Source organism: Schistocerca cancellata, chromosome 3 (assembly GCF_023864275.1).
Source record: "Schistocerca cancellata isolate TAMUIC-IGC-003103 chromosome 3, iqSchCanc2.1, whole genome shotgun sequence".
NCBI lineage: Eukaryota > Metazoa > Arthropoda > Insecta > Orthoptera > Acrididae > Schistocerca > Schistocerca cancellata.
In genome coordinates this window covers 482,858,413-482,930,501 of record NC_064628.1, presented here as the reverse complement: position 1 = coordinate 482,930,501, position 72,089 = coordinate 482,858,413, and positions in this window count along the sequence as shown.

Genomic DNA, 72,089 nt, shown 5'->3' with positions numbered 1-72,089 from the left:
AGATAGGAACAATTAAAACGGAGATGGAAACAATGGAAACTCGGTTAGACTCACGAATAGGGACATGTTTTAAAAACATGAAAGATGAATTAAAGAAAGAAATTAGAGAAGAAGTACAACCGATTTTGAACGCTCACAATAATAGATTAATTTCAATAGAAATCAGACAAAAGGAACAGGATACAGAACAGGAAGAAAGAGATCGCGTGACAGTACAAAAATTTTCAGAGTTAAATTTACAACGTGCACATGATAAGGAAGAAATATTTGAAAGAATCGAGGAATCCGTACCAAATGACAGAATAAATAACCTCACACAACAGAAATGAACAGTTAACTACTAAATGTGTCAATACTGAATCCCGAGTCGCGACACTTACGGAAGACGTAAATAAACAGAAAGAAAAAATAGGTGACTTATCGGAAAGAGTTGAGGAGACTTCAGATAAATTGACAAGTCTTAGTTTAAATGGGGACAGAGATTCAGATGATACAGCTCCATTGGCATTTGCAGAAACCGAAGAGTACCAGAACATAAATAAGCATGTTGAAAATCAGGGAAAATTTAATGAACGCGTTAAAAGGGAATTTGAGGCATTACGAAAGCAAGTCAAACAAATTGAAAGCGAAATCGTAGGAAAAGACAGCAGAAGAAATTTAGAATCACAGATAGCAGAGGGGTTTGAAGAAAATAATTTATTTTATTTACGAGATACAACAAGAGAGCGCCAGGCGCGCGAACTTGACAATAATCGACATTCGGACTGGGACAGACGCGGTAGGTCTTTGTCGCCATGAGGCGAAAACTTTGACTATAAACACTTCTTAACTGTTGGGAAATTTAATATCTTTCGCAATTCAAGGAACGACATACATCCATGTTCATGGTTAGACCAATTTATGTACGCACTTCCATCAAATTGGCCACTAAGTCACAAACTGGAATTTATGTGTGGATATTTAGAAAACGAACCGGCGACGCGCATGCGCGCACTTATTAGAGATTGTAATAATTTAAATGATTTTTATCGTGCATTTCTATCGGCATATTGGTCCGAAAACACGCAAGACAGAGTCAAACATAGTCTTATTATGCAGCGTAATTTTAAACAGTCTGAGTTCCGCACGCGAGCAGAATACTTTGAAGACATGATTCGAAAGAATCGGTTCCTTTCCAACCCTTATAGCCCGAATGAATTAATTCGCATTTGTTTAACTAAGCTGCCACAATCGATAAGACAAATTGCTTTAGCCGGAAGATGTAAAGACGACATTCAGACTATTAAGACGTTGCTACAAGAACTTGAGTATGACAATGACGACGGGACTTCTTGTAATTTTTTCAGTAGCAGTAATTACTATAGTTTTTCAGAGAAAAGGGATAGTGATCGGAACGGACGTTATAGCGGTAATTTTGAAAATGACAGACGTAACAGACAGGACAATAGATACCAGCCTTATGACAATAACAGACGTTCTAACAGAAATTACACAGACAATTATAATAACGGAAATTCCTACACAAGAAGTAGTCATGCAGATAGCCAGGAAAACAGAAATTTTAATAACAAACGCAACCAAGAATTTACATGTAACAGACAGGAGGGACCTAATTGGCATCCTCCACGTGACAGAAATTCAGAGAGACAAGTGCAAATAGTAGAAATTGATCCGCGAAATGACGCGAATAATCAAAGACGTGACGCAAACAATCGACAATGACTTGTAGCTTCGGCTTCTGGCAGCAATATAGACGGTTCAGAAAGTAATGACACTACGACTTTACACTACGTACGCCTGGAAGACATGAGAGACATTTTGCTAGACGAAAAGGAAAATAATGTAGACGCATTTTTACATCCTGTTATTGAAGTATGTGTGGGTAAGAATAAGTTCACTGCAGTTTTAGATTCTGGGAGCCCACTGAATGTCAATAGTGAATCAGTTTTTCGTATATGTGTAAGAACTATTACTTGTCCTGTGTTACCTGTTTCTAAAACTACAATTCGAGGCGCTGTTTCTGGAAAAAGTGTGGAAGTCAAACAACAGACCAACCTAAATTTCATTTGTCAAGGATACGAAATTTCTGCTAATTTTATTATTGTTCCATTACTCAGCACACAAATTATATTAGGTATGGAGTTTCTTAACGCACATAAGGCAATTTTAAACTTTAAAGAAGGAAGTGTGAATCTGACTGTTGCCGGAATGCCGAAATGTTTGAAATTTTTCGAGTGTTTAACAAAATCTGAATCAGACACAAAATGTTTAATGTTTCTTACTTCTGATGTTTTCGCTGAGTATTATGATGACAATGTGTTCATTCATGACAATGATAACAGATACAGAGACGGGATGGATGATATACTTAATAGCGAAGAATTAATTAATGAAAAGGTTAATAAAGCTGAAGTTCCAGATGACGTTGCAAGAGAAGAACTGCACCAAATTTTGACTTCACATGCTACAGTATTTAGTCATCACACAGGAACTATACAAGGCTTACAATATTTATTTAAAGTAAAAGAACACACACCATTTCGGGGGAAAACGTACGCTATTCCTTTGGCATACTGGCTCATACATGTTAGATCAAGGCATTATTGAGCCAGCAGTCAGTCCTTATGCCAACCCATTACACGTCGTTCTTAAAAAGGATGGGTCAATTCGTTTGGTTCTGGATTCCAGACAGAGAAATAATATCATCATTCCTGAAACTGACTGTCCACAAAATTTAGATGAACTTCTTCAACATTTCCATGGAATTAAAGTTTTATCCACGATTGATATGCGCGCAAGTTTGTGGCAAATAGAACTCCACCCTGATTGTAGAAAATACACTGCCTTTTTAGCCTTTGGTAACTGTTATCAATTTCGGAAATTACCGTTTGGGCTTACTATATCTTCTGCAGCATTCATTCGTAGTTTAAACGAAATTTTACCTGGTTATCTTCGTGACAATATTACTTAATATGTTGACGATATTCTTATTGCTAAACGTTCTTGGAGTGAGCATAACAAAATTTTGGATTCATTATTACGTATTTTTGCAAGAGTTGGCATTACAGTGAACTTGAAAAAATCTGAATTTGGTCGTTCTCAGGTGAAATTTCTTGGTCATATTATTTCTACAGAAGGTATTCTTCCTGATCCAGAGAAACTAGACACTATTCGTAATTATGCTGTCCCTACTACAAAACGTGATGTTCGTAGTTTCCTTGGTGTCTGTAATTTTCTTAGACGCTTTGTTAAATTGGACGATTTGACCACACCTCGTTTATGTGAACTATCTGGAAAGAAATCTAATTGGTGTTGGGATGAGGAAGCTCAATCAGAATTTGAACAACTTCGTGATGCTTTAGTTGCTGCTCCACTTCTTTCACATCCGGATTTATCTAAAGATTTTTGTTTGGCGACGGACTCATCATACAAAGGCCTAGGTGCACATTTATTTCAAGAGACAGAAGAAAACGGCGTTGTAGAACAGAAAACTATTGCATTTGGAAGTCGTGTTCTCTCTAAATCAGAAAAGAATTATTCGATTACGGAACTTGAAGCCTTGGCTGTTGTATGGGCTTTCACAAAATTTTGCATATTTTTGTATGGCAGACATACTAAGGTTTACACCGATCATCGAGCTCTGGAATTTCTTATGTCAACAAAATTAACTCATGGAAGATTGTCACGATGGGCGCTGTATCTACAGGAATTTGATTTTAGTATTGTTTATATACAGGGTTCTTCAAATATTATTGCTGATGCTTTATCACGTGCACCTATGGGTTTGAAACAAAGTGCTGAGGAGGACTGCAAAGAAAACAGTTATTGTTTGATGTATATTCAAAGTGTTGCGTTTGAGAATTTTATTTCGTCTTCGCTCCAGGACATCGCTAAGGAGCAAAATAAGGACCCAGTCTGGAAGGACATTAAGGAGAAGTGGAGGAGAAAGGAAAGCGTAGCCATTAGACAGTATTATTTAGTTCGCAATGATATTCTTTTTAAACGAAAATCGGTCGACAACTCTGTTTGCATTCCTGATGAGTGGGTTAATAAATTGATTTGGTATACACATTTCAGTTATGCACACTTTGGTCCCAGAAAATGCTTTCATAAATTACGAGAAAATTGCTACTTCAGTAATATGGAAAAACGTATTCCATCTGTTCTTGCCAAATGCAAATTATGTCAAAAGGCTAAGGCGCCAACTATTTCTCACAGAGCACCGTTGTTTCCTATCATTACAGCGAAATTAAAGGACATGGGTGCAGTCGATTTGTTCGGTCCAGTGGTTCGTTCTACTAATGGTTTTGCGTACATTTTGGTAGCAGTGGAATTGACATCAAAATATGTGTGTTTTACACCTTTACGCAAAGCAACAGCTCGTTCTTCAGTATCTAATGCTTTCATCAAACATTTTCTTAAAGAAGTGGGTCATGTTGATAAAGTTATATCAGATAATGGATCACAGTTTCGCTCTAAAATTTGGCTTCGTACTCTACGGCGTCGTAAGATTAAACCAATTTTCATTTCACTTTTTCACCCTCAATCTGACGCTTCAGAGAGATGACTGAAGGAAATCAATAAATTGTGTCGACTTTATTGTCATCAGAATCATAGAACGTGGGATCAGTATCTTCATATTTTTCAAAACATTCTGAATGAACTCCCTAATGATTCAACTTCTTTACCGCCTATATTGTTATTAAAAAATAGAGCACCGACAAATCGCATTTCTGAAATAGTTCCTTTTCCGCCTACACGGAAACTGCGGCATTCTGAAGTTGTCAACCTGGCTCTAGAAAATATTGCATCTGTGGCTGCTAGAAGAGAGAAATCAGCTAAACATCCTGGTCGTTTAAAAACCTTGTCAGTTGGTCAAAAGATGTTAATTAAGTCTCATCGTTTGTCTCACAAAGGAAAAGGCTTGTGTCGAAATTTTTTTCTGCTTTATAACGGTCCATATAGAGTTCGCAAAATTATTCATGATAACATTGTCGAAGTAGAAACTCTTAAATCTCGGCGCTCTAAGGGAATACATCATATATCGAACGTTAAAATTTTTGTGGAATGACATACTTTTGAGAAACTAACAGTTACACGTAAACACACAGAGAGTACAAGGATACCACGCCGTGTTCCGGCGGCGGCACATACTCAAAGCAACAGTCCAGTCTGCGCGCCGCACAAGGCAGTCGTTGACCGCGAACAATTACTTCCTACGTCACGTGTACCTACAGCTGATCGAGCGCTCAGTGCGAATGCACTGACAGCCGTAAACAAATACACAGTGTAATTTCTCTGAATAAATTCAGTATAAAGCTATAGTGACTTGATAAATTATGTTATTAACGTTCAGTATTTTTCAGGATACGGTTGTATAAAATATTTAAAACCTTCAGGGAAATTCTGTGTGTGTCCGACGTTAAGAGGACTTGCTATCGAGAAATTTTCAGGAAGAATGTAATTTAGAAGAAGAAACTAATAAAATAAAAAGGTAGCTATTAATTGAGTTTACTTTTCAGGTAACATATTTCCACTAAGGTACGTACTTTAGACGTAATTTGCTGCTCGCGATTACGTGATTTATACTTTGTGTTAACTGATTTTGACAATGATTGATTAATGAACAGGGTTGTTAATTATGTATATTATGCATCGCTTGGCTGCACTGCTTTTTTCACTGATGTCACATTTTTTTTATTATGTGCCTGCTGTGCTTATTTATTTAAATTATAATTGTCACCTGATTAGTTGTGCTGATGTGGTTATGTATGTAAGTCATACTTTGTGATTTATCTGCTTGCGCCTTCATGTTTACTTATTAAGATTACATATGAACATTTATTTGCTTATGCTGATATGATGCTAATGACCTGTTTATTATGTAAGATATATATTTGCTGCTTTGCGTATGGATAGCATATTTACACATTTCTGTTTTGTTGTCATAACTACTCTTTAATTTGGTATATAGAAATGCTGATATACGGTGTACAAACATGGAGTTTAGGTCACACTATGGTATTAATTATGGATTATTTGCTTGGCAGAGCCTCGCCGTAGGGATTGTGCTTGGCATTCTGTTCTCTACTGGTATATTTACTCGCTATTGCATGTTTTGCTTATGCTCAGTGCCTTATATTTTAAGTTAAAAAAATGAACTGCTATAATTCTACGAACGACATTGGTAGAAGAAACTTCATTGAAATCACATGAGCTGGAGGTTTTATGGAAGCTGCTAATAGACAGACAGGAAGCTAACGACATGAAATACCAACACTAGCTTTAGACCATTGGCATTTATTACACTGCATTCTTCGTGAGCCATTGAAATAGCAAGTGACACTTGACACAAAGAAATACTCCACATGTTTGCTTCTGTTTTGCCATGATTCTTGAAGTGGTGTACACACTGTGAAATATTACGATCATTCACACTCCGTACTCGTACTTACTTACTGAAAGTTATTCGAACTAAAGGCTGTTAGAGGTCATGTATGCATTTCTTTTATTTAATGATGGACAAGGTAACCAAAATATATTTTATAATTCATAATGAGTAGAAGGTTTGGGTCAGATGGATTACACAGAGGTTGTGTGTGGACATTGTGTCTTCGGATTGTGTGGGATGATGAATTGAAGTTTGCACTAGGATTTTATCTGTACTTGTTCGAGGAGACTGACTAGAGGAAAGGGTTGTTATGGAAGTGAAATGATATTGGTGATAAGGTTTATATGTATCGACGTATTGAAGAGGTATTATTGAGGTATTGAGATTGTGTGAAGTTGATGATGATTGGAGTTTTGGTGGACAAGAGGTAAGGTAAATGGTATTGATGATAAGGTTTATATGTATCGACGTAAGAGGTATTATTGAGGTATTGAGATTATGTGATGCTGATGATTATTGGAGTTTTGGTGGATAAGAGGTAAAGTAAGTGAGGAGCATATTTTTTTGTTGATTTATATGGAACAAGGAGGATGAAGGTAGCAGACTAGAACACTCAAGTGGAAGGAAGATTGTCTACACACACACACTTTGTTAAATCAATAAGCAGTATATACTTTTTTTTGGAGAGAGGAAGTATTTGCATATATTGGCACACAGACAGTTGTTCAGCAACTGTACATTTTGATCTGGCTTGGCAAACATTGGTTTTGACATGATGACTATGACGTTGACTAACTATTATTGACTGTTATACACTGTTACCACTACTACTTGATACACATGTCGAACATCAAATTTTGACAGAATTGCATTTACACAGTTAACACTATTCAATTACACAGTAGTACTTAATATGTGGATGAAAGATGAGTGAGTGTGTTTTGTGTGTTTCCCCTGCCTAATCCCAAATAATTGGTACCGATCTATCTCCTAAATATTATTTTACTTGTTTGTTGTGGCCTGCACTGACACCCATAAATATTATAGGTTTACTGGCATTTGTGTATTTGTAATAGTTAATATGACAATTACCTGATACCATTTGTGTGTTTATTGTAATTTGTATGTTTAGTGTTAGAGCATTGATAATAATTTTGTAAAAGCAATTGTGTGTGCATTTAAACTGTTGTTCGTGCTTACATGTATTAACATTGGTGGGTGCCACTTGGAAATGTTTAATTACTGCTGATAAACTCTGATGAACTGTTTGATTAGTAATAGTGAATATTATGGACTGTTACCTGCACCTGTTCAACATTACTGGGTGCCACTGATGGACTGCTTCTACTGAAATGATGTTACTTGTTGGTGTCTGCACCTATCAACATTACTGGGTGCCACTGATGGAACTGCTTCTACTGAGATGATGTCACTTGTTGCTGTCTGCACCTATCAACATTACTGGGTGCCACTGATGGAACTGCTTCTACTGAAATGATGTCATTTGTTGGTGTCTGCACCTGTTCAACATTACTGAGTGCCACTGTTGGAACTGCTTCTACTGAAATGATGTCACTTGTTGGTGTCTGCACCTGTTCAACATTGCTGGGTGCCACTGATGGACTGCTTCTACTGAAATGATGTCACTTGTTGGTGTCTGCACCTGTTCAACAATGCTGGGTGCCTCTGATGGACTGCTTCTACTGAAATGATGTTACTTGTTGGTGTCTGCACCTATCAACATTACTGGGTGCCACTGATGGAACTGCTTCTACTGAGATGATGTCACTTGTTGCTGTCTGCACCTATCAACATTACTGGGTGCCACTGATGGAACTGCTTCTACTGAAATGATGTCATTTGTTGGTGTCTGCACCTGTTCAACATTACTGAGTGCCACTGTTGGAACTGCTTCTACTGAAATGATGTCACTTGTTGGTGTCTGCACCTGTTCAACATTGCTGGGTGCCACTGATGGACTGCTTCTACTGAAATGATGTCACTTGTTGGTGTCTGCACCTGTTCAACAATGCTGGGTGCCTCTGATGGACTGCTTCTACTGAAATGATGTTACTTGTTGGTGTCTGCACCTATCAACATTACTGGGTGCCACTGATGGAACTGCTTCTACTGAGATGATGTCACTTGTTGCAGTTTGCACCTATCAACATTACTGGGTGCCACTGATGGAACTGCTTCTACTGAAATGATGTCACTTGTTGGTGTCTGCACCTGTTCAACATTACTGGGTGCCACTGTTGGAACTGCTTCTACTGAAATGATGTCACTTGTTGGTGTCTGCACCTGTTCAACATTGCTGGGTGCCACTGATGGACGGCTTCTACTGAAATGATGTCACTTGTTGCTGTCTGCACCTATCAACATTACTGGGTGCCACTGATGGAACTGCTTCTACTGAAATGATGTCACTTGTTGCTGTCTGCACCTGCTCAACATTGCTGGGTGCCACTTCTACGGAAATGTTGTCATTTGCTGGTGTCTGCACCTGTTCAACATTACTGCCTGCCACTGTTGGAACTCCTTCTACTGAAATGATGTCACTTGTTGGTGTCTGCACCTGCTCAACATTACTGGGTGCCACTGATGGACTGCTTCTATTGAAATAATGTCACTTGTTGGTGTCTGCACCTGTTCAACATTGCTGGGTGTCACTAATGGTACTGCTTCTACTGAGATAATGTCACTTGTTGGTGTCTGCGCCTGCTCGCCATTTTTGGGTGCCACTGTTGAAGCTGTTTAAATACTGCTAATGAAATGTTATGAGACTGCTTTTTGCACCTGTTGATCATTGCTGGCTGCTACTGTTGGAACTGTCAACTACTCTGAGGAGTCCTACTTGTTTATTGAGCTATTGAAAGGATTTTATGTGAATATTTGTATAAACTGATTTTTTTTTTGTGTGTTTACTGTTTATGAGATGTTATGAGACTCTTACCTGCACCCATTCGTCATTGCTGACGCTATTGATTGAATTGTTTGACCACATGATACTTGAGTAAACTGTTATGTAAAATCATATGTATGCAAGCATTTGTATTCCTTACTGTATTTTATATATTAGGTTATTGAAGGGTCAGTGGAAAGCCAAAATTTATTTAGTTATGTGATATTTACTTATTAATATTACTTTTTAATTTTTGTCTGTATTTTTGGGACGAATTTGGTGGTATTTTCACCACCAATGCTGGCAAAAATACCATCAAATTCTAGCCCGTGGAGGAGGGGCATATGAAAGGTGGCTACACTGAATCACAGCGCCAGAGATTGCGCCAAAGAGTATTATTCAGTCGCCTTTACTGGCAGTGCTTGTTGAGAAGTTGCGGTGGGCGGTCGTAGTTCTGAGGTAGCCGTAGTTGCAGTACTAGTTGAGAGCATGGCGTGTGCAGTTGTTCTGATGGGCTAGACAGCCGATGCTGTTCGATTGCAGATGTTGTAATGATCAGAGTGTATTTTTTGTCAATTTATATGAAGGTAAAGAATTTTTTTTTATTTTTTATATCAAATGTCCTAAATAACAATGCCTCTTTGTCACAGGTTCAGTCAACAAAGCATCTGGCTTGTGTTCATGTATTAGAGTGTAATTCTGGTTTCCTTGTGCAATTATAGTATTTCTGTTTTTTTTAATTACTTACACTTGTGCTTTGTTGTTTCGTAGCTTTTATAGTTGCTGGGGACTTAATTAATTAGTTGTGTTAACGGAAGTTTTCTTTCATTCTTTGTTGTTATTCTATGCAGTCAGATTGCGTACTAATACTACTCAGGGCCAACCGGTTACGAGACTGCGCAACCGGACAGACAGCGTCTAAAATTAAAATTATTTGCATTATATTTGATTAAGCCCCCATGCAAGGTCTGTGTGCCATGCGCACAGGGGGGGGGGGGGGGAGGGGCAACATAACGCAGAGATAAAAGCCGCCGCAAATAAAAATCCGACGCTCAGCATGGAGAAAGTAGTGTGGAAACGGGACCAAGTCCCTTTATAAATGGTGACAAAATGACAACTATTCCACGGCGGCCAAAACTAATAACAATGTAAGCTCTCGCGATTGAGTTCCAACTTAGACGAAATATCAACTTCTTTTTTTGTCAACTGAGAAACTGCCACTAGGTGAAAAGAAATCCTTCGCAAAAAGGATTCCGAAATGGAGAGATTGGTTGTTCTAGTTGTACAGAACATCAGACCTCGTGATGTGTGAAAGAGAGTGGTTGTAGTAGAGGTGTGATGTGGCAAAAATAACGAAATCAAATGTATAATTACCTGACACGCTATGAACTATTCAAGCTTCGAGAACCGTAATATAGTCGCTAATGTAGACAACGGCATGAGAAAATGCTAACAAACGTGCTTTTACGAAGAATCACTGTTTATCTTGTCGAACTATGACGGTCGCATACTTATTCAGCTCTTAAGTGCTGAATGAACCGCAGGGAGCTTTCATTAAGGTCAAACTGACATGATGCCAAGTCTCGTGACTCGGGTCCCATTCGTAATTTCTCGTGACACGCACGGATGGATCCCGCTACGCTCAACAATGAACTGTCGGCGTTGTACTGAGAGGTAGCTGTGAATCTGACCTGGCTGGATATTCCAGCAGGATACTAGTCGGCTCCACGTAGCTCTTACAAAATGGGTCAAATGGCTCTGAGCACTATGGGACTTAACATCTATGGTCATCAGTCCCCTAGAACTTAGAACTACTTAAACCTAACTAACCTAATGACATCACACAACACCCAGTCATCACGAGGCAGAGAAAATCCCTGACCCCGCCGGGAATCGAATCCGGGAACTCGGGCGTGGGAAGCGAGAACGCTACCGCACGACCACGAGCTGCGGACGTAGCTCTTACAGTCCAGTGTATCTTCTGTGATGGCATACGTCGATTTTTTTCTTGGCGTTAATGAACATTCGATTTGACTGATGTTAATCAGTCTAATATTAAGAATAAAATAAATTTCCTTCAGTTGGAAATGCCTCTACCCACAAAGCAGCAAAGTTTTTGAAGGCACTGGTCGTGCGAAACTTGCCCTTTTCTCCCATGATACCTGGCGAACGATGATTGCAGGGCAACAGGCAGACTCATTATTCCTAGATTTCCGAAAAGCGTTTGACACGGTGCCCCACTGCAGGTTGTCAACGAATGGACGAGTGTACGGAATAACTTCCCAGATATGTGAGGGGCTTGAAGACTCCTTACGTAATAAGACCATATTCGTCGTCATCGAGTACGAGTGTTCGCCAGAGATAAGGGTACCGTCAGCAGTGCCACAGGAAAGTGTGATAGGAATATATATGCGTATATGCGTAAATCGCAGCACCTGCGATTGTTTGCTGATGAAGCTTTGGTGCACGGGGAGCTGCTGTCGTTCAGTGACTGTACGAGGATACAATTGGATGACCATTGAAATCCTTGATGAATTTAATCGTAAGAATAATTTAAATGTTAAACTATATTTAGATCATTTAGATCTTGCTAGTGTCCCATCAGCCCTACAAACAAATCAAATTTTGAAACTTCCTGGCAGATTAAAACTGTGTGTCCGACCGAGACTCGAACTCGAGACCTTTGCCTTTCGCGGGCAAGTGCTCTACCAACTGAGCTACCGAAGCACGACTCACGGCTGGTACTCACAGCTTTACTTCTGCCAGTACCTCGTCTCCTACCTTCCAAAGTTTGTTAACTTCTGTACTCACTTTCTTAGTATTTCAGGGGCTCGTAATCCATTATGTTCTAATGTAAATGTTCCGTGCTTTTTCTTTGAAATTTGTGACCTCCCCACTATATTTGTTTCTGCATGAAATTTAGTCCAACTTTATCTCCCACTCATTAAAAGTCTACGGATTACCAAAACTATGTCCTCACAGACTGTTATTCAACTTAAACTCGTATACTAACCTTTGGCTAAACGGAATATAATTTGAACTGAAATGTAACTGATCTGTATGCAACTTCTCTTTATATTAAATGCGTGACTGAAGTAAAACAATTATCTGTCCCTAATCAAAATTTCCAGTTACCTCGCATAATGACAACATTTTTGCAGATTTCTCGAAAGCACAACAGCAAACATCTACATCTACATCTGCACACATACTCCGCAGTCCACCATACGGTGCGTGGCAGAGGGTACCTCATACGACAAATAGCATCTTCTCTCCCTGTTCCACTCCCAAACAGAACGAGGGAAAAATGACTGCCTATATGCCTCTGTACGAGCACTGATCTCTCTTATCTTATCTTTCTGGTCTTTCCGCGAAATGTAAGTTGGCAGCAGTAAAATTGTAGTGCAGTCAGCCTCAAATGCTGGTTCTCTAAATTTCCTCAGCAGCGATTGACGAAAAGAACGCCTCCTTTCCTCTAGAGACTCCCACCCGAGTTCCTGAAGCATTTCAGTAACACTTGCGTGATGATGAAACCTACCAGTAACAAATCTATCAGCCCGCCTCTGAATTTCTTCTATGTCCTCCCTCAATCCGACCTGATAGGAATCCCAAACGCTCGAGCAGTACTCAAGAATAGGTCGTATTAGTGTTTTATAAGCGGTCTCCTTTACAGATGAACCACATCTTCCCAAAATTCTACCAATGAACCGAAGACGACTATCCGCCTTCCCCACAACTGCCATTACATGCTTGTCCCACTTCATATCGCTCTGCAATGTTACGCCCAAATATTTAATCGACGTGACTGTGTCAAGTGCTACACTACTAATGGGGTATTCAAACATTACAGGCTTCTTTTTCCTATTCATCTGCATTAATTTACATTTATCTATATTTAGAGTTAGCTGCCATTCTTTACACCAATCACAAATCCTGTCCAAGTCATCTTATACCCTCCTACAGTCACTCAACGACGACACCTTCCCGTACACCACAGCTTCATCAGCAAACAGCCGCACATTGCTATCCACTCTATCCAAAAGATCATTTATGTAGATAGAAAACAACAGTGGACCTGCCACACTTCCCTGGGGCACTCCAGATGATACCCTCACCTCCGATGAACACTCACCATCGAGGACAACCTACTGGGTTCTATTACTTAAGAAGTCAAACAGGCAGAGGCTAAGCTATATTTCTATTTCTAAATACATATTCGAACTGTTGCATGTGTGTGGTAATCCCCTTGTTTGTCATTACACAAAGACAAAGAGGGGGATGGAGAGTGTAGCCATTCCCACTGTTAGAATGAAGTATATATTAAAAAAAAAAAAAACAGAGTAATACTTTGCGTGATCTCCACACATAACATAGGTCTAAACAATACTATGCTTAACAAAATGAACAATGATTTAAAGATCGTACAATGTTAACAGAGAATTTCTATAAAAATTAAACAGTTTAATCAGTTAATATGTTAATGGATGACTCAGGGAAGTGGGGTGGTCTTTTTCTCAGCTCTAAGCAAGTTAACTAGCTGACAGTAATCATTCCTAGCTGTGCAGTACTGCAGTTTTACCTCAGATTTCTTCTCTTAAAAAATAATAACGTCATTCAAAATATGTATTCTCTTCGCTTTCTGATACGTCTATGTCTTATTCGTCCTTGCTCTCTTTTACAATCAATCTTTCTTCATCTAACAGATACCATCACAAGTCAACACAGCACTACTGAATACGTCCCACCTACCACACTTCAACTAACAGGTTGCGCAGAGGCAAAAACTGTGCCACTACAAGACCAAAGCTTGTTTAGCAGTAACGTAAGTTGCTCTCTCTCTCTCTCTCTCTCTCTCTCTCTCTCTCTCTCTCTCTCTGACGTGCACACCAATGAAATACAAAAGCAGGAATGAGATGACCACCTTACAGATCTTGGAATTAATATGTGTTGACTAATTTTAACTGAGTTTCAGCCTGATTTCTAGTAAATTATCCCACATATACCAACCTATGTTTCCTAGAGACTACGCCGTTTTCCTTTGCATAAATGCAAGCCCATTCATTTTTTATTATGTATAAGATTGATTTTTTATGAAGATCTTAGAGGCAGATTGATTATTTGGTTATTAACGTGCTTAAGCTGTTAGTCACATACTTTCAGCCTTCCACACGTCCCATGGAAACAGTTATTTTGAATGTGCGCTGTGTTCTGCTGACAGTCTTTCCTCTGCCCACTGAATTTTTGATCGTTATTTGTTGATCTAAGAGAATCACGTGATTTGTATAGATTTTCAGTTAATCCTTAAAATTTGTTAGGTAATTGTGCTCCTGCCTGAGTTTAATCCATCATGTTTTATTAAATCAAGTGGTAAGTCCGCTTTTATGTAATTTAAATTTCTTCCAAAACCTTTTCGTAGCGACTCGGCTGAGAATAAATACAACGTTAATCGAAGCTATTTATCAGTATCTATCTTTTAACATTGTCTGCATCAACGTCACATACCCAAAGAGAAGTAATGGGTACGTGATCTGGCAACAAATGGTAAGAACAGTATGGAATCTCTGCACGAATTAACGACAGCGTAACAAGTGATGCTGCAGCTTTAGAACACCTCCGCTGCATAAGAGAACGGCTGAGACACCGATTAAGTACTTGGGAGTCACGCGCTAAAAAGACGTCAAGTGGAACGAACACGTAGATTCTGTTGCGGGAAAGACAAAAAGGAAGAGTGCGATGTGTTGTAGGAGTCCTTTCGAACGCGCCTAAAATATTTATTCCTCTTGTTCTTGAATACTGTTCTGCGGAGCAATGTACGATTTAAGTCAGCGAAGTAACATTTGTTAACGTCTTCTTTTAAACATTTCTTTGCTGTTTATCATTCTGAAAACTGATTTGGGTGGCAAGAATTGTAATAATGTGAAGTGACGAAACACGCTACTATTCATTTTATCCGGTAACTTTGGTTACTGAGGGATCTGGAACACAGTGCAGTATTTCAGAAATAGACGTTTGTATGCTGTATCGGATAAGTGATCACTATATGTTTTTAAAGTATGCGTCATTAACTACTACAGTATCAACCTGCGGCATCAATTTTTCATTTTTGTTTTTATCACTAAAATCATGTTTCCGTAGTAAGTTAAGGACGTTCCACGCGGTGAGCTCGTATTCACACTGACAATTTTTCATAGAGACTTGGCGTTCCTCGAGACAACCTATAATCTGAAATTTTCACTATAACTTGGCGTCGTCGTAATTTGCGCGTTAATTTATTACTTTAACCTTGCACACCATCTCCTAAAGTCGCAATATGGTTTGACTCAAGCTTACCGTTCAAATTAAGTGATAAACACGAGAACTGTTTATTCCATTACACTGTTTATCTTTCAACGTTTTATTGACTATTACTGAAAGCTAGGATTGACAAAAACTAATGCACTCTAAGAAAAACATGGGTTTTCTGAAAAATGACTTTACAACGTAAGGATGTTATATCATTCTAACCAAATAACATATACGAATGATTTTGATATATACTATAAATCATCGCAAAAGCAAATTTTGTGTGTATGTACCATTACGCACACGATTTGTTTTTTCGGTGATTTATGGTATAGATAGATTTATAGTACAGATCAAAAATCATTCGTATATTTTACTTAGTTCGAATGATACGACCTCTTAATGTCATTGTGTGTATATGTACCACTTCCCCTCTCCCGCTTACCCCCCCCCCCCCTCCTTTCCATCCATGAACCATGGGCCGTGCCGTTGATAGGAACGCTTGCGTGTCTCAGCGATACAGATAGCCGTACCGTAGGTGCAACCACAATGGAGGGATACATGTTGAGAGGCCAGACGAACGCGTGGTTCTTGAAGAAGGGCAGCAGCCTTTTCAGTAGCTGCAGGGGCAACAATCTGGATGATTGACTTATCTGGACTTGTAACATTAATCAAAACGGCCTTGCTGTGCTGGTACTGCGAATGGCTGAAAGCAATGGGAAACTACAGCTGTAATTTTTCCCGAGGGCTCTACTGTATGGTTAAATGATAATGGTATCCTCTTGGGTGAAATATCCCGGAGGTAAAATAGTCCCCCATTCGGATCACCAGGCGGGGACTACTCAGGTGGACATAGCAGGAGAAACAAAACTGGTGCACTACGGATCGGAGCGTGGAATGTCATACAGCTTAATAGGTTAGAAAATTTAAAAAGAGTAATGGATAGGTTAAATTCAGTTATAGTGTAAATAAGTGAAGTTCGGTGACAGGAGGAAGAGGACTTCTGGTAGGGGATACAAGGTTAGAAATTCAAAATAAAATAGGGGTAATGCGGGAGTAGGTTTAATAATGAGTAAAAAAATGGGAACGCGTATGTGATACTGTGAGTTGCAGCTAGTAGTTCATATCGCATTGTGAAGACCGTAAATGAAGCAGCAGCCTACAATAAAACGATCATTCATGACGGTTATATCATTCCTAAAATCCACCTAGCAGAAACGTGGTTTGTTCGAGTATCCCGTAAATACCTCAGGGTTGTTGTCTTTTGATAAGTGATATCCTCGAACAGAAGCAAAGTTCAGGACCTTAAAAAAGACGTCAATAAGAGATGAACACTAGCTAGGAGCCGGCCGGAGTGGCCGAGCGGTTCTAGGCGCTACAGTCTGGAACCGCGCGACCGCTACGGTCGCAGGTTCGAATCCTGCCTCGGGCATGGATGTGTGTGATGTCCTTAGGTTAGTTAGGTTTAAGTAGTTCTAAGTTCTAGGGGACTGATGACCTCAGAAGTTAAGTCCCATAGTGCTCAGAGCCATTTGAACCATTTTGAAGTAGCTAGGAATGACAACCACGCTGTTCAGCACCGACATCACAAATAGGCATCATGTGTGCTCTCTCGGGCGCTAGTCAAGTGGGGCCCTTAAGATCCTGCAAGACTTTGCGTACGGCCCTAATGAAGCCATTGAATCCATATTCACAGTAGTGGGCTCGCGACCGACGCGACCAGAAATACTGCGGCACAATAAAGAAGAGTCTCGACAGGTCACGATCCTTCAGCTGTCAGATTCCAACAAATGGTGGCAGACGTTTCTCCTTCTCAGATGAGACAAAAACAGATCTTGTCACAAACAACCAACATTCAAAAGTGATATCTGAGTGGGAAACTCGCTGCGTAATCTTTCCTTATATGCGGAGTACAGGGTGACCCGAAAGTCCATTACCATTTGAAAATGCACTAATTCACGGTGTAATGTAGATAGACAGGCAAAAATTAACACAAATGCCTGAAATGACACGGGGTTGTATCGAAACCAAAAACGAGTGCAAAAACTGGCCAACAGATGGTACTAGGCAGCAACATGTCAGTGTTGCCGCACGAAAATCGTGTATAAAATGAGCTGTATTGAAAAGGGAGACAGATCGTCTCTAGCCTGGTTGCTAAGTACCTACTGGAAGGTACGACTTTTATGCAGGATGGAATTTCAACACTTATTACTAAACGTGTGAAACATGGTTTAACGATGGTCGCATTTTGAACCGCCACGTCCATCATACTTCGCCTCCAAAGTCCGTACAACACAATCCGTGTCATATCTATTGTGGAGTTATCTGAAGTCGCAAGTCTACCGCGATCGTCCGTCGTCCAGATCGCCCGACATGAATCCCATCGAACACTTATGGGACATAATCGAGAGGTCGGTTCGTGCGCAAAATCGTGCACCGGCAACTTTTCGCAATTATGGACGGTTATTGAGATAGCACCGCTCAATATTTCTGCAAGGGACTTCTAATGACTTGTGGAGTTCACGCAACGTCGACTTACTGCGCTATAACCGGGCAAAAGAAAGACCACTTTTGTCACCTCAGTGCATATGCTGTACAGAGCTGTCCACAACATTGTCCCTCGACTGCAGATACTGTTGATGAATGATGGACGACATGTTGAGCATTTGTTACAAAGAACATCGTCTTTGCTAAAAATAAACTGTTATGCTAATTATTGCTTTTGTGTCATATGAAGCGCTATCTGTTGTTCGTTTTGTGCGCTTTCTTTTGGTTTAACGTAATTTCAAGCATGTGTGTCAAGTTTTTACCTCTCTAACTCCGTTATTCCGTGAAGTATTGAATTTTCAAGTGTTAACGGACTTTTGAGTCACCCTGTATATATGGCTTCTTTTTTTGTGGAGAAGATCATCAGTCCTCGGCCTGCCACGAACTCCGCTCCGGTGTCAGCCTCATTTCAACGGTAGTACTTGCACTCTACGTCCTCAATTACTTGTTGAGTATATTCCAATCCCGCCTTCCCTTGCATTTTTTCTCTCTGCAGCTCCCTCGAGTACCGTGGAAGTTTTTCCTTGATGTCTTGACATATATCCTGTCATCCTATACCTTCTTCTGGTCAATGTTTAAGACATGGCCCTCTTCTCATATTCGGCCGAGAACTTCCTTGTTTCTCATCTTATCACTCCACCTAATTTTCAACATCCGTCTTTAGCAGCACATCTCCTACACTTAGATTATTTTCTTTTGCGGTTTTCACACAATGGATGATGGACTTACAACTGTGTGCTTAAAACATACAGAACTTCCTTGTTTCTCATCTTATCACTCCACCTAATTTTCAACATCCGTCTTTAGCAGCACATCTCCTACACTTAGATTATTTTCTTTTGCGGTTTTCACACAGTGGATGATGGACTTACAACTGTGTGCTTAAAACATACATAAATTTTCAGTAATTTTTCCCAAAATTAAGGCCAGTGTTTGATACTAGTAGACTTCTTTTGACCAGTAACGGCTTCTTTACCTGCACTAACCTCTTTTTGATGTCCTGATTGCTTCGTCTGATTTGTGTTATGTTGCTTCGAAAGTATCAGAATATCAACAGGTCCTGCAGTTCTTCCTCACTTTCATTCAGGATGGCAGTGCCATCGGCGAATCTTATGGTTGATATCATTTCACCACGAATTTTAATCCCTCTAGTTGATGCTTTCGTTTATTTCCGTCCTTCGATGTATATACTGAACAGTAGGAGTCAAAGACTACATCTCTTTATTATACCCTTTCTACTCCGAGAGCTTCGTTCTTGGTCTTTCATTCTTAATTTTTCCTCTTGGCTCTTATACAATACTACATATGATAACTTAAAATCCCCCTCCACGTTTTCTCTCAGTACGCAAAGAAATTATTGCAGTATTGTGTTACAGTTTTCACTGTGTACGAGAATGGTTTGACAAGCTGGTAAATTTCCACGAAGGGCTGCGATATTTTCGTTGCGTCTAAATGACTGGTAAACTTGACTGTTCTAAGAATGCAGTAAGGAATTTCAACAATGTACAAAGTATAGTCCATTGTTGGCAATAGTCTGAATTTGTCAGGATGCCGACTGCGATTGAAAATGAAGAAAATCGTATTTCCTGTTGTTAGACATTTTCATATGAAGGACTGGACGCCATACAAATGCAAACAGAATAGGAAATGTGTTAGAGTTTTCGAGGAATTACTGTATGCACGAAGAAGGTTTGTGAGTATCATTAATAAATGTTTCGTGCAGATTAGCTGAACTATTGTGATGTTGTCATTTAAGTTCAAATGGTTCAAATGGCTCTGAGCACTATGGGTCTCAACGTCTGAGGTCATCAGTCCCCTAGAACTTAGAACTACTTAAACCTAACAAGCCTAAGGACATCACACACATCCATGCCCGTGGCAGGATTCGAACCTGCGACCGTAGCGGTCGCGCGGTTCCAGACTGAAGCGCCTAGAACCGCTCGGCCACACCGGCTGGCTGTCGATTAAGTTGTGCCTTCTGAGATCTTTCCTGGCATGAACTGCTTCAGTCGTTTAAGTTGTACTAGAATTTGAAGTTAATCTTCAGTTACCTAGAGTTGCCCTCTGAATTTTAATCGTAGCTGTAAGCAGTGGCCTGTAAACAAAATTATCGCTACGCCCGACGAGTCGTGCTGCCGTAGATACTTAGCGTTACCCGAGAGAGGCCGGAGTTGGTCGCTAGTGTTGTACGAGGATGGTTTGACAGAGTGGAAAATTTCCACGAAGGACTGTTACATTTTTGTTGCGCCTAGATGACTGGTAAGCTTGACTGTTCTAAGAATGGAATATGGAATTTCAACAATGTACTGAGTATAGTCCATTGTTGGCAATAGTCTGAACTGGTCAGGATGCCGACTGCGATCGAAAATAAAGAAAATCGTATTTCGTGTTGTTATTAAATATTTTCATGTGAAGGGTTGGACTGCCACACAAATGCAAACAGAACAGGAACTTCACGCGGACTATGAACTATCATTGTAGGCCATTTACGTTTGGATTAATGAATTTAAACGTGGTCGGGCAGGCGCCACGGACAAAATCCATGATATGGAAATGCAAGGTAGCCGAATAAAAATTTTTGAGATTGCCAAGACTGTAGACATCTCTACTGGGCGACTGTATAACATCGTTCACGAGGAAATGGCTATGAAGAAACTGTATCTGAGGTAGGTGCTCACAGTCGACCAGGGGTGAGTATTTCTTTGTATAAACTACTTAAGTATTTTAATTTAAAATATTGTTTTGTGGGTACAACATTTCAACACAATGACCAGAGAAGTTTAATCGCAGTTCGCAACTCTTTTTTGCGCTAATTTGTGGCTGTTGATGTTTATGTATCCATCATTATACGCCATAATCAAACCAGTAATCAAGACTATCGACAAATGATGGTGAAAGTGCATCAAAGAAGGTAGAGACTATTTTCTCAGCTGGTAAGGTGTGGACATTGTTTCTTAGAATCCACGAGGAACAGTCCTCATAGATTACTTGGAAAGAGGCAGAACCATAACTGGAGCTTATTACGCTTAGTTGTTGGATAATATGAAACTTGGCTGCTTGAAAAAAGACAAGGACGGCATTCAAAAAAAGTGATCTTTCAGCAGGATAATGCATGTCCCACACATCAGCGATAACAGTGGTGAAAGGCCATGAATTGGCCTTTGAATTAGTTCCCCATCCACGATGTTCACCAGACCTAGCACCATCTGAATTCTTCGTGTTTCTTAACTTGAAACTTTGGCTTGCTAGAAAAATATTTTCATCAAACGAGGAACTGATAGTTGCAGTGAACGAAGTATTTTGCAGAGTTTGACAGAATATATTTTTGTGATGAGTTGCAAAAGCTAGGGGATCGCTGTACTGGGTGTATGTCCCTCAACGAAAACTATTTAGAGAAATGGGATAAATGTTTACAGAACAAATATTTTTTTCTTCCTTTTTTACCAGATTTATCATATCATCCGCCTCTACATTATATGATTACTCTGCAATTCACAATTAAGTGCCTGACAGACCTTCAAGCCATTTCTCTACTGTTCCACTATCAAACAGCGCGCGGAAAAACGAACACTTAAATCTTTCTATGCGAGCTCTGATTTCTATTTTATCCCTCCATTTGTAGGTGAACGCCAACAAAATATTTTCACGCTTTGGAGGGGAAGTTTGTGCTGAAATTTTATGAGAAGATACTGCCGTAATGAAAAACGCCTTTGTCTTAACGATTGCCACCCCAATTCACGTATCAATTCCTTGGCACGCTCTCCCCTATTTCGCGATAATATAAAACGAACTGCCTTCTTTGAACTTTTTCGGTGTTCTCCGTCAATCGTATCTGATGCGGATCCCACACTGCACAGCAGAAGAGGACGTAACAGCGTGATGTAGACAGTCTCCTTAGTAGACCTGCTGCATTTTCTCAGCGTTCTGCAAATAAATTGTTTTACGCACAACATTATCTATGTAATCGTTTCAACTTAAGTTGTTCGTAATTGTAATACCTAAGTATTAGTTGAATTTACAGCCTTTAGATTTGTGTGATTTATTGGGTAAAATTTAGGGGATTCCTATTGGTACTTATCATTATTTAAAGTCAATTGCCAGTTTTCGCACCATACAGATTTCTTGTCTAAATCGTTTTGTAATTCTCTTTGGTCATCTGATGACTTTACATGATCGTAAATGACAGCAGCATCAGCAAACAATCTAAGAGAGCTGCTCAGATGGTGTCCTACATCGCTTATGTAGATGAGGAACAGCAGAGGGCCTATCACACTTCCTTGGGGAATGCCAGATATTACTTGTGCTTTACACGATGACTTTCCGTCAATTGCTACGAACTGTGACTTTTCTGACAGGAAATCACTTATCCAGTGGCACAACTGAGACAATAGTCCATAGGCATGCAATTTGATCAGAAGTCGCTTATGAGGTACGGTGTGGAAAGCCTTCTAAAAATATAGAATCAATTTGACATCCACCGTCAATAGCACTCATTACTTGGTGAGAATAAAGAGCTAGTTGTGTTTCACTATAACGATATTTTCTGAATCCCTGATAGCTATCTGTCTATAAATCGTTTTCTTCGAGATAACTCATAGTGTTTGAACACTGTACACGTGCTAAAAACCTACTGCAAGACAACGTTAGTGACATGGGTTTGTAATTTAGCGCATTACTCCTACAGTGTACTCTCGATAATCCGAGGTAATTGGGGACTCGAATACTGCGGATAATTGAATTCGGCGGATAACGCCCAATTAAAATACACGGTAATGTATTAGAGTTGTTCAAAAACAAAAATTAATTAAAATGCCATAACTATATGTAAACTGGAGGTGGAGGGGAGGAGAGGAAAAAAAAAGGAAGGGGAAGGGATTACTGATGCCAATTGCATCGGGACATTACGCAGGATCTGCGGTGACGAGTGAAAATATGTTCTTGATCGGGACTGGAACCCGGCAGCTCCTGCATACGAGGCAGATGCGTTAATCAACGCGCCATTAGCGACACAGTGATAGTGCATTTGCACGGACTATCTCGGCACGCCTCACGCGCGAACCACATCCCACCGAGCGCCATCTGTCAGCAGTCCCTGACCATTTCCCCCACGCTCGCTGCTCTGAGATTCCCGCAGAGGGTCGGAGGTGTTTGTGCATTCGCACTGAAGAAGGTGGATCTATTCCCCTTCTAGGCGAATCAGTTATTGAATGCGTGCTGTCTCTTCTTTTGGACATGTCCTAAAGAACAAACACCAAGCATTCAAATAAATGTCGTAATTAAAATCAGTTAACTAATGTTTATAATAAATATGATTTTATCCACCGTTACATGTGTGAGAATACAGTGCTTACAAAGAATAAAGTGCAACCCAGTTTCACAATACAGAACAATACTTTGAAACAAAATAGTCTTGAACTGATTTCTGTCTCAGTGAGGTAGCTTGTCTTTTACGTATCACATTACGAACCAACACCAACTTGTCAGAAAGCCCATTGAAGTGCTGACGCATGACTGATTACTGTTTCTGGAATTAGAGGACTGTTGTCTTCTTCGTCACTGTCGTTCATCTTCTCGAATTTCCCTTGCACTCGCTGAGCAATAGCACTCTCACTCAACATCTCATTTACTTTGTCAACAGTTTCGCACCTTGGAGGAATTTTCAAAAGAGCAACTAACTTTACTGATAAGGAGTCTTCTTCGTCAGCGGACTCGCTGATTTCATCAATTTTAGGACTAACATTTTTCCATGACTTGGCTATGGTTGATTATTTTACCTTCGACACTCCGTAAGTTGTGTCTAGCGCAGTCTGTTTCCAAAATGTTTGAAGATTGCTGCCCTCATCAGGAAATTTTTATAACAGAATTTTTCTATAAATTTTCTTCGTGGCAGCAATGACATCCTGATCCATTGGCTGAATTAAGGTTGTCACATTAGGGCGTGAATATTTCACAAATATCATCTCGTCATCCGATTTCAGAACACATTCATTCGGCTGCGGTGGTGCAGTGGGCAGTAACAATACAGCCGTTGCCGGTAGGCTCTTCAACGTTAAATGTTATCGTACCTGTGGCACAAAGCAATTATGGAACCATGTTTGAAATATTGCGCGGTCCATCCAGGCTCCTTTCTGGTGGAAATTATATACAGGTAAGTTGCGCATTAATTTTCCTTTGTAAAGCACCGTCTCTCAGCGTAACTTTACGTGACCCAATACTATTACCACAACAGAAGACAGTTATTCTTTCCTTACTTGATTTATAATCAGGTGCACAACGCTCTGCCTCGAAAACTAAAGTCTTTGGTGGTAGACAGTTCTATAAGAGCACGGTTTCGTCCGTGTTGTATATTTGCTCCAGCTCTAAATTTTCTCGTGCAATAAACTCCTGAAAATCACTACAAAATTCAGAAGCAGCCTTATTATCTGCACTTAACTTTTCTCTTTGGACGGAAATCTGCCTGATTTCATGACACTGTTCAAATATTGTTGGCCAGCCGGAAGATGCATTTAAATATCCTTCAGTCCCCAAGGCTTTGAAGAAAAACTGGGCCTGTTTGACACATATTGGGCCAGATACTTGAGTGCCGTTTGCTCTTTGCTGCTGAAAGCATTCCAACAGGGCTTTATCCAGTTCCGCATACGTAAACATTTTCATAGCATTACGCTTTGACAAACGTTTAGGTGAGTCAGAACTGCTAGCGAATTGAATTATTTTGTCTCTGTTTTTCAGAATCGTAGTTTCACCAACATTATAAATCAGTGCCAGATTCCGTGAATCAGTACTGCCTTCTTCGACTTTGCGTATTTCAAGTATCTGCTGTATCATCAGCACAAGACGTTTATGCTTTTCATATGTTGTTCGGCACTAACATAAACCAAATGGCTACAGTATCCAAAGCAACAATCCAGTCCAGCGGTTGATGCGTTCGAGCCGCGCTGTTCACTACGCTCGTGTTGTAAGCTAACATTATTACATTATCGTTCACCGGCGACCAGTCCCGGGTAAAAGAAAATTTTTCAGCAGCTAAAAAATAAAATAAAATAAAAAAAATAAAAAATGGAGGAGATAGACCGCGGATAATCGAGAGTTGACTATATTTCTATTTCTACTATAGTACAGGGTGGTCCATTGATCGTGACCGGGCCAAATATCTCACGAAATAAACGTCAAACGAAACAACTACAAAGAAAGAAACTTATATAGTTTGAAGGGGGAAACCACATGGTGCACTGGTTGGCCCGCTAGATGGCGCTGCCTTAGGTCAAACTGATAACAACTGCGTTTTTTTCAAATAGGAACCCCCATTTTTTATTCCATATTCGTGTAGTACGTAAAGAAATATGAATGTTTCAGTCGGACCACATTTTTCGCTTTGTGATAGATAGCGCGGTAATAGTCATAAACACACGGCTCACAATTTTAGACGAACAGTTGGTAACAGGTAGGTTTTTTTAAATTACAATACAGAACGTAGGTACGTTTGAACATTTTATTTCGGTTGTTCCAATGTGATACATCTCCCTTTGTGAACTTATCATTTCCGAGAACGCATGCTGTTACAGCATGATTACCTGTAAATACCACATTAATACAATAAATGCTCAAAGTGATGTCTGTCAACCTCAATGCATTTGGCAGTACGTGTAACGACATTCCTCTCAACAGCGAGTAGTTCGCCTTCCGTAATGTTTGCACATGCATTGTCAATGCGCTGATGCATATTGTCAGGCGTTGTCGGTGGATCACGATAGCAAATATCCTTCAACTTTCCTCACAGAAAGAAATCCGGGGACGTCATATCCGGTGAACGTGGGAGCCATGATATGGTGCTTCGACGACCAATCCACCTGTCATGAAATATGGTATTCAATACCGCTTCAACCGCTCGCGAGCTACGTGCCGGACATCCTTCATGTTGGAAGTACATCGCCATTCTGTCATGCAGTAAAACATCTTGTAGTAACATCGGTAGAACATTACGTAGGAAATCAGCATACATTGCACCATTTAGATTGCTATAGATAAAAAGAGGGGCCAATTATCATTCCTCCCATAATGCCGCACCATACATTAAAAATGGTTAAAATGGCTCTGAGCACTATGGGACTTAACATTTATGGTCATCAGTCCCCTAGAACTTAGAACTACTTAAACCTAACTAACCTAAGGACATCACACAACACAGGCAGAGAAAATCCCTTACCCCGCCGGGAATCGAAACCGGGAACCCGGGTGTGGGAAGCGAGAACTCTACCGCACGACCACGAGCTGCGGACGCACCATACATTAACCCGCCAAGGTCGCTGATGTTCCATTTGTCGCAGCCATCGTGGATTTTCAGTTGCCCAATAGTGCATATTATGCCGGTTTAAGTTACCGCTGTTGGTGAATAACGCTACGTCGCTAAATAGAATGCGTGCAAAAAATCTGTCATCGTCCCGTAATTTCTCTTGTGCCCAGTGGCAGAACTGTACACGACGTTCAGAGTCGTCGCCCTGCAATTCCTGGTACATAGAAGTATGGTACGGGTGCAATCGATGTTGATGTAGCATTCTCAACACCGACGTTTTTGAGATTTCCAATTCTCGCGCAGTTTGCCTGCTACTGGTGTGCGGATTAGCCGCGACAGCAGCTAAAACACCTACTTGGGCATCATCATTTGTTGCAGGTCGTGGTTGACGTTTCTCACGTGGCTGAACACTTCCTGTTTCCTTAAATAACGTAACTATCCGGCGAACGGTCCGGACACTTGGATGATGTTGTCCAGGATACCGAGCAGCGTACATAGCAAACGCCCGTTGGGCATTTAGATCACAGTAGCCATTATCAACACGATATCGACCTTTTCCGCAATTGGTAAACGGTCAATTTTAACACGGGTAATGTATCACCGTCCGCACTGGCGGAACGTTACGTGATACCACGTACTTATACGGTTGTGACTATTACAGCGCCATCTATCACAAAGGGAAAGAAATGGTACAACTAAAACATTCATATTTCTTTACGTACTACACGAATATGTAATAAAAAATGGGGGTTCATATTTTTTAAAAAATCGCAGATGATATCAGTTTGAACTATGGCAGCGCCATCTAGCGGGCCAACCATAGCACCAGCTGGTTTCCCCCTTGAAGCTAGACGAGTTTCGTTCTTTGTAGTTTTTTCGTTTCATGCTCATTTCGTGAGATATTTGGCCCGGTCACCATGAGTGGGGCCACCCTGTATATTATCGAGTCAGAAGAATTATGTTTGTTTTTTTTTTTGGGGGGGGGGGGGGAACAATCCTCCTCCAAAAAACAGATGACGTTACTGCTACTTACATTAGACAGTTTTGTTTGAATGTGGATCATTTGCATGTGTAGTACGCTTCAGGACAATTTGACATTGGTTGCATTCCGACTTTATGGTGTAGCAATTTTAATGCCCAGCGGTGTAACTTGTTTGCGAAGAACTGGACAAGATACGGGGCTGCTTTAAACGGGGTGTGTGAGGTTTCTTCACGGCGGTATGGCGGGCGCGAGCAACGTTGTAACCTCGGAGGTGCCCTCGCCCCCCGCGACTGCGAGGCGAGTCTGGGCCCCGCGGCGGCGCGGCTCGGACCGGCGCATTCCTCAGCGCTCGTTCTCCACGGCGCGTTGACAGTGGCCGGCCGGGCCGGCGCGGCGGGTCGCGTGGCCGTGGTGGCCACCACGGCACCAGGATCTGCACCCGCATTCCTGGCCCCCATTACCCGCGTGGGCGGCCTCCCTCGCCTCCGTTTACATACTAAGCGCCGGCGGCGCGGGCGCGCGTCCGGAACGAGCGCACGTCTGCCGCGGCGGGCGACGCACCCGGCATCCAGACGGAGGGACACTGGCCGGGACAGAGCTGAGGGTCACCGCAGGAGCCATCACCAGTCAGGCCGCCACCTGTAACTTAGCCGTGAATGGACACTCGCACCGGCCATCTAGCACTCCTCCCCCTTAAATACCCGTCCTTTTGTAATTAATACACTACTGGCCATTAACATTGCTACACCAAGAAGAAATGCAGATGATAAACGGGTATTCACTGGACAAATGTACTAGAACTGACACCTGATTACATTTTTACGCAATTTGCATGCATAGATCCTGAGAAATCAGTACCCAGAACAACCACCTCTGGCCGTAATAACGGCATTGATACGCCTGGGCATTGAGTCAAACAGAGCTTGGATGGCGTGTACAGGTACACCTGCCCATGCAGCTCCAACACGATACTACAGTTCATCAAGAGTAGTGACTGGCGTATTGTGACGAGCCAGTTGCTCGGCCACCATTGACCAGACGTTTTCAATTGGTGAGAGATCTGGAGAATGTGTTGGCCAGGGCAGCGGTCGAACATTTTCTGTATCCAGAAAGGCCCGTACAGGACCTGCAACATGCGCTCGTGCATTATCCTGCTGAAATGCACGGTGTCGCAAGAGATCGAATGAAGGGTACAGCCACGGGTCGTAACACACCTGAAATGTAACGTCCACTGTTCAAAGTGCCGTCAATGCGAACAAGAGGTGACCGAGACTTGTAACCAATGGCACCACATACCATCACGCCGTGTGATATGCCAGTATGGCGATGACGAATACACGATTACATGTGCGTTCACTGCGATGTCGCCAAACACGGATGCGACCATCATGACGCTGTAAACAGAACCTGGATTCATCCGAAAAAATGACCTTTTGCCATTCGTGCACCCAGGTTCGTCGTTGAGTACACCATCGCAGGCGCTCCTGCCTGTGATGCAGCGTCAAGGGTAACCGCACCCATGGTCTCCGAGCTGATAGTCCATGCTGATGCAAACGTCGTCGAACTGTTCGTGCAGATGGTTGTTGTCTTACAAACGTCCCCATCTGTTGACTCAGGGATCGAGACGTAGCTGCACGATCCGTTGCAGCCATGCGGATAAAATGCCTGTCAGCTCGACTGCTAGTGATACGAGGCCGTTGCGATCCAGCACGGCGTTCCGTATTACCCTCCTGAACCCACCGATTCCATATTCTACTAACTGTCATTGGATCTCGACCAACGCAAGCAGCAGTGTCGCGATACGATAAACCGCAATCGAGATATGCTACAATCCGACCTTTATCAAAGTCGGAAACGTGATGGTACGCATTTCTCCTCCTTACACGAGGCATCACAACAACGTTTCACAAGGCAACGCCGGTCAACTGCTGCTTATGTATGAGAAATCGGTTGGAAACTTTCCTCATGTCAGCACATTGTAGGTGTCGCCACCGGTGCCAACCTTGTGTGTATGCTCTGAAAAGCTAATCATTTGCATATCACAGCATCTTCTTCATGTCGGTTAAATTTCGCGTCTGTAATACGCCATCTTCGTGGTGTAGCAATTTTAATGGCCAGTAGTGTAACATAATGGATCGGCGACTTCTAATTTGGACTGGTCATTGGATTCAGTTGGGTAACAAATCCATCAGGAACATTCCAACACCTCTAAAGCTGCCCAACTCGACTGTTTGTGATGCAAAACTTCCTGGCAGATTAAAACTGTGTGTCAGACCGAGATTCGAGCTCGGGAACTTTGTCTTTCATGCACAAGTGCTCTGCAGACTGAGCGAGCCATGCAAGAATCGTGCCCCGTCGTCACAAATTTACCTCCGCCAATATGTCATGTGACTGTGGAGTAAATATGTAAATAAAAAATCACAGCTAAGCTAAGACCAGCAAGACCTCATTTCCTGATCAACAGTGACAGTCGAGCAATGCGGAAAGGGGTGGTGAGAGAGTCGCATAAAATCAGAGGAGATAATCAGTCGTTACTTCCGGAGTGCTGCCAGTAATCCAGTCTATCGAGTTGAGAAGAATGGGGTGCAGTGGTCGAGCAGCTCCTCATAAATCACACATTTCTGTAATCAATGCTGAGCGACGCTTGAAGTGGTGCAAAGACTGTCGCTGCTGAACAGTGACCGACTGGTAATGGGCAGTTTGCAGAGATACATTACGCTGTACCCTGTGGCAATCCGATGGAAGGCTTACCGTTTGGCAAAAGCATGGAGAACGTTACCTGCCATCATGTGTTGCGCCGAATGGGAAATACAGAGGAGGTGGTGTCACGGTATCTGTGTATCTTCGTGGTTAGGGTATAGTCCCCTTATTGCGCCTAGGAGAACGTTAAATGCCGGGAGAACATTTTACACCGATGTGTACTATATACAGTAGACCTAAAATTCGGAGGCGATTACTGTATCGGAGCGACAGTCCCCCATGTCATAGAGCAGTAACATTCCTGAAATGCATTGTCCTGCCCAGAGCACCGACATAACTAAATGGAACACCTTTGGGGTGATTTAGGTCGACTTCACCCCAGACCCCAGCGTACAACATCGCTCCCTTGTGTGGATTTGGTTCTTGTGGAAGAATTGTTGTCCATTCCTCAACAGATATTCAGACATAGCACTGGAAGTGATCCCAGCAGAGTTCAAGCCGTTATAAAGCCTAAGGGCAGACATATCCCATATTAATGTCTACTATTAGGTGTCCGGTTACGTAAGATCAGATATTATACTAGGGATCCTGTCAGTTCCATTCGCGTGTACAGCGGTGAGAAAGTTAACATGCGCTCTGTAAATACTCCAGTCTTGTCTTAGATACATAGCTGCTTAAAATGAAAATACTACTACAATAAATCGCATAAAGCACAACGAAGATTACAGCTGATATAGTAGAATGAAATATGTTTTTCGCAGCTCTCAGTTTTCGAAAGTACACAATATATCACGACACATGCTCGAGTCTCCTTACAACCGACACTATAAGCAGTGCTAATTTTACATAAAATTTCGAGATCTAGAATTTCGAAATGAATTTATCTGACACACAAGATTGTGCTCAGAAGTAAAGAAGCACTGGAAATCGGATTACACGTGTAAATACACGAACGTAAACGGGGAAAATGCACGTTATTTTGCACTTAGCTAATTTCGCGACACCTTCTTCATTAGCATGTCAAAGATGAGCATTGACGCGGCAGATTTTTGCCACAAAAAAAATTACTAAAATCGTGCATTATAATAAAGTACGACTTCTGCGTGAGTTGGATAGACAATGCAACAACAGTACTATCCCAACAGCAGTGTGGTGCACGCCTTAGGGTGAACAACAGGATGTTAGGAACAATATCTGGAGCAGTAGTGTCGGATTCTCCTCTCCGATGATTTGTCTGAAAATTATTGCTTCATAGATGTAAAATAACTGTTAAGCGTAAGTCTGTAAGTCTACAGGGAAATTCAAGACCCTTAGGTCGTCGTTTACAACATGATAAAACTGTGAACCCCAGGAATCAAAGTCGGGAACGTGCCTTTCACAAACACTGCTTCGTCAGTTCAGCAAAGGAAGAGCCTAATTTTCGTATGTCTTTACATTTGCGATAACTGACTGCATATGGAGTAACAAATGCTACAAAAATAGTCCTAACTCCCACTTAAATTTATATTTATTACGTAATAAATGGTTTCAGCGACTTACCTCCATCTTCAAGAGATAGTCTCAGTTTTTATGTACAAAAGTTATCTACGAACTAATCTCAAACCTACCTACAACCTTCCTCCGTAATGGTGCAAAAGCGTGGAGCCATGTGACGTCACCCTCGGGCTCGGCGATGCTTCGGTGTCAAAGGGCGGGCAGCTCTTTCAGTACCACTACATCCCAGACGCCCTTAAGCAGCGCTAGAGCAGCAGCGGAGAGCCACTCAGCTGAATCGGTGTCAAAGTCTCTGTATAGATACATTTCGAATTGGTGGTCTTAGGAGGATCCTATGCCGTTTTATTCATTCACGTGTAAATGTTACACCGCCTCCTCCTGTCAAAGTCTCTGTACAGATACATTTCGAATTGGTGGTCTTAGGAGGATCCTATGCCGTTTTATTCATTCACGTGTAAATGTTACACCGCCTCCTCCACCCCTCCCCCCCCCTCCACCGCTCCACCCCCTTCTACCTTCGACCACGCCATAGGAGGGCGCGAAATAGAAGTGCTGAAAAAGCATCAACACTCTTTGTTGCTTTATATCGCGTTCAAGTTTCGTTGAGTGCTTTTGAATGGTCCCTAGTAGTTCCGCATCTGTGTACCAGGCCAATGATGTTCCTTAAAGAAGGGTGGATAGTTCTGGTAGTGGCGGCAGTGACAAATGGGTGGAAAAGTCGTCCTCTTGTATGTTGCACATCACACTGCAAACTGTCGTTTTCTACACCAAAAAGTGTGCAAATGAACACCCCCAAGGAAAGGTGTGGTTTCATTAACTCACCCATCACTTCACATGAGCTTCTGGGCTCTGGCTTTTTTTACGCATGTGTCGACACCTTGCCGCTTGAAGCGTAGCCGACCCCGATGGTGACGTAAGGTGTCAAGCTTTGCACCACTACCGAGGAACGTTGTAGTCACCTTTGAGCCAAATTTCAAACTTTTGCGTCACAGTGAGAGACAGGATTTTAAAAAAATAACGCCTTCATTGTGTTGCGCCTGTATTATCCTCAGCTTATGGTGTGAAGAGAGAGAAATAATGAGGGCAATGTGTCACCCTCGACGCCGGTGTCACCTTTGGTTGCGAGGTTGAAATCTACACATCTATGAATTTTCTTTACGTTCGTGACATTGAGCTGCTGCCCTTGACAAAGGCAATAGAGGATGTTATCGAAAGTTTGAAATTTTATTCGAATTCAACGTGGTAAATCTACAAAGAACAATCTGTACAAGAAACTTGTCGTCAAACGCTTCGGGGCTAAATCACGAGTTATGGCTTGTCAGCGTATCATTTAGGAACGCATCGATGTCGGATGTTCTGAAATGATTTAAATTCGCGTTGCTTATCAATTGCACAGTCGAACTACTCAATAAACAAAACGCAATTGAAAAACATGTTATTACATAAGGATCCTGCTCTCTCGAAGTAATAAATATTACTGGAGATCAAGAGCTGTTAACAACTGCGATATTTCGAAAAAGCTACTGAAGATAATGTTCGGATGGTTCGTTAAAACATTGCAGAGTTTAGCGACACTATTCGACCCAAAGTGAAAGCTTGACAAGAACTGTTATTAGAGTTCATCTTTTCCCTTACATTTCACACAAAAAATTCTTGTAATTAATCTGTGAAGAATAGTTTTTTACAATTTGTTTCTGTAAATTTCATGTACGATTGTGCAGTGTGGATAAAATAATATCCCACTTCCCTTTCAGTCGTGATGGATCCTTGGTAATCTAACATTTGTCAAAAATGTTATTATATTTTTACTGAAGCATGAGATTGTCACTTGAAACTTGCACATTTCAAAGCAACGTTCTTGAGGACAGTATGCAGTGAAAAGGCTCAAAATTACACATATTTATACAACAGTTCGTCAAAAGCAGCCGTTTCGTTCTAATATTCTACGCCTTTCAATGGGAATTTCTATTACACTATTTTATACCTTATAACGGTTTTACGTCTCTGAGAAGTAGGCTAATAACTTAAAATATAGTTAATCAAACAACAAAAGATGTTGCAGGTAGGAATAAAGCAAAAGAGAAGGAAATCTGACATGGAATGAGGTAATTACAGAGAAGGTAGTGTTTCTAGCAAACGGTAGTAGGAACGCAATAGAAAATGGTGAACTGCACACAGCTTTTCGGAAATCTCTTCGATGGTGTGTGTGTGAAAAGTTTTAGTAAAAATTTGATAAGAGTAACAACTGAAACAATAAAGATGTGAAGAAACTGAAGCAGAAAATTAGGTTGTGTAGATGTCACATCTCATCAGGAAGATGGCACATGACATGTTAACTAACAACAGAGAAAAAGTGTCAAAACATTTTCTGATTTCTTTGTATGTTTCAACAGTCAACAAGATGAATGAGAAACATGGATGATTAATGAAAGAAATAATTTTACCCAGAAGTTACGGCAGATGAGATCAGCCCTTGGGAAACAGACCACTGATTCATTATGTTTGTAAAATATATGTGAATGACGCAGCTTCCAATAGACTTAATCATGACAGTGAGAAATTCACAATAGACAAGGGAAGAGATTTTGAGAGGTGGCGCGCCATTCTATCACGTTAACAACTTTGTCAGTCAGATTCACATTCATGTTTTAGGTCGTGATCTCGGTGTTCCCCAGTACTATATTTGGTATTTGTGGTTTATGACTTCTTTGCATGAGTAAATTGTGCTCAGAATGCTCTTACAACTGTGTGTGAAGCCTCTAGAGAACTTGTTCCCAAGGGGCTGTAGTGGAGGTGACAGAGAACAGGAAGAGAGATGAACTGGGGACCATGAACACTGACTGAAGTGACTTGGCAACGAGAGTGATTCTGAGTAGCAGCATTCGGTGGATCGTTCCTGCAGAGGGACTTCTGGCTGAAGCCTTCTCCTCCTTTCCGTTTAGGGTTGGAGAAAACAGCACCAGTTCACAAAAATTTTACTTGTGTCAGGCGGCAGTCAGTTGCGAAGGTAGCTAGTGTGCAGAAAGTGGGTGGAGGAAGTCTTTTTAGTGAGACAGCTGTAATCTGAGCCTTTGTGCAAATGCTAGTAAGTTCAGATGGCTCTAAGCACTATGGTACTTAACATCTGAGGTCATCAGTCCCCTAGACTTAGAACTACTTAAACCTAACTAACCTAAGGACATCACACACATCCATTCCCAAGGCAGGATTTGAACCTGCGACCGTAGCAGCAACGCGGTTCCGGACTGAAGGGCCTAGAACCGCTCGGTCACAGCGGCCGGCGAGCTGGGAAGGTCATAAACCTCTGTGCATTCTTGTGTTAGAAGCAGGGACGATAGGACAGACTGGCTGGTGCTCATGTTTAATAGCGGCAAGTTGTAACTCCCCTGACGTCAGGACGTCGCCAGTTCTTTTAGCGAGACGCAAAAACATGTATATTTCAAGGGAATGTCTGTTTGGGAAGCTTAATAGCTCTCTTTCAGAAACCGGAGATGTTCAGGCTAAACATATTAAATCTCTCCATAAATGAGGGATTATGGTTCCGTTTGGATAGATCATTTTTTCTGTCAATAACACAGCTGTGCTTACTGTGAGAACGATGCCTCCTTGGCCTAAAATCTCCTTTTTTCAGACGAGAGAGATTTGGAGTCGCTGGTTCGGTCCTCTTGGAATATGCAAAGTGGAGGGTTGCTCCCCCAGTGTGTGAAGCTCGGTGCTGTGTCTACATTGGCTACCAGACCAACAGAACAGACAAGAGGGGATGTTCAATGACTAGAGAGTAGTTCGATTGGTTTGTTCAATGTGGAGGCGGTTCCGTTTTTTTCTGATTCAGCTCCTGTACTGAGGCTTGGTGGAAAATGGTTGTGTTTCTTTGCCTTTTTCGTCTTCTTGTCCTCCCCTGGTGGAGAACTTCAGGTCTTTCCCTAGTGGATGAGACTTGTGGTCTATAGCTTGCAATGGAGTAAGAGCCAGTGGCAATTTTCAACTGTACCAACAGTGGAACTGCACATCATCTCGGACTCGTTGTGTGTCACGAGGGTGAACTCATTCGTCCTGAGTTGGCTTTCTGACGTTTGACAATTCCCCCACAGCTCCCTGGTCTCAGGTGAACCATAGTTTGTGGTATACTTCGTCGTAGTTTATTCCATTCGAATAGAGCTGCGCCTCACAGTAGATTCATGTAAAGAAAGTCAGATTGCGTTGTAAAAGGGATTAATTCAGGGGAGAATTTGTGTAGCTTCCCCTCCAATGCATGCTTTGCCAATCAAACACCATTCTTTTTGTGATTTGTGCTTGTCATTTTTGTGTAAGGTTAATAAATCTTGTCATTATTTTGTAAATTTAAATAAGCCACTGTTCTCATTCATACTCCCTCAACAGGTCCCTATTTTTCTTTTATTGTGGTGAGTACATTGGTACACTAGCAATTTATGGTTCAGTCTTATTAAATTAATTAACTTGTTTATTAAACTGAGTTCTCGAAAGTGACCGCAGGCCTAGGCAGCAATTGTGCCATGAGTAAATTCACTAGTTCGTATATAAAAATTAAGGGTGTAGCTCACGATTTGAAGGTTATTGAGAATATAATACTTTTATTTACGTAAAAATAATAGTATTTAGCATCACTCTGATATACATTTATGATTAAAGCAAGCGCCGGCTCGCAATTGGCGTCCCTTGGACAGGATTTAATCGTGGCACTTTTGTGAGGTAGTTGGTGCGTTATCTTGCGGAACAGGCACGTGTTTTTCTTTTTCTTTTTTTTTTTTAAGCGAGACTGAGGACATCTAGACTCGGGTTTGGCGCTGTGTGTTTTATCTCAGCAATTTTTAGTACGTTGCAGTCATTTTATTTCAGTGTATGTACTGTTTGCATTTTTTTTTTTTTTTTTTTTTTTTTTTTTGTTCCTCATTGCCTCTTGTCAGTGACTTCTGTGTCACTTCTTGTCTGATTTTTGTATCGTTTGTAACAGCTTTTGTGGAAAAAATTTGTTTACAGCAAATGTGTGCATTATTTAAAAGAATATCAAAGTAGAGTTGTGGCGCTTTATGCATTAGAGTCGAAAAACTTACGTAAGTAACAATCGATTTGAATGCTTACGAGAAGCAAAGTTCTTGTGTGTAGTGAGAAAGGCTGCGCACTAATGTCGTCCAAAATGAAACACGAATCAGCCATTGTTGCAGAAGAAGACAGAACGGCGGAAATATTCATTTAAATCAGTTTGTAAGCATGGCGCAATACTCCGATGATTAGCGTTCGGTTCACTCAGGAAGTAAAAGTGAAAAGGATGCCGAGGTGGCAGGCTGTTAATACGGAAAGACGTGCAGAAAGATAACATAACAGTCCGATTTCGCGGACAAGGCGATACAGAGCAGCTGAATCGTGTGCGTCTAGTCCTGGGTGCGTTACTGGATGTGCGCAATTAGAATTGATTATTCAATTTATGCAGAAGGCGAAAGAAAAGGAAAAGAAGAAACGGCAGGCAAAAGACCAAAGACAGGAGCTCCTCATTAATGAATTAGGGAAATTCAGGAGCGACAAGGCAAGGAGGAAAAGAGACAGGACGAAGTGACGAAAGAAATTAAGGAAATTAAAAGGACAGCTGATGAGTTGGTCGAAAAGGTGAATGAGGTCAGGAATGAAGTTAAGGGTGTAAAGGCAGAGGTTGAAGACATTGGGAAAACTTCAGATGAAATGTGAGAAGCAGCGATAGAGTCCAAACGTAGAGCTAAGACAGCCAGATTAATAGCACGAGAAGCACGAAAAAATGCCCAAATTGAGTGAGATCAGGCAGCGCTGGAAAAGGCCGAAGTGAGCGCAACCACGAAGGCTATTTCTGGTCTTAAAAAATAGAGACAGAGAGTAGTTGAAAAGACCCAGGAAGAAATGTTAGACGTCAAAGGCGAGGAGACACATCGCACTATCCAGCAGATGGCGGATGAGATGAGACAAAAGTGTGAACGGGTCGCTCGTGTAGAAATTCAGCCAGAAGTAGCAGCACGTCGCCGTGAGCTCGTTGGTCATCAGGAATGTCAAAGGCAAAATGTTGCAACTCAACCCGTAGCCACATCCCCGGCAGAGGCCGATGTACGCCAGGAACACCCGCTTAAGGTTTTGCCGCACCGGACGCCGAAAGGAAAAGCGATGGTCTGAAAATTGTCGCCTGCCGCGAAATACCTGCAAAGATATTGAAAATAACAATATATTATGCAAGAAAGGGAAAAAGGAAGAAATGGTTGAAAATGATAGCTACATACGTTGGTACATATCATATACATTATTTCCCACGTCAACATGAAAATATTTCGTTACGTTAAAACATTTTTAAAGCTAAATCTATGAAAACTGGTTTCTGATATAACGGTTAGAAATAAAGGAGAGTGTGCTAAGGTATGAAAGTTTCACCACTTAACTCAACAGGCAGAGTTAACAAAAACCTCGACACATTGTAAAATCTGTATATCAATCTCCAAACATTCATTTTTTTAAAATTTCGTTATTATAATCTTACATTGTCAATTGTTCTGAGCCATGCAATGGTTTAATAATAATAATTATGTAATTTGCATTCAAATTTTTTTTAGGTGATGAAGCCAAATAAAAGTGGAAAAATTTTGCGGGACAGTTATTTGAGACACAAAAAAAGGTTAAAAGGTGTAATGGGACAGGTTAAAAAATATCCCAAGTGGCCGTGGAGTAAATACATGCAATTTTTGAATGATACGCTGTAAGTAGGCTGTTTATGTTTTCTTATTGGCAACGTTACGTAGCGCTCTGTATGAGGATCACCTCTACCAGGACTACAGTGGGTCTACACCTTTGATGACCCACCAATACCATTATTTCTACAAGGACTACAGTGGGTCTACACCTTTGCTGACTCACCAATACCATTATTTCTACAAGGACTGCAGAGGGTCTGCACCTCTGGTGGCCCACCAATACCGTAACCTCTACCAGGACTACAGTGGGTCTACTCTGTGATGACCTACCTACCAATATTCTTCAAAACGTCGAATGACTCAGCTGTGGGTTTGCTCTGTTGTGGCCCATTACCTGTCTGCATGTCGAGAGTCAGCACTGTCTTTCCGTTTGAAGGACAGCACTACTTCTTCAAGACTGCATGGAAATCCACTACTTCTGTGTGCATTGTCTTTTATTGCTCAGACTTTGAGAAAAGAAACGGCAGTTTCACTATGATGAATGATCAGGACTATCTTTATGGACTGTGAGAAAATTTTAGCTTTTGACCAACATTGTATCAATAAGTGTGTGCATTTGATTTCTTTGTTATTGTAATTAAGAAAAATTTTATCAAATCATTATTGGCCACTGCCCAAAACAATTTGTAAAATTTTTTGTGGGGAGCATGGGGGCTATGTAAGTAGGCTGTTTATGTTTTCTTATTGGCAACGTTACGTAGCGCTCTGTATGAGGATCACTGGCTGTGCTGTGTGCAGTCTGTGGCTAGTTTGCATTGTTGTCTGCCATTGTAGTGTTGGGCAGCGGCAGCTGGATGTGAACAGCGCGTAGCGTTGCGCAGTTGGAGGTGAGCCGCCAGCAGGTGGATGTGGGAAATGAGATGGCGGATTTTTGAGTGCAAAATGGATGTCATGAACTGCTGTATATATTATGATTATTAAGGTAAATACATTGTTTGTTCTCTACAAAAATCTTTCATTTGCTAACTATGCCTATCAGTAGTTAGTGCCTTCCGTAGTTTGAATCTTTTATTTAGCTGGCAGTAGTGGAGCTCGCTGCATTGCAGTAGTTCGAGTAACCAAGATTTTTGTGAGGTAAGCGATTTGTGAAACGCATAGGTTAATGTTAGTCAGGGCCATTCTTTTTTAGGGATATCTGAAAGTCAGATTGCGTTGCGCTAAAAAATATTGTGTGTCAGTCTTGTATAATTGTTCTAAGGGGACGTTTCAACGCTTCAATCCCGTTCCACGATCAGTAATACACCAAATGTCGACATTGAAGATTCCAACCACTTGAAAACGAAATTCCTGAACCGGAAACTGTAAGTGAGCTATGTGAAACGCAAGTAGCTCCAGATTCTCCACAAGTGCCACCCCCGCCTCACGGGAAAGAAATGAAAACTGCATCTATAGTTCCAGATGATCAATCCCAAAACTGTGCAGTTGAGAAAATCATTGCTCATTTGCAAAGCAAGCCTGCTAAACGTGAGTTTTCTGGCATAGATAACTTGTTTCTCAGTTATGCTGATACGTTCAGAAAATTCCGGCCATCAACATTAGCAACACTGAAGACAGAGCACGCTACACTCTTCGCAAGAATAGAAATGAGAGAGCTTGGTACACCAGTTCACTCACCTGGAATACCACTCCCCGCTCTCCGTTGCAGTCTGATAATTCTTCCTGTTTCTCAACGAGTAATAATAAGGCAATTGGCTCAGTAGACACGTCCCCAGTTTATCACAATATGAATCCCATTGGCTCATCAACCAATAATTCGTTTGAAAATGCACGTCACTTCTATGACAATTACGGGTCTCATTTCAGTAACGCTAGGTGACAGTATTTGGAATCAATAACTGATGTTTGTAATGTATATTACTTATCATTATGTTTCTAATGTTACCTGACGTATTGAAATAGATTACTGTTCATGTAACATAGGCGCGAGTATATTTTTGATTAACTTATCTCAAAGAAACGGCTGATCTTTCTCCAATTTCAATAAGGCTTCTCCAGCGAGTGGTGATCTTCTCAATGTTCTGTTGCAGTTGGTCATGTAGTTCCCCGAAACTTCGTCCGGACATACTGAAATACACAAAAAATCTATCTTCATGTGACTGCAGTCCCCTACAGAGACGGTGGTATTCACCAAATTGTTCTCTTTTTTCTTTAACTGGGTGCACCAAATAACGTCTTTTCCTTCTACTACACTGTGGTGCAATTGCTCCTCATCGGAACTACTCATTTCATAAGAAAAACCTGAAAATCACTTTAACCAGTGCAAAAGACTACTGTGAACCTGTTCTGTGGAAAACTAGGACAGCACTGGATAGCTCACACAGATCTCGCTCTGTGTGTGACACAGCCATACCGCAGACCGCCGAGAAGATCGCGCGACCGCTGCCCGCCGTTACAGACCGCGTCTTGTGTGCCAAAGCCTTTAACGGGGTAAGGCGCTCTGTCGATAGCGCTCAGTCAGTGGCGCGTAGAGCAGACAGTACCGAGCCGGACCACAACTGCGCGACTCAGATATACAAAAACATTGTTACATGATCCTGATGACTCGAGACGAGAGTACAACAGTATTCAAGGATCGGTCGCCCATGAAATCTTGGGCGCACGCGCGCCAGAAGTTAGACAAAGTCCAGGGTCGCAAAATTATAAATATTTCAATTTAAAACAGTTTCTCTCAATTCAGAATTTTCGGGTTTACAAAGATAAGTACAATTCATTACGCCACAAGCTGTGGATTGTGTAATATGGTAGGGTACTACCCGAGTCAGGGCTACTAGCATACAAATTGGAATTTGTCTGTGGGTGCCTGGAAGGTTCAATAGCAGAGCAAATGCATAGCATTGAAGCGAAATTCCGCAGCTGTGGCAAATTCAGAGAGGCTTTCCTATAGACCTACTGGTCACAGGACACCCAAGAAAGGATTAAACATGAGATTATGATAAGGAAAGTCTATGAAGCAACGGAGCCGCAGTCTGGTAAATTTTTTCGAGACGCCTGTCAGCAAGAATCGTTACCTGGACCAATCGCATAGTGATAATAAGATAATGCGACATTGCTACATGAAACTGGCATTTACGTGCCAGGAACTGCTCAATGGTAAATGGAATGACAGAACAGAGTCATTCAAAAGGGCTCTACGGGAGTTAGACTTTGTCAAGGAAGCACAAACGCGAGGGACCGAATGAGACATAACGAGCGAAATTCGCAAGGTGCATCTGGTGGAAATAATGACGGGCAAAATACAAATAGAAACAGGGTGACAAGAAACCACTACAAAGATCAAATATTTAATAATGAGCCTCAGTGCAATGATAGAAGCAGACGGGAGGCGTATCGCGGTAATTTTCAAGAAAACAGAAACAACAAGAGGAGGGAAATGTTAAATTCTAACCAGTTCATGCACCTGGTCTGGAATTCACGGCAAACAAGGAATAACGGAAGGCTTGTTAGGCGAAGTACGCAACATGACCACCAGAATGACGTAGCGGAAACAGACCACCTCACCTCTCAAACAGAAACCGCAGCAGAAGTCCGCAAAGGAATTGACGGTCGGTCGCTGCTGCCTCGTTACTTCATTAAGTAGGTGTCAAGACGCATTTGTTTTCAATTAATATATGTAGTCACTTACTATATTGCTATTTATTTGCTTGCACTTACATTTTTTGGATCATTTATTATTATAATTAGAGTACAAGAACTTCTCCTGTGACATCTGGTCAATGAGTTTCACGTTTGTAGTTTTCTGTACAGCATTCGCACTTTGATCATTTACAGCAAATTTGATACGTACTGATATCCTCTCACGTTTCACAGATGTAAACTTATTTCTTGGATAGGAATGTGCCGATTTCTCGTCTTTGGTTTATGATAAAACTGGTCGATTTAATACTTGAGCACTGCAGTATTAGTATCTTGTCACGCCACAGCAAAGGTATGTGTTGGAACAACGTGAAAATTTTTGGTTCGGAAAAAATTGCACAAGTCCTGGAGAAACAATTCATCTAAGAATTTATCTTCGAGTGTAGTAATGGTTTGGTTTCTTCCGTTGATATTGTGTTCATTGCCAGTGGACCGTATGCACAGTCTCTTCCACCATTTGAAGCGAGGAGGCGTTTGTGGTGCCACAGAAGTTGACTTATGATCCGATAGTGGAGCTTGGCGTGATTTTAATCATGCCACCGACACCGATGGGGGCATCTTGCGAGATGAACATGGGCTGTCCACGCCAGAGACATGTTGACGTTCGAGTATGGTTTTTCTTTTCTCACTGTGGTTCGATTAGGTTAATCGTCTGTGGAACGAAGTCTCCTCGTTGGTGATTTTCGAGAGTGGTTACACTTATGGAAAACCGCCTATGGTGCGATATTTTTCGCAGGTGGTACTTTTACGTCTGTGTTTATCGCTCATCGTTTACCGCCAGTAGTGTGATAAAGTTTGCCTTGTGGTATTTCGATTGTTGATCGCCAGCGCCGAGGCGCGTCGTCGGCGAGGTTTTGTATTACATGGCGTGAGCACGTCGAGTGCGAGGCAAGGTAGTGCATTTTCAGATGAATAGGAAGAAATGGCGAATGAGACCAGACAAAAAAATGGGAAATAATCACAAATCCTAATGCCGTAAAAATATTACAAACAATGATATTTTACATCTTTGCAGCAGCTGTTATTTGATGATATCTGTACGTCGATTTCTGTGAGTTATTGGTCAGTTTCAAAGGGAAAGGTGAATTCGTGCCAGTGTCTGATCTATCCTGACAGTACATTAAGGAGTGTACAGACGTCGATGAGTGGTATTCGAGCCAGTTTCTGCCCCAGACATCTGCAACAGCGTCACCATCTAATAAGTTGACATAAGGAGAAGATTAGCGGAAAGTAGAAGAGGTTAGAGGTAGCTAGACTTGGTAATGGGTAAAACATAATCAGAAGTAAGTGTCGCATAGCGTGAGAGCGCTTGAAATATGAATATGCAGGCTGTGCTGGCTTAGCCCATTGGAGTGCATGACTTGCGTTGACGAACTAGCAGAACACTAACATACACCGCAGCAACACGACTTCACCACTAAAAATTGATTAGTTTGTGTCTTTTAGATAAGCAGTTAAATATCAACGGTATCACAATTCTCTTCAAAAGGACCTTAGTAGTAACATTGTTTAAATGAAAGAAAGCAGTAAGGCACTTTTTTTGCGTTAATCATATTGTAAAGTCACAACTACAAAAACGTCGTATTTTTGTTATGGTTTCCTATGTGTGTGTTTTTGTAAACATTCATTGTAAAAACACAGCACTAAAATATGTACTAAGTATTGTTCAGAGGATTACGGCAGTCCAAGCGGCGAGTGAGAAGCAGACCGTGGCTGGACGTGGCTTGGTGCAGGACAAGCGCCACATGTGGCATGAGAGTTGGCATGGCCGGCGCGACATAGCACTGTCTCAGCACGGTTGCTGGTGTGATGTCACAGCAGGGTGACCATACCAGGTGAACAACCAGCTGACATGTCATCATCGCATGGCCACATCAGCAGCTGTCAGCTATCAGCGACCTGTCCCCCCCCCCCCCCCCTTGAGGTAACAGGTCAGTCAGCCTGCTGACATTATGACAATGGGGCAGCTCAAGGGCGACAGAGGTGCACACAGAGTACCGCTAATTCCTTTCACTCATGCCAGTGGAGAGTAAAAGGAATTACATGTGCTGCTACTGAAAGCATCGGCACAGGTGTCTCGCCTGCAGCCAGCATGTAAGGGAGATTCACCCCTGATGTCATGCAATCACCTGGAGCAACCACTGTTTGATGCAAGAGTCTTGACGGACCAGACATGAGTGTAAAACTGCTGCCGATGAGAAAGGAGGGGTTAGAGAGCACTGGACCAAGCAATTGATGTCTCCGAACACTTTCCACAATACTGACAACTGCTGCTGGAGGACTGTTTTCAACATGAGAGACAGTTGCTGCCCGATCTCTGGTCTGTCAGTAGTCCAGCTGTCTACTAGTTGCTTCCATAGACTGGATACAAGTCCTGCCACAGACACCACTGCCACCACTGACGCTGTTAAGTAAAGGGATAACCCATCTCTAAGCACCAACTCACACATTACAGCTGCCACATTCAACCTGCTACACATCTCATGGATGTAGTGCTATGTTTATCTTTATGTCCAATGTAAAGTTAATTTTTGGTCTCCCTAAAGACCCTTGAGAAAGGAGCAGTAGGAGGTTAAAAGTGTTTACGTTTTTTAATTCTTATTTTTGTGTGCTTTGCTCAGTTTATTTTATTAGGTTAAATGTAACTTTTCACTTTTTTTTCTTACTATGTTTGTCATGAGGGAAAACACAATTTTCAGATGTGTACTGGGGTAAAAGGTCACTCTCAACTAAAAGTCTATGATTGACAAAAAAATCACACACAACACACTACTATTCAAACCACTTTTGGAAATTAACTCATGTTTTTGTTTTGTCTTTGTCATTTGCGTAAAGTCTCACTATGTTTCACATGTCATTTAAATGTTAATTTATTTTAATACATTTACATCGTTGTATTAAAGGAATAGAAAGACACTTACTGTGAAATATGGTTAACAGAGGACACATGTCACAAGAACCCATACTTGACTTGCCGAGATATGCTGAATGCTTGGATAGAATTTTTCATATTATTTCTCTCTATAGAAGACTGAATCACAGTGAATGCTTGGGCAGAGAACGCTCAATGCTCAACAATACTATATTGTGGTTAGGGAAACGAATCATCTCTGACTTCAGATTCGGTGTGAACGGGTTAGTTAAAAGTCTGAAAGACCATTTAATCGTTAAATCATTGCATTTAGAGTCAGGGGTTTATTTCAAAGACCTGAGGGTCCACGGGAACAATTCTGACACCCTGCAAACGACAAAACTTTTCCAGGCATGCAGCAGTGAGTGAGATATGAGCCCTGGTTGAATGAGGTCAAGATAAGGTGTGGTATTTTGTGGTTTTTGGTTGGCAAAGTTGTGGTCCAGCATGTCATCCTTGAAGACCCAGTTAAAATGTCATAATTTCTTCTGCTCAAAGTCACACCTACATCTTTATTGAAGTGTGACACTGCCAATGCCGAAATTATTGGGTAATTGGGAATTAGTGAGAGGTGGCATGCCACTCTCTCATTTTAACAACGCTGTCAGTCAAAGTAATATTCATATTTTAGGTCATGATCTCGGTGTTCCCCAGTACTACATTTGTTATATGTGGTTTATGACTTTTTTACATGGGGAGATTGTGGCCAGAATATTCTTATAACTGTTGTGTAACCTGTAGAGAATTTGTACCTGAGGGGCCACAGTGGAGGTGATTAAGAACAGAAAAAGAGATGACCTGGGATTCATCAATGTTAAATGAAGCGACCTCTGCCAGGCACTTAAATATGATTTGCAGAGTATCCATGTAGATGTAGATGACTGTGAGAGTGTTTCAGGAAAGCAGCGCTCAGTGGATTATACCTGTATAGGGACTTCTGGCCGAAGCCCTTTCCTCCTTCCGATTCAGGGTCAGACAGAAAGGCGCCAGTTTGCAAAACATTTTGCTGGGCCACACAGCAGTCCATCATGAAGACAGTCAGTTGGTGAAAAGTGGGTGGAGGAAGCCATTTAAGTGAGACTGATGTAAGCTGAGCCTTTATGCAAATGGTGAGAAGGTCATAAGACTCCATGCATTCTAATGTTAGAAACTGGGGTGATATAGACAGAATGAATGGTGTACGTGTTTAGTAGTGGTGAGACTGTAACTCTCCTGATGCCAGAGAGTCACCAAGTTCTTTTAGCGAGCGGCAAAAACATATTGTAAATGGTCTGCCCAAAAAGATTAGATCTTTTCTTAAATGAGGGACTGTGGTCCTGTCTAGGTACATGTTTTTTGCGAAAACATGACCATGCTTACCGTAAGAACGACGCCTCTCTAGTCTCAAATATTTTTTATACAAGAGAGATCTGGATTCACTGATGGGCCCCTCTCAGGATACACAAAGTGGAGGCTTCCCGAGTGTGAGATCCCCAGTGCTGTGTTTGGATTGGCACCAAGCCAACGGAACAGTCAAGATGGGAGCTTCAATGAGTAGAGGATATTTCCACAATGAGATTTTCACTCTGCAGCGGAGTGTGCGCTGATATGAAACTTCCTGGCAGATTAAAACTGTGAAGAAGAGCTGCTGTGAAGTTTGGAAAGTAGGAGAAGAGTTGCTAGTGGAAGTAAAGCTGTGAGGACGGGGCGTCAGTCGTGCTTGGGTAACTCAGATGGTAGAGCACTTGCCAGCGAAGGGCAAAAGTCCCGAATTCGAATCTCGGTCCAGCACACAGTTTTAATCTGCCAGGAAGTTTCGAGTAGAGGATAGTTTGGTGGGGTTGTGCAATGTGGGAATGGTTTCGTTTTTGCTAATCCGGCTCCTGTACCAAGGCTTGGTGGAAAGTGGTTGTGTTTCTTTGCCTTTTTCGTCTTCTGGACCTCACCTGGCGGAGAACAAGTCTTTCCCTAGTGGGTGAGACTTGTGGTCTGTACCTTGTGGTGGACTACGAGCCAGTGTCAGTTTCCAAGTGTACCGACTGTGATACTGCATATCATTTAGGACATATCGTTTGTCACGAGGATGAACTTATTGATACTGAGTCGACCGTCTGACGTTTGACTATTCCAGCACACACCGTCGTGCCTGTGAGTCAAAGTAGTTTGATCAGACCAGTGAACAGGTGCACCTCACACTGAAACCTGCCGGGATCTACGGGGTCTGATAGGGAAGTATCCCGTGTTCTGATAATCAGAACGCCAGACCGCGTAGTTTGCAGATTTTCGTGGACGCGTCACAACATTAAATCTGTCGCAGCGCACCACTCTTCGCCCACAGCGCGCCGTTTTTTGCTGCCCCATGAATTTAAGGTGAAAGAGTGAAATATTCCTGCACAAGCTAGGGTTGTCAAATGATATTCACAGCTCCCTGTTCTCAGCTGAATCATTGTTTGTGGTATACTTGGTCGTAGTTGATTCCTTTTTAAAGAGATGGCCCTCTCTTCACGTAAACAAAGTCAGATTGCGTTGTAAAAGGGATTAATTGATGGGAGAATTTGTATAGGGTCCTTCTCAATGTATGCTTTGCCAATCAAACACCATTCCTTTTCTGATTTATGTTTGTCATTTTTGAGTAAGATTTATCAGCTAGTTGCACTTATAAAAGGATTAATAAAACTTGTCATTATTTTGTAAATTTAAATACAATTCTCTGCTTTTATTTTAGTGTGGTGAGTACGTCAACAATATAAGATTCAGACTTATTAAATTAATTAATTTGAGAGCAGTTCTAGGAGCTTCAGTCCGGAACCGCGCTGCTGCTACGGTCCCAGATTCGAATCGAATTGAAATTAATTTGATTATTAATTTGAGCTCTGAAAGTGACTGCAGGCATAGGCAACAAAAGTGTCATGAGTAAATACACTAATTTATATATAAAAGTTTAGGGTGTAGTTAACGATTTGAAGGTTATTGAGAAGATAATACTTTTCTTTACGAAAAATAGTGACATTTAGCATCATTCTGGCATATCTTTATGATTGAAGGAAGCGATGGCTTGCAGTTTCATATCACCAAAATTATTTGCATCATGTCAGGAGCAAAGTTCGAGTTTCCTCAACTAAGGAAGGGAAGATGGAATAATTATTACTAGAACATGTATACAGTATCTGATCAAAATTATGTGGACACCTATTAGTGGACATTAATATGGTTCAAATGGCTCTGAGCACTATGGGACTCAACTGCTGAGGTCATTAGTCCCCTAGAACTTAGAACTAGTTAAACCTAACTAACCTAAGGACATCACAAACATCCATGCCCGAGGCAGGATTCGAACCTGCGCCCGTAGCGGTCTTGCGGTTCCAGACTGCAGCGCCTTTAACCGCACGGCCACTTCGGCCGGCGGACATTAATAGGGAGTGTGTCCACCCTTCGTCTTAATGATGACTTGAATGCCGGCCGGAGTGGCCGAGCGGTTAAAGGCGCTACAGTCTGGAACCGCACGACCGCTACGGTCACAGGTTCGAATTCTGCCTCGGGCATGGATGTGTGTGATGTCCTTAGGTTAGTTAGGTTTAAGTAGTTCTAAGTTCTAGGTTCAAATGGTTCAAATGGCTCTGAGCCATTAGCTATTAAGTTGATTTGAGATTTTATTAGTTAGATCACATTTAAACTCTTTGGTATCAGTAGCCTCAGACGTTGGGTGGGCGGCCTGTGTTACGTTTCGGAGTTGCTCTGAAGCCAACGGCCTTGCTGCAGTGGTCACACGGGTTCCCGTCAGATCACAAAAGTTAAGCGCTATTGGACTTGGCTCACACGTGGACTGGTGACCGTCTGGTCTGCAGGGGCCTGTTGGTAAGCGGGGTGCACTCAGTCATTGTAAGGCCAATTTTGGAGCTACTTGATTGAGGCGTAGCGGCTCGGTCGATATCGTTGGGCCTTCCAGGTCTGTTGGGACGGAGTTGGAGTTCTATGAAACAAATAGCTAAGTTTGTAGAAGTTCTTTCTTGTGATCTTCAAATGCGGTTAAGAAGCCATAGTTAAATTTCTGTTTGCCTTGAAGTCAATGCTGCTTTTTGCCATGGTGTCGGACGTCACGTGTTCGTTAGCGACTCTAGTTTCTACTGTAACCTACTTGGTTGGAAAGGTCTCAAGCCGACTAGTCGATTGAATCCCAATAGTCATGGTATACGTAAATTATCCGAAGTTCCATTGAATTTATAGTAGTTGGGATGACGGACTGTACATTCTTGTTAACTTCTCTCTTCTCATTGTAGCACATCATTCTCCCAAACGTCTGAAGAGGTTACTAGTGCTGAATTTTCATACTAAATTAATCTGATCTATTTCTCCTTTCTGTGTATGTGAGAGATTGATGTAAACGAGTTTATCTGTTCAAATGGCTCAAATGGCTCTGAGCACTATGGGACTTAACATCTATGGTCACCAGTCCCCTAGAACTTAGAACTACTTAAACCTAACTAATCTAAGGGAATCACACAACACCCAGTCATCACGAGGCAGAGAAAATCCCTGACCCCGCCGGGAATCGAACCCGTGAACCCGGGCGCGGGAAGCGAGAACGCTACCGCACGACCGTTTATCTGTTTTTCACGTGTCCTACTCATTAGTAAACTTTGTAATACCTGATATTTTCTGAATGGAGCCACCCTGCCATTGAAGACTGTCTCATATCGTCTCTCTCAGAGAGCCCTGAGTCACGATCCCCAAATGTATCAGTGGTCAGTGACGACAAGTAAATAGTTCGCCACTGCGAGATCGTGCCTGATTCTAGATTTTCCGTTGCATTATTTAGCTGTTTTGTGGTATTTTGAACAAGTACTAAACGTAGGGCCTAGACGTGTTACTTTAATAAATCAAGATCCTGGACAACCCTTTCACATGCAGTGAACGACTTATCCCCCACGACGCGTTTCCTCCTTTCTTGTTGACGAATATGATCGAGTTTGCAAGTGGATACATAGTTGACGAGCAAACGTCAATTAAATTTACCCACCTGCATGTAAACCGTGGGCTTGGTAATGAACACACGAAAAATAACATTCTTCAGGAGTTCAATTTGCAGGTAATTCTCTCTTCAAAGGTAACGCATGAAAAACATGTGTTTCGTGAAATGGAACAAGGAAAATGAATAACTAACTAAGTAAACTCTACCTCGTGGGATCAAAGATTAGGCAACAATTCATATGTTCAAGTCGTTAGTGGAAAGTACTGTCACCTCTGTAATGGAGCTCAATCGAAAAATGAAAACCGGGAATGAATAGTGCAAGAAATTTTTTGAAAAATGCTGCTGCCATTTGACTGAATTTTTTTTATATTTTCTTGTTATACAATCCAGATTTCGGCCTAACGCCAATTTAAAGCACAAAAACTGGAATAAACAGTAGAAGCGTAAATCAGAAAAGCAAGAAACAGGACAAGCATGAGAAACAGTGTATAAATACCATGGTTCTTTACCTTATTTATGTGTCAAAAGACATCAGACTCGATTAAAATACAAGTCTTTGTTAGAAAAGCATATCTGGTCATATAGTCCAGATCTATCATCAGCAAAAATTAGAACATCTCTAAAACGCCCAAATAAGTTGCAGACTTTCATTTCTGGACCATATAGCACAGCTTTTATATGAAACTGCTAACCGATAAACAAGTATGCGACACACTATAGTATCCGAGCAACTTCTGGAATGAACATAGATGAAATGATCTTCCAGAGATTGACTGAGAGACATCACAGTCTGCACAACGCAATCTGTGTTGTTTTGAGGAACACGGAAGCTGAAATGTACTGACAAGGTAGCTGAAATGTTTATTTGGGTGATAAATACATTATCTTTGGATATATTGATACATAACAAAGTTTACAGTATATAGTAAAATGGTTCAAATGGCTCTGAGCACTATGGGACTTTACGTCTGAGGTCATCAGTCCCCTAGAACTTAGAACTACTTAAACCTAACTAACCTAAGGACATCACACACATCCATGCCCGAGGCAGGATTCGAACCTGCGACCGTAGCGGTCGCGCGGTTCCAGACTGTAGCGACTAGAACCGCTCGGCTACCCCGGCCGGCAGTATATAGTATGGAAGCTCACTATTGAAGTTCACATGTAAGCATCATGAAATGTCTTCACGTAATACATTAGTAAGAAACATGGCGTTTCTACCTTTTAATACAGTGAATTATGTAAAACTTAGTGCACTGTATAGGCAAGCAGTAATATGTACCGTTACAAACTGAAAAAGCAGTACGCAAATACTCCCAAAATTCCCTCACACCAGCAAATCAACCAGATGCATCCATATTCCTCCCCGTTCCCATCATTTCGTTACCATTGCATTGTGGTTTTCTTAGTTGATTGCACTGGTGTGAGGGACTTTTGGGAGCATTTTCGTACTGCTGTTGCTACCTGTAACGATACATATTACAACCCGCCCGTATAGTGCAGCATGTTTTCATAATTCTTTGTATTACAAGGTAAAAACTGTTTGTTACAAACACATTATGTTAAGACACTTCACGATGTTTACACGTGAACTTTAATAGTGGGCCTCCATGTCATATACTGTAAACACTATTATATATCAATGTATGTGAAGATAATGTATTTATCACATAAAATTATCATTTCGGCTATCTTTTTCCCTAACATATCACAGACAGCGTTGTGCAGGCAGACTGTGATGTCTCTCAGGCAATCTTCGGAAAATCGTTTCATCTATTTCCATTCCAGATGTTGTTCAGATACAATAGTGTGGCGTATACCTGTTCATTGGTTAGCAATTTCATATACCAGCTGTGCTATAGGATCCAGAAATGGAAGTAACTTATTTAAGAGTTTTAGAGCTGTTATCACTTTTACTAAGAGCTGGACTATAGGACCACATTTGCTTTTCTGACAAGGATTTGTACTTAAAATCAGTCTGATGTCTTTTGACGTACAAATAAGACAAAGAATCATGGTACTTATACACCGTTTTTCAGGGTTGCCCTGTTTTTTGCTTTTCTGGTTTATACTTCCACTGTTTATTTCAGTCTTTGTACTTGAAGGAGGCCTAAGGTCGAAATTTGAATTGTATCACAATAAAATAAAAATTTACAGTCAAATGACGGCAACATCTTTCAAACAATTTACCATGACTGTGGCTCCAGCCAAAATAAAAATTATCAAGTTTAGGATATGGTGACAAACTCAGTTGTGATGGTTAGAGTACAACAAATCTTCTTTGATTCTATGGAGGAAAGGTCACATCGTGGGTAGATACGTAATGCCTGCACACAGTCAAACAAGATGGTAGTTGACCACCCTCTCAAAGTTCTTTCCTAGTGAGCCAGTAGTGGGTAACACCACGATACATACGCATTCACGTCCATCACGGTGTTAGTGTGGCGGATTAAACAAAAGGTGGAAGAACATTTCTAAAGCTGACAGATGAGGTATAGACTAATTACATACTGTAGCTGAGAGGCTTTTCTCTGACATACAGAAGGCGTGGAGAAGCGACTACTTCATCCCTGTCCAGTCTCCGAAAAAAAGTTGTTAATTAAATTTAATTTACATTTTTGATCACGGATTCGGAATGCTTATGAAATTACGAATCTGATGATACCAGCTATTTATTCGAAAGTCGATAAAATTAATTAATGAGTAAATAATGTTAAATCACTTTTCCCAGAAATCTCAGACCGCAAATGGCTTGCCTGAACAGAAAATCGTCGACTGGTGGGTGCAGAAAAATTTTCTGTACCATGGATTAATTACTGCTAACAGTTTTCAAGATGGCGAAATTCTGCCGAGATTCCGCAAAAATACGAGGCTTTCCGCACTCACAGAACTGGCGCCACTTCAGTCTCCCCAACTCCAGAGCGGGTAGGCCGGGCTGTCACTGGCCGGACTTAAATGCCACAAGACCCTCTTTCTGCCAGTGTACACATGCTGAAGTGACGCGTTCGAATCTGTATAAGAGCTGACGGGCACTCACAGCACCACAGTTTCTTTGCAGTTCTTATTCGGAGGCATTCTTTGCAGTTCTTAGTCATAAGCACGTCGTGTGAGCAGTAGCGCAGGTGTTGCTGCCATTCTGTGTGCTTGCTTCCTTTACTCGGTAGTAGCCATGAGCAGAGGAGTTCGTTTTACTGGCACAGTTTTTCAACAGAACGCTCACGGTAATTTCGGTCGCGATTTCCAAGGGATGCAACCATTGGCACCGCAATCGACGGGCATGACAACTTTTTTCACTCTGACGTGGTAAGATACTTCTAACCTGGCCCCTGTTAGAGGCAGATGTCATGGCTACTAACTACACTGCGCAGCACGATTAGGCGATCACTCTTTCGAAACCTCATAACCGCCTACCATTGCAACGCATAATTTGATATTTGGCTCAAACGTGCCTAGAACTTTCCTCTACAATGATGCAAAAATACCTGTGGGGTGTCAAAGGAGTGCCTGACAGGCGCTAGAGCAACCGCGTGGCTGAGTGTGCGTCAGAGTCTCTGACAGGAATATTTCTAACGTGCTCAACAAAGGGGTCCGCGTTGCACCGAGGGTGTTGCTGAACTGGGCGGCGGGGAGGGGGGGGGGAGTCTTAGGTACCGTTTGCCGTTTTATTCACACACGTGTTAATGTTAAACCTCTCTGTGATCACACCATAGGAGGGCTGAAAAAGCATAAATACCTCAGGCCACGCTTAATGGGGCTGCAACCCCACGATGTCTTTACAGTTGGTTGAAACGCCCAGGGCGTTGTCGACAAGAAAAATTTCCTGTTGCATACGGCACTGAGAAACGTCGTTTTCGCCCCGGAGTAAACGCACTAAGAGAAATAGTGGCATCTTTATGTCAACCCCCCCCCCCCCCTCCTCAACCCACCAAGGTCTTTTCGTGTCTATTCTGAGCGAAGGTGTGTCTGAAATGTTTCTCACGGCCATCCATAGGAAAACCGCAAGATTTCAATTCTGGGTGTTTGTAAATTTTGTAAATTTGTGGTAATGGTTCAAATGGTTCAAATGGCTCTGAGCACTATGGGACTTACCTTCTGAGGTCATCAGTCCCCTAGAACTTAGAACTACTTAAACCTAAGGACATCACACACATCCATGCCCGAGGCAGGATTCGAACCTGCGACCGTAGCGGTTACGCGGTTCCAGACTGAAGCGCCTAGAACCAAATTTGTGGTAAGATGGTATGGGACCAAATTGCTTAGGTCATCGGTCCCTAAGCTTACACACTACTTAATCTAACTTAACTAACTTACGCTATGGACAACACACACACCCATGCCCGAGGGAGGGCTCGAACCTCCGACGGGGAGAGACGCGCTGGCCGTGACAAGACGCCCCAGACCGCGCGGCTATCCCGCACGGCTTGTTGGGTGTTGCAGAGGCGTCAAAAGAAGAGGTGAAATGTGGGTAAGAGGGGATGTGAGAACCTTACCATCGCGCGACGCGTCCATGGTTGCATTGGGCAGAATTGTGGTGAAATCTGATGCCAATGTGATACTATTCCCTCCTTACAGCTCGCATGAACTTATAAGCTGTGGCCTTTTTTCGCACTTGTCGACATCGTGCTGTTTGAAGTGCTTCCGAGCCCGAGGGTGACGCCGCAGGGCGCCATATTGCTACACCATTATAGTAGGAGGTTGTAAGCACCTTTGAGCCAAATTTGAAACTAACACGTCGCAATGGAGAACACTTACGCATTTTCGCAAAAGTGATCTTTTAATTTTGTTGCCCAACGTATTTCCCTTTTAATGACAACTTCTAAAGTTTCTTCGTGATGTCAGCAAACTCTATGAAGGGGCTGGACGAGTCGTTCATATGTGATGTCTTATGTGTAGAGCAATTTTATCGTTTCATCTTGAACTGCAGCTGGAAGTTGTTGTGCCAGATCATTTCATTAAGTTGTGAGTGAATCTAGCTCTTGTAGAATGTAACAGGCTACCTCACATTTCCTGTGTTTTATGGTGAGTATATCAAAATTATGGACCTGTCTGTTTTCTGGTTTGTAGGATTTCCCTGTTGCGCTATATTAATACGTTTTCATTCAGCAAATACTCGTAACCTAGCACCAGCTCTTCGCCCCCGTTTGTATGGTAATTACAACAAAAATAATTTTATAAACATATATTAGGCCTACTGAAAACTTGAAATATTAAATATCGGTTTCTTTTTCTGTGCTACTCTGACGAAGCCTATTTGTCATGGAGACAGTTAAAAGCTCTCTTTGATTTAGTTCACAAATTACAGCACCTTCTAAACTCTTCAAGCTTATTAAGGCCGTAGAAGCATGGACTTTTCAGCATGTACTTCTGACAAGAAGCGATTCTTGTCCCTGGAGTCGGAGGTTTTTGTTAATCCTGTCTTTCGAGTTCTTTTGAAGATACGTCCATAGAAACTTTCAGCCTCTTACACCCATTGCTTTACGTCTAACTGAGAAGTCAAATAGCAAGTTTCACAGGTTTAGCTCTAAAAATGCTTTCATAATGAAATATTTTAACAAAAGAATTTATTCCGTATTTCACCCCCTTAGGGGCTGAAATAGCGAGAATATTGAATCAAGGTTTTTTTTTTTATTTGCAGCCGAGAAATTAAGTATCGATGCTCATAGATGTAGCTTTAAAATGCTTTAGTAGTTCTTTAATAATTTATTTTCAAAAGAAATTTTCACCCACTATTTCACCTCCTTATGGGTTGAATTTGCTAACACGCATTTCTTCATTTATGACTGAGAAACTAAATATCAATTTTCGTAGTTCTAGCTTCTAAATTGCTTTATTAGCGACATATTTTCAAAAAAAAAAAACCTTACAACCTCTATTCCACCCCCTTAGGGGTGCAATTTCGAAAAATCCCTTCTTAAACGATGCCTTCAGTATAAGATCAACACCCTCTCCAAATTTCAAGTTTCTATCCTTAGCGGTTTAGGCTCGGCGATGATGAGTCAGTAAGAAAATTAATTTTCCTTTTATATGTAGAGAGTGAATCCTCTGCTGGACAAGAAGAAGCCCAATGTCACCAGCTCGAAGGAACAGAAGTTTAGTAGCTAACAGGGAATCAGCGGCAAACAGTTCATTAACTACTTTCGCATCACATTTCATCCAGTTTCAGTAAACAACGGCTACAATAGTACAAGAAACAGGGAAAGAAAAAAGTTTATGGAAGCTCTTACCATAGTGACCAGATTAATGTGACATCTCCTTGAGCATCTTGAAATAGTTAATTTAGTGTTGGAATGGGCAGTAAAGGAACAAAAAGTCGAAGGGTAAGCGAACACGGGAATAAGCAGAATGAACTGTAAAGGAGATTAAATGCAGCAGATATGTACAGTTTAAAAAGGGATGGTGATGGAAGCAGATACAGTATGTAGAGATGAGATCAGAATAAGGAAGTGAGAGATACAGATGAGCATCGGGTTAGTAAAAAGATTGATGACCAAGGAAATTTAATTTATATTGTGTTGTGTCACATAGTTTTAGAACTTAATCCACAACTATACCAATTTCATCAGGAATTATTGACTTTTCCCCAAATGTAGGATGTGTAAATCCTTTTGCTTTACAAAGGCACCATTTAGAGCACAAATGGGGCCATCTGCCACGACTCGCGGTCGCTCGGCTGCACCGGCAGTATTTCAGCATCCAGGGGTCGCCGCCTTGTCGGCCGTCGATGCCCTGACTGGCGGCGAAAATAAGAGAAAAAGATCAACAGCCTGCGCAGAGCACGGCTCATGATCTTCCAATAATTGGGTTTTAATTATTTCTCCCTCGCAGTAAATTAAATCAGATACGTCATGCGTCTTTTTCCCCCCGTTTTTGCGGGAACAAACAGATGCCTAATGTCGGAACATTTATAAACAATGATAGGTGAACCTTCCCACGTTGGCCGGTAATTACGCCCTGATGTAATCGGCGGTGGGCAGATTAATAACGGGACGGGACGGGACGCCTCGCATCACGCGCGCTCGCCCCGGCTTCCCCTAACTCACGGCGATCGCTTCATTAGCGGCCTAGGGCCGGGGGCCGGGGACCGCACTCCCACGGAAGCTCTGCGGCGCGCGCCAGCCGCTAGGCTGGCGAAAGCGACGTGCGCCGGGTACCACTTGCGGCCGGTAGCGTACTCGTAATTGGCCACAAAAGTAAGGAGGAAACATAAAAAAATATGGAGATTTGAAAAAGATGAAGGAGAACAAAAGTGAGTGCGAAGAGGACTCTCGCACCGAGGGTTCCCTACAAACGTAACTATTCAGTCACATTAATGTGACCACCTGTCAAAAGCCTGTAGCACGAACCGCTGCGAGGTAACGACAGGGATGCGGAGGCAAGCAGACTCCAGTGCCGTAGCCCACCTACGTTTCTCGGTTGAGGATCCATAGCGTGTACAGCCGATCGAGGTTGTCCTGCAGATTCTCGATTGGGTTTAAATCCAGGGAGTTTTGTAGCCAGGGAAGTACGGTCAACTCATCTTGGTGCTCCTCAAGCCATACATGTACACTTCGGGCGGTTTACTTATTCTAGGATTGAAGACAATTGTGTATGTTGAAGTGACATGTTTAATGTCGCAATATTAACACTAAAATACACACTTTTACACAGTTTTCAATGTTACAAAAAAAAAACAGTTGTCAGGATAATGCATCTTGTCAACATCATAAAGTGAAATAATCCTAAACACAACAATATTAGATATTAACTCTCAGAAGGTTAAATTTTCCTAAATACGACAATATTAAAGTGTAACTAAAAGTTTCTTTACAAAATTGTTCCTACACATACATTATGATGTTGGTCAGTACTACGAAAATCGTCCGATTCCGATTCAAAGTTCGGTACTATTTATAGCATTACAATTAAGTCTATGGTGGATGGATAGTTATGTGACAAATTGAGCAACAGATTATCCAAGGTCGCTCGAGTTTACAGTGGACGCAAGCTGGTGAACCAACAAGTTTTACGCCTCTGCACGCGGTATTTACCTTTAGCTGTGATGAGCTGTCGTCTGCTAGGCCGCTCTCTTCTGCTGAAATTCCTGTAAAACTAATTACACCGTTGCCGAATTTTCCAGCAGAAACTTTCCCTATGTTTCTCGTCATGCGAGAGAACATGTACTCATCCCTAGTCTTAGAAAGTGGCGCTATATACGCGCATGGTTGGAGCAGCGTACGTATTATAATGCCCTCTCAGTTCTCGCAAGAACAATTAACTAATTGGCTGGTTCGTTTATCCACAGTTGGAGCTAAACGATGCTAATTTCTAGCTGTATATCAGCCGCTGTGAACGCAATGTACACACGAATTGCTCCTCTGCGTCGTACAGAGCGTTATGCACTCCGTTCTGCACTTGACACCAGTTCAGAGAAGAGTTCCCGAAAATTTCCGTCTTGTCTTACTCATAGCTGATCTGTCTCCCCACCTGGGTTCTTTCGTTCTTCACATCACGGCTTTTCTCGACCAATAGGAGCGTTCGTCTCATTTTCTGGAAACTCTCTCTACCAATCGCAAGGTCCCTACCATTAAACTGCGTCGAAACTTTGGCTCTTTTCTCCTTCCGGGCGCGTTTCCGCCAATCGGACGTTTCGTGCCCATTTCAGACGCCTAAATGCGTACATTGACTCTCTCACGTGAGTACCACTCACTGGACACATGATCGAAAATGCGTCACTGGTCTTGTTTCGTATCCATTTGGAATTCCTGAAACATAGTTTTCTAAAAGCTTTCTTTCCTGTCCTCCCTTAGATGGGCTGTTATACTCGCTCTCTCCATCTGAGTCACCTGGTCGGTCGTTGACTTTCCGCCTGGGACACCCCTTTAACTGGTTTCTGTGGTACTCCCTGTAGCGCGGCCTTGCCTCTACGTCATCCAATGGAGCATAAAACCTGATTCATCTGAAAAGGCCACCTCTCACCACTGTGTCCACCCAGCCAAGTTAATGGGGTGCAAATTCCAGCGTTCGCCACTGATGAACAGGAGTGATCATTGGTCCATGAACCAGGCGCCTGCTGCAGAGGCACATACACAGCAAGGTTCGCTGATAGGTCGTTGAGGGGACACTGTTAGTAGCCCCTTCATTCACCTGAGTGGTCAGTTGCCCAACAGTCGCATGTCTATTCGCCCGTACGAATGTCCGCAGCTGTCTTTCCTTCCTGTCATCTAGGACCGTGGTGTACCATAGTTGCCTCGGCGCCTGTTTTCGATAGCTCCATTTAGCCATGCATGGTACATTTTAACCATGAAAGCACTCGAACAGTTTACAAACTTAGCCATTTCGGAAATGCTCCCATCCTTGGCCCGAAAAAGAACAATCACACCCATGTAGACGTCATATAAAAACCTCCGTTTCTGCATGACGACGACGACAGCACTGTACTTCACGTCCCCCCGATATGCTGCATTGCTAGTACTGCCCCCTGCCGTCTGTCAGTGGTTATTGCACGCTGAGGTCTAACATAACCAGTGGTCACATTAATGTGATTGAACCTTTTAAGTATGTATATACATAGTTCATCCAGTCCGGGAATCGATAATCTCGCCGACTTTAGTCTCTTATCGATATCGATACTGGCAAGACATCAGGCCCTGGAATACCAAGACTTCCGAAAATGTTTTAATTTTAAGTTTAAATATTTTGTGTAATTTCGCATTTGTTACCGTAATACTTCATTTCTTTTATTAATTTCGGAACTACATCAACATGCTGGGCTAACTGACAATTGAAGATGCGTTCAGTTAGTCTGCTCTCGTCCCTGTTGCGATTACTGGTAAGATTTGACAGCAGTCTCCAGAGATAAAAACGGTACAGCCTGCCGACGGGATATTGTTATTACACAGATGCTTAAATGTTCCGTCTAACGATTTTATGGAAATTTCATAGCATATCGGAAACTCGTCCTAAGCAATAGAAGTGCAATCCTGCATCAATTGTCAGTCTTACTACTTTTGAAATGTTTCAAATGCTGTACATGTCGTAGGCCTACCTAGACAGTCAGTGCGATAGTCAGACTCCCTTTTGCCTAACGCCGCTACATGGCAAAGGCATCGTATTCACAGCGGCAGGGACTCCATTTCATTGTAGCTCAGCCAACGAGCACGAAATATTTGTAAATTATACACACAAACTTTCCACATTAATTACTCTATCTGTAACTGAAAACTGGATCAAAATCCCTACAGTAGTTCCTGAGATTTTTAAAAGATTATGAATTCAATGTAAGTTTGTAATGAAAAAAATGTTTTTATGTGATTAATTACAAATTAACCATTTCTTACTTTCTTCCTTTACTTTTACTGTGAAGCCTTGCTTCTTGCTAAATTTCATGATTCTGGGCCAGTGGAAGATATTCTACAGGCTTTCAAGATTGAGTTTGTGGACAAAAAGAGGTTGCCATATCTTTTGACTGCATTGACTTAGAAGCTGAAATATTTTACACCCCTAAGGGACTGTAGGTCTCAGTATTTGAAATAAATTTCAAATTGATACGTCTATCCGTTCCTTAGAAAATGGGTCTTGACAGACGGACAGGCAGCTTAATTACAAATGACAAAAAATATTTTTTCTTGAGATATAATTGTAGAGGAACAATTATCGTGTTTTTTCCTTCAATTTCACCGTTAAACCTTACTTCTTACCAAATTTCACGATTCCACGTCAGCTGGAAGTACCCTACAGATTTTGATGAATGAGTTTGCGAGTATCAAAATATGTGACATAAATGGCCGTATCTTCTGATTACTTTGACGTAGAAGCTTAACATTTTTACACTGCCAAGGGATCGTAGACATTAGTATATGATATAAATGTAAACTTTATTCATCTACTCGTTCGTGAGAAAAAGTGGTCTTAACAGTTGGACAGACGGACAACAAGTTGACTCCATAAGGGTACCGTTTTTACCGATTCAGATACGGAATCCCAAAATTATCGAGCCTAATAAACACCTTGAACAAAACAAAATATCCAGAGCTTCATCTCCAAACACAGAAGTAAAATTTTGCGCTCAGGGAGTATAATAGAACACACACTACGCATCACATGGTTGACTTTGCAGGTGGTATTACGTCCACTTCAGACTCTTCAAAGATGAAGCGGTTACCTGTGAGGTTGTTTTATCTCACAAATTTCTAGCGGTATCCAGTTATTGATATAAGGTCTGTCTGGAGCTATGAGCTTCGACTGACAGCTATTTCTTAATGTAGAATTACACTGACGAGCTAAAACGCTACGACCAAATGCTTAATAACTTGTTGGTCCACCTTCGCAACGCAATAAAACAGCGATTCTGCGTTGCATGGATTGGAAATAGTCTTCGCCAGGTGTCCTGAGGTACGTGGCAACTCGTCTATGTGCAAGTCATGCTATTGCAGTAAATTACGGGCAAGTGGTCTATGGGCGCAGAGTCGCCCCCAGATAGCGTACTAGACGTGTTCCAGCAGTTTGAGATCTGACGAAATTGGTAGTCAGGACATCACCGTAAGTTCACAATCATGCTCCTCAGACCACTGATGATGCGTGCCTTGTGATACGGACAGCTATACTGCTGAAATATGAACGAGATCTGTCAGAGGTAATCCCACAGAACTGCTGAAAAAATAAACACGAAGGGATGCAGGTGGTCCGCAGTAATGGTCACGGAGCCCACAGTTGTCATGTTGCCTTCGATTGCCACCACAGGTCCCATGGAAGCCCAGGTAAATATCGCCCACAGCATAATGCTGCCAAGAGCGACCATACACGGTGGCAATGGGATGGGGGCGCTCCCCACTAACTCTCAAGGAGAATAAAATATATAATACCGTCAGAATTTTTTTCTTTTTTTTTCTCAAGAAAATGGTTTAAAAGTTGCTTGGGGTTTTAACAGGGACGGAACTGGAACTATTTTATGACTCCTTACAAGTCGCCATTCGTCTTTCAAAATATTAAAAATACTCCATACCCCATTTCAAAATATTAAAAATACTCCATACCCACAGTTCTGCCTCCCCCCACTCCTCCGCCCTCTCCGTACAGACTATTGTATGGGTGTTGTTCAACGCTGCCCCTAACAGCCTGTACGGTGCATGTTTCGAGCAAACGTTTCGCCTGGATGACGGCGACCATAGACATGGTGTAAGAAGAAACGGTACTCATCCGACCATGCGACACGTTTAAAGTGAGTCATGATTCAGTCTCGATGATCCTGTGTGCACGTCAATCAAAATTCGCGAAGTTGTTGGGTCAATAGGAGAACACGTAGGTGTTGTATGCTGTGGAACTCCATGCTCCACTACGTGCACTGAATGGTGTGCTCCAAATCACTTGTGTCTGCACCAGCGTTGTATTCTTTTTGTATTCTGTTGTCAGATCTGCCACAGATCGCCACCTATCCAGCTTTACAGAGAGGACAAGCATCCGGCCTCCTCGCTCTGTGAAGACCGTGGACGTCCTCCGTCCTGTCGCCTACTCGCGATCCTTCAACCCCTTAAACCACTTTCCGCAAATAGTCACTACTTTAGTACTCTTATTGCCGACCACCTTCAGCGTTTCCGAGATTCTCGTTCTCAGGCAATGACCCATAAGAATCTATCCTTTGATACAGTCAGTTATGAGAGTGGATGCTCAATATGCGGCCCGTATCGTCACTAGAGTGATACCAAACTGTCTCTGCTCTGCCTATATAGGTGATTTTGCTAAATCGGTACAAACTGCAGGAAACGACTCCTGAGAGGATAATTAGCAAACACTGTCATATGGATATATGGCCGCAAATGCGTTCCAAGCAAGGTTCACCCACTTAAAGGTAGACATACAAAATCTTTGACTATGTAGGCTTCAGTGGTTGAGAGGACACATGAGAACACGTCAGAAATGTGGGAATGTTCTGATGCACTATGGTTTTAGCTCCACACGCAAGAGGGCGGTAACGTTGTTCATGACGGCGGCAAAAATGTTTTGCTAAAATCGTCTGAACATTCAACAAAACCAAGATTTTTCAGTCTTATGATATCAATGTGAGGTTCCACGCTTTCTCATTCTTCACTCAAAAGTGTCTTATTTAGTCACTAGCTGAGATTTCCTCTGTGCTCCTTAGGACGACCTCCACAAGCATACATTACTTCTATACTGAGGCTTAATAGAGGCAGAGAGTTAAGCCGTCTACTACCAAACGTGATACTATCCGATGTATACCTTACTGTTCTGTGGGATTACCTCTGACAGATCTCTTTCATATTCTGACGACACATTAGTCAATATTAATGATCGAAATGGATCAACGTACACAAATTTAGACGTAGCGAAACTCAAATGCCCATCTAATAATCCAGAATTTCCTGTGATTACACTAAATCTCTCAGTCTGTTGCCGGAACAGTTTCAGCAGACCAAGTTTATTTTCTGTTTGGAAATTCAGAGGCAAAACGTGGGTGGATGGGAAAGGAATAAAAAGGACGAAAAAAGTTGTCGTAAGAGGAATTAATGCTGTGTAGAGAGGAGTTTGGAGCAATAGAAAGAAAGTAAAAATTAAAGATGTGAGAACCGCCGACGAGGAATCTCTAAAATTGAGACCACGTAAATGGGAAAAAATACAGAGCCTTTTCGACAAAGAGGAGGTCCCACAGCCAGACAGGTGGAGGAGGAACTGCGGTACGACTTTTACACAGAATTAAATTACTTAAGATAAAAAAGTCATCATATCTTGATGAGTGTGATGAAATGCCTGTAACATAGGATTAACTACATGATTTCAGCAAGGGCAGTATTTCTGGCTATGGAAGCAGAATCAAGCAGGTAAATGCTCATTATGACATTACGACCAAACGATGATCTAATCTGTTGCTGCTCAACTGGACTCGCTGCGTCGTGTATCTCAAATAAGGATGTTATTATATTATGTTATGAGACCAAAGACGCTGTCGTGTTTGATTACTTCATTTATTACTATAGGTATATTTTGGCGTTATTGTCATCTTCAAGTTATCTGTGAAAAATACATAGTTTGGTACAATATTTCAAATTTTTAAGTATACTTGATTATTGGGCAAAAAGTACTATTTACACACAAAAAGAAAATTCAAAAACACAAAAATGCAATACCCTACAAGACGTTCACCACAAACACAAACTCCCCCATTTCAGTTTTATAAAAGAACAAGAAAACCTGACTTACATAGTATTCACAAAGGAAGAACAAAATCTATTAGATAACGGTTTAAATTATAATCTAGAACCCAAAACAACTTACAGCAACAACTAAGATAGCGATTAATGCTGTTAGATTACCTACAAATTAAAAAACGAGATCGCCATTAGGTCAGCGACTGCAATAGAAAAAGAACCCACCAATAATTATTAAAACTAGTACGAAGACTACATGACATCACTCGAAGTTAATGATAAACTAACAGCTAATAACGAAATAACAATATACTCAGACGGCGGTAATAGTTTAGCCTTACTAAAACGGAATAACAATGTACATAAAAAAAACTTTTTCACAGTAAATTACGTCACACAAATCACTAGAGATCGAACAAACAAAAATGCAGCCAAACAAAGAAAATCATCGAACAGTGTGATACACTACTGGCCATTAAAATTGCTACACCACGAATATGACGTGCTACAGACGCGAAATTTAACCGACAGGAAGAAGATGCTGTGATATGCAAATGATTAGCTTTTCAGAGCATTCACATAAGGTTGGCGCCGGTGCGGACACCTACAACGTGCTGACATGAGGAAAGTTTCCAACCGATTTCTCATTCACAAACAGCAGTTGTCCGGCGTTGCCTGGTGAAACGTTGTTGTGATGCCTCGTGTAAGGAGAAGAAACGTGTACCTTCACGTTTCCGACTTTGATAAAGGTCGGATTGTAGCCTATCGCGATTGCGGTGATCGCGACATTGCTGCTCGCGTTGGTCGAGATCTAATGACTGTTAGCAGAATATGGAATCGGTGGGTTCAGGAGGGTAATACGGAACGCCGTGCTGGATCCCAACGGCCTCGTATCACTAGCAGTCGAGATGACAGGCATCTTATCCGCATGGCTGTAACGGATCGTGCAGCCACGTCTCGATCCCTAAGTCAACAGATGGGGACGTTTGCAAGACAACAATCATCTGCACGAACAGTTCGACGACGTTTGCAGCAGCATATGGACTGTCAGCCCGGAGACCATCGCTGCGGTTACCCTTGACGCTGCATCACAGACAGGAACGCCTGCGATGGTGTATTCAACGACGAACCTAGGTGCACGAATGGCAACACGTCATTTTTTCGGATGAATCCAGGTTCTGTTTACAGCATCATGATGGTAGCATCCGTGTTTGGTGTCATTACGATTAACGCACGCACATTGGAAGCGCGTATTCGTCATTGCCATACTGGTGTATCACCCGGCGTGATGGTATGGGGTGCCATTGGTTGCACGTCACGGTCACCTCTTGTTCGCACTGACGGCACTTTGAACAGTGGACGTTACATTTCAGATATGTTACGATCCATGGCTCTACCCTTCATTCGATCCCTGCGAAACCCTACATTTCAGCAGGATAATGCACGACAGCGCGTTGCAGGTCCTCTGCGGCCTTTCTGGATACAGAAAATGTTCGACTGCTGCCCTGGCCAGCACGTTCTCCAGATCTTTCACCAATTGAAAACGTTTGGTCAATGGTGGCCGAGCAAGTGGCTCGTCACAATACGCCAGTCACTACACTTGATGAACTGTGGTATCGTGTTGAAGCTGTAAGGGCATCTGTGCCTGTACACGCCATCCTAGCTCTGTTTGACTCAATGCCCAGGCGTATCAAGGCCGTTATTACGGCGAGAGGTGGTTGTTCTGGGTATTGATTTCTCGGGATCTATGCACCCAAATTGCGTGAAAATGTAATCACATGTTAGTTCTAGTATAATATATTTGTCCAATGAATACCCGTTTATCATCTGCATTTCTTCTTGGTGTAGCAATTTTAATGACCAGTAGTGTACTATTCCATCCGACAATGAAAATAGCGTATCTGATAATGTATCTCAGAATATATAATTTACGTGGAATCCTAAATTCATAAAATATCTGCACATGGCTGCCCAGTGGTCGATAAGGTAAAGAGTTCCACATATTTGCTTATTAAATATCTACACAACATTCTAAGGAAACTATTCACTTTTAATAATCAATACACAATAAAATACTAGATTACTAGCACAAGAAATAAGAGACACCAAAATACCAAATAACGGCAGATTTGTCTCATTTTATATCACAAATCTCTATACATGCATTCCAATTGACGATACACTTCCCATAACAGAATACAAGTTACTGTGTTACAGAAAAACCTCCAGAATAGGCGCTAATGATATCGTTCAGTTATTAAAATTAATTATGAAACAAATTTACTTTCAGTTTGGTGGTAAATTTTATACTCAAGCAGATGAAGTAGCCGTGGGAGGCATCATTGTACGTTTAATAGCAGATATTTTCTTGAATAATTTAGAAGGGAAATTCATTCCTGCCACAAACACAATAACCTCCAAAATTACTATAGATATGTTGTTGACAAACTGATGTTAACCGATAGAAATAATGAAAGCATCCAACCTTAATAGATGATGTTCTCAAATATCTGGACCCCAAACTAAAATTCACAATAGAATTATAAAATAACAAAACAATAAATTTCCTGAATTTGACCTTAAAGAACATAAGTTATGCACCTAAATAAGAGACTTATCAGAAACCTACAAAAACAGAGGGCATTATTAAGGCACATTCCTATCATCCAAAATCGGAAAAATATACTATTTTCATGCTGTGAGCAATCATTAATAAACATGTCTTTGGAGCACTATACCATAAAAAAGAGATACAAATCCTAAACATGTTGCAGAAACGATATGATTTTGATCCTAAAATTGATACATAGCTGTATGAGAAACACACTAAGCTTACACAAAGCATCATACCTAAGGAAATAACGCTGACAAGAGAATTACCAGCAAAATAAAAATTTATATGTATATCTGCTATATATCTAGGAACGGTATCTCGCACAATTAATGCTTTACTAAGACACACTAACATAAAATTTACATACCAGAAGTGATACTTCTTCGAACACTAAGACGCTCTGCACAAGCAATAACAACCACGTATAAAAACCAGGGATATATGTAAAGTAGATAAATTCGATACAGGTCAAACTGGACGGAATTTCAGTATTCGGCACTGAGAAGACATTAGAGTCCGCGACAGTAGCCCACCAGCTTCCTTCCACCACTTCAAAATTGAACTACATACAATGGACAGGCTGTCAACGTTTTACACATTGCACAAACATATTTACTAATGAGTATTCTTGAAGTAGAAAAACGAAATCTACAAACATACCAGAGATCATGCAACAACGAAATCAAGAGTAACCACTGGACAGCATGCATTTATAAAGACAACATCGGGAAATTGTCACAAACCTCTCGCAGCACAATACCATCTGGCATAATCAAGACCATAAAAAACAATAGGATTAAATTATACGCGATCGTAGAACAACATAATCTCGAGTCATACAAAAAATATAATATAGTCGATACGAACAAAGATATGATCTAGGGAATACGAAAGAAGCAAACAGTCTGTAAACATGTAACATATCTGACTCAGCTGACAACACAGCTGTTACGAAACATCACTATGAAATAAATTTTCATAATTCGACAACTACACAAATAACTGTTCAACAAAAAACTTTAGCAACTACTCTTGCTCCAACAGCGTCAAAAAAGGTTACTTATAAAATATTGTGACAGCAGCTAGTCATTGATGTTGTACAGACTACATAATGTACTTAGCAAGCCAAAATTGTATAGTATGTTAAATTAACTACTTAAAATATGACGTGTTGTACAAAACTATGTATTTTTCACAGATTACCTTAAGATGGCAATCATACTGATGTAGACCTATAGTAATAAACAATATGATCAAAATAGCAACGTCTTTGGTCTCATAACATAATAATGAAGATCTAATCGTCCTTAAAAAAGAGTATCGTTATGACACACAAGCCTTTTTTACTTGACACCACTTCGGCAATTTTTATGTCGCTGCTTATTCTACATCTGCATCTACGTCCATTATCTCAAACCACTGGGAAGTGCATGGCAGAGGGCACTTACCATTGTACCATTTATTAGAGTTTCTTCTCATTCCATTCGCTTATGGAGCGAGGGAAGAATGATTGCTTAAATGCCTCTTTGTGCACTTTCATTAATGTAGTCTCCGTTCATACAGTCTCTACAATAGGGGATTATAGTATATTCCTAGATTCCTGTCTAAATACTGCTTTTCTGAAACTTTGTAAGTAGGTTTTCACGAAATACTTTGCACCTTTCTTCAAGCATCTGTCAGTTCAGGCTTTTCAGCATCTTAAGGGTGCTCTGCCATGGGTCAAGCAAATCTGTGACCATTCATGCTGCCTTTGTTGGTACCCTTTCAGTATCTTCTATTAGTCTTATTCCGTATGGGTCCCACAAACGTGAGCAGTATTGTAGGATGAGTCACGTGAGTGTGTTTTAAGTAGTCTTGTTTGTAGGCTTCCTAGTATTCTATCAATGAAATTAAGTCTACCATCTGCTGTACCAACAATTGAGTATATGACTGTCCCATTTCATATCCTTACGAAAAGTTAAACGCAAGTAGTTGTCGAGTAGACAGATTCCAGTTGTGACTCATTAATATTGTAGTCATAGGATACTAAGTTTTCTTTGTTTGTGAAGTAGTTTTGTGTTTCTGAACATTTGAAGCAACTTTTGAATATTTGCACCACTTGAAATTTTTTTCAGGATCTAAATATTTGCCCTGATTTTTTTTCAGGCAGTTTTTCGTTAGAGATAACTGCATAATCTACAAAAGTCTAAGTTTATACTTAATACTGTGTGCGGCCATTAATATACAACACAAACAATAAGGGCTCCAACACACTTTCCTATGGCATGCCTATCTTATTTCTACACCTGTGTTACTTCTATATACACTATCGGACCAAAAGTACCTGGACATCCCTATCTACTGCGGGACTGACCACTAGATGTCACGAAAGGCACACCCCCTTTCCCCAATGATAAAAGGACACGGGGATTACTGTGTCGTCAATAGATAAGCAGTAACAGGAAATGGGTCAGGATAATTCAGCGACTTGGAAGTGGAGTAGTCATTGGGTGTCGCCTGTGTAAGGAACGCATCAGGGACATTTCAAAGTTTCTAAATCTGCTCATGTCGACTGTTGATGATGTGACTGAATTGGTAGTGATAACCACAACTATATCGAGACCAGACAGACCTTAGGTGCTGACAGACAGGTACCGTCGAGATCTGTGGAGGGTGGTTGTAAAAAATCCCATGAAAAGAGCGGAAAGAAACGCTCGTGGGTGCCAATGCGCTACCAACAGTCCGTCTATCCTAATGATTGTGCGTATGGATTTAAGAAGAATAGTGTACAATGATCGAGTAGCTCTTCATAAGTCACACATTTCTGTTGTCAATGTTAAGCGATGTTTGAGGCGGTGTAAAGAGCGACATCATTGGGCAGTGGACGACTAGAAACAAGTGATTTGGGGCAATGAATCGCGGTATACCCTATAGCAATACGATGGAAGGGTTTGGTTCTGCGGAATGCCTGGTGAACGTTGCATGAGATTATGATTAGTGCCAAAAGTGAAGTACAGAGGAGGTGGTGTTACCATAAGCCTAAGAAAACGTTAAATGCAGAAAGATACGAAAACTTTTTGCAATATTGTGTACTGCACACACAAGAGGATCATTTCGGAGTCAACGACTGAATCAACAAGACAGTGAACCCTGTCAGAAAGCAGCACCTGTGAAACAATGGCATGTGGAAGACAACAGTCTTGATTGGCCTGGCCGAAGTCCCGACCTGAAGCGAATGCCGTAACACCTTTGGGCTGAATTAGAACGTCGACTTCGCTTCGGATCCCAGCGTCCGACATATGATGGTCTCATTTCAATATTGGTTCAAGTCCATTACCTCCAATTTTCTGTCTATAATGCTTCTGAAATTAATGAGACAAACGGAAAGAAAGTTTCATCTCTAGCAAGAAGCCATGTGCTTGAATATTTCTGGTATCTCAACCGCAGATTTTTCAGCCCCCATTGAACTTTAGGACTCTGTATCTCAAAATGAACAAAAATGGACTTGTACCACTATTGAAATAAGCCCTTCATATGTACCTCCACTGGTTTCTACTCTTTACAACGAATGGGGTACTATTCCTTCACAAACATTTACACACCTCATTGACGCTCAAGCCTTCATAAAGGCAAAGGGTGAATACACTCCATATTAATGCCCTCTAATAGGTGCCTGGATACTTTTGATCAGATAATTTATGTGAGTGACAATCCATAAGGTAACATGACAAGTATTTGAACTCAGAATATGTCTGAGATTGTAGAACATATCGATATGAAAGAAACTGGACGGTAGTTTTCTGGATCACTTCTGCTGCCATTCTTGTAGACTGATGTGACCAGTGCTTTCTTCTAAATTACGGGTGGGCAATCAGCAGCCCGCAGTCCGGCCTGCGACTGGTTTCAATCAAGCCCTCTCAAGAAGTTCATGGGAGAGAGCGTGGACATATTAGAATACTGCAACTGTTGAAACTGAAAGTAATTTACAATAAATTCGCTGCGACTAGTTGCATTTATATGCGTTTATTTTTCCATGAGGAAATTTCAAGAAGCCTGTCATGCTATCTTCAGATGTCAGCATTTGTTTACGTGTCGTGAAAATTGTTTCTTCATTAACAGCATTGCAAAAATCTGGAAAGGAAGTTTTTAAGACAGGTACTGTAAAACGTCATAAGTAAGGAAACAATGTTCACGACGCGTTACTAAATGTAAACATCTGACGAACAGGTGGACATAAAATGAATGTAGTATCAAAAACATGTGCTTTGGAGAATAATTCGCGACGTAACGTGTCGGGAAAGGGATGCCATTCAAATCGTTGCGTTACCGCAGCAGAATTAACGTCATGCACGCTATAGTTTTGATTTTATACGCTAGGAGCGGTGCTACCACGTTACGTGACGAGGTGGCCCGCGAACTAATTCAGTGTATAGATCAGCCGGTGGGTCACCAAAGGCTCCCCAGGTCTGTTCTAAATACCAAGCACAGTTATTTATTCGAGGAATCTATGGTATATATTGGTTAAAAGAGAAGCTAATGCATCCGCTAATACTGTATAGAATATGACAGAAACGATTAAAGCATCTTATTTATCTTATTTGGCTGGATTAGTGTTGAGACGACCGCGTCTCTGATTTTGCTACCACAGAAATACGGAGGCGGTTACCCTGATCGTGACCAGGACCTCCGTGTCGGTAGCGAGAAAATCTCGACATCAGGTTACGACACAGAGCACAAGACCCATGAAACCCGCAAGCGAGCTCGGTCCCGCCTCGCACCGTGTGACGGACGGTCCCTGCGTGTTCTTCCGGGACCCTGCGCCACACCCCCGGCTCGGGCAGCGCGGGTAGCGGCCCCTGTCCCTGCGGCGGCGCGCTCGCCGCAGCCGGATGTGATCCCGCGCCCGCTGGATTAGCATCGCTGACGTCACCGTGGAGGAGGGCAGGCAGCAGGATGCGCCGCAGCAGAGCGACCCACCCGTCCCCGCGGCTGCCAGGCACACCTTCACAGGCTGGAGTCGCTGTAGGGCCACACAGTAAGCTGCATAGGCATCATGAACCTTGCGTCCTGTCAGTGACTTTTACGAATATCAAGTGAAAAATAAATTGTAAACACAGCTAATACAGTTTTTTACAGTTAAAAGCATCCCACTTCTACTAACCTAGTACACAAACAAGAAGTAATAGCAAGGTAGAAAGTTCTAAGTCCTCCAGTGTGAGTATTTATTTATTGTATTTATATGTGTAACTTCTTTTTCAGGCGCAGAGGAAAGAGTTTTATATATTTTTTGGGCATGGGGAGATGCTGATGCCTTCTTGCACATTTCAGTTACGTGCTCAAACCAATTTCGCATTTTCATCTATTAATAATACTAAACTCTTTGCTAAGAGAGGGAAGTTGATATTTGTCTCATTTAGCATTAAAGGTGTTTGGAATTCCCGATATTTCGGCCTAATGAGCGTAAAATGACCGACGGTAACGCATAAGTCTCGGTTAGTTGAGCTTTAGTCCTATGTTCTGTGTCCATTTTGATAGTGCATACGAATCAGTACT